Here is a 72,089-nt window from a genome sequence, read left to right as displayed (position 1 = left end):
TGAAGCAGAATTTTTAGATAGGAACCAGTCAAGACTACAGGATCAGTATGGTGATCAAATCATTAATCTCAGTTCCAAAAAATTGCCTAAGGGCCTCATTACCTTAGAGAGTGTTTATAATCCTGATGACCAAGCAAGAGGCAAAGTCATGAACTTAGCTACTAACGAAGATGATCACACCCCAGTCATGGTTGCTGATGGAAAATCCTTAAACACAGGGAAGGTATGTTCTGAGATGGAGCAAGAAAGTTTTATTCATCTATGTCAAGAATTTAATGATATATTTGCCTGGACGTATGATGATTTAAAGGTTTTTCACCCAAGATTTTTTCAGCATACCATAGATTTAATTGATAATGTCAAACCACTAAGAAAAAAACAGAGACCAGTGAATCCCAAGATTGAACCCTTAATGAGAAAGGAGCTATCCAAATTGATTGAGACCAATATAATTTTCCCCATCAAGCACTCATCATGGGTAGCAAACCTTGTCCTTGTTAGGAAGAAGAATGGAGAAATTAGATTGTGTGTGGACTTTAGGGACCTTAACCAAGCTTCCCTTAAAGATCACCATCCTCTCCCTTCCATGGAGCAGATTTTGTCCAAGGTCAGTGGTTCAAAGAGGTTTTCATTTCTTGATGGATTTTCTGGCTACAATCAAGTATTGGTCAAAGAGTCTGATAGATACAAGACTACATTTACCACCAAATGGGGTACCTATGCTTATTGTAAGATGCCATTTGGGCTAACCAATGTAGGTGCTACATTTCAAAAGGCAATGTAGATGGCCTTAAAAAATGTGATTGAAAAGTTTGTATTAGTTTACCTTGATGATATCATAGTGTATTCAAAGAGTGTAGAAGATCAATTTGATCATTTGAGATAGGTGTTCTCAAGGTGTAGAGAGTTTGGGATATCCCTTAACCCAAGCAAGTGTGTCTTTGCTACCAATCAGGGAAAATTATTAGGACACATTGTATTTCAGGATGGTTTAACCATTGATCCAAAAAGAACAAAAGCAATACTTGCTCTCCCTCTTCCTAAACATAATAAAGGGTTGCAAAGTTTCCTCGGTAGGATAAATTTTGTGAGAAGATTTATCCCTAATCTTGCTACCATGGTAAAATCCCTTATAGCTATGCTCAATAAAAGTATGGTCTTTGCATGGACCAAGGAAGGGAAGGAAAGTTTTGAAGAGATCAAGGTAGCCATAGCCTTGGCCCCCACTCTCATTAATCCAAATTTTGAAAAGGATTTCATCCTTTATAACCTAGGTGGTGAGTCAAGTATTTCTGTTGTCTTGACTCAAACAAATGATAAAGATGAAGAGCAACCCATAGCCTTCTTTAGTGAAGGGCTTAAAGAGTATGAAGACAAATACAGCTATGTAGAGAAGCAAGCCCTTGCAGTCATTAGAGCTTTAAAGAAATTTAGACACCTCCTATCTCATAATAAAATTCATTTGTTAGTACCCCATGCCATTGTGAAGGATTTCCTTTTGAGAAAAGATATTAGTGAGAAGAGAGCTAGTTGGATTCCTAAATTAATGGAATATGATGTTGACATCTAGATGACCAAGCTAGTAAGAGGGAAGGGGTTGTATAAATAGATGATATCATCTCAAGAATCCGATGAGGAAGTTGCTATGATACTAATAGAACAACAAGAAGAAAGAAATCATGACCCAAGGAACTGGATGGATGATATGAGGAATTTCTTCTTAGGCAATGGATATCCTCAAGGATTAGATAGAACTAAAAGGAGATAGTATAGATTACAGTCAATTCCTTATGTTATAGTTGATGGTATCCTTTTCAGGAGAGATTTTAATGGAGCCCTATTAAGATGCATTGACATAGACCAAGCTAAAAGAATGATCAAAGAGCTTCATGATGGTCCTAATGGTGGTCACTTCTCAGCAAGGACAATTGCAATGAAGATCATGAAGGCTGGTTACTATTGGCCATCCCTATTCTATGATTGTCATAGGTATGTGAGGAAATGTGAAAAATGTGTCTTCTTCTCTGGTAAGCAAAAGCTTGCATCTCTTCCTCTTCATCCCATTCAGGTGGACCAACCTTTTTCTCAATGGGGATTGGATTTCATAGGCTCTATCAATCCTTCTTCTAGTTCTAGTCACAAATGGATTTTAGCTACTACAGATTACTTCACTAGATGGACAGAGGCAGTTGCATTGAAGGACACCATAGAATCTTCAGTTGTTGAGTTCCTTGACAGAATTGTGACCAAGTTTGGTGCCCCTTCAACCATTATTTCAGATAATGAAAAATATTTTGTAGGAGCTCATATTTGTGTGTGGATAGTTGACCATAATATCTACTTAAGCACATCCTCAAACTACTATCCTCAGGGTAATGGTTTGGCTGAGTCATCCAACAAAAACCCGATTAGGATTATGAAAAGAACTATAGAGGATAACCAGAGGTGTTGGCATCAAAATTTGAGGACTGCACTGTGGGCTGACAGAATAACACCTAAGAGGTCAATAGGAAATTCACCATTTATGTTGGTATATGGCAGAGAAACAAGGCTTTCAATTTTATTAGAATTCTCATCCCTAGAACTAGCTCATCAGCTGGAGCTAATTGAAGATGATGCCATGATAGTGAGAATGGCAGAGATGATGGAGCTAGAAGAGAAAATAATTTAGGCCATACAGACCCTAGAAACACATTAGCAGTAGGTGAAAAGGAGCTTTGACAAGAAGGCTAGGGTCAGAACCTTCAGAGAGGGTGATTTAGTTTTGAACTGGGATGCAGACAGGGTGAAACCAAGGAGACACTCAAAATTTGATGCACTATGGAGTGGTCCCTATCTGATTGTCAGTTGCAAGGAGGCCAATGTTTTTTGATTAAGCAAGCCTAGTGGTGAAATTTTTCCTATCCCAGTTAATGGGATCTATCTCAAACCATGTTTCTGACAAGGTTTGAGGTTTCATGTACAAAGGTAGCTTAGTTTTCTTTTTGTTGGTTTCCTGCTTTCCAAGAAGTGCATGAGCACAAGTTTCTCTCTATGAGATAGCCAATTTTTTTGAAGTTTTGAAGATTGTTGAATCCAATTGTAGAGGGTAGGTTTTCCAGGGTTTTGTTCCCATAGAGGTAGGGTTAGGGTTTCACAGTGCACTAATTCAAATATTTTGCGACTCTATAGCCCAATGGATGCATAAGGTCACTAGTCACACGCATAGCTAGCTTGTATCCCCTTTGAGTCACTAGAAATGTTACCTATTTTTGCCCCCCACCAAAATTTGAATTCAAACATTTGAGCCCACCCAATGATTGCTTCCCATCTTTAGTATTATTTAAATGCCCTGGAAATGCAAAATAAAATGATTAAACCTTATGATATTTCTTTTTTGTTTTCGTTACCCTACAAATTTTTGTGTCGTCAGATCAATCTCGAATCTACGGTCATCGCTATCTCGCTATGAAAAGTTGTGAGGTTATTTCTCATAGTGATATAGTGACCATTGGAATTTTTCTAAAGAGGAAGTCTAGCGCCGATTTTTGGTAACCCGCCAGAGCTCGCTATATCGCTACTGGGAAGTTGTAATTTTTGCCAGTAGCGAGGTAGCAACTAATCAAGAAGTTATGGTGTGGCAAAAATTTTCAAAGGTGGGCCTCAAGCAAGTGATTCATCAGGAATGATTTGTGCAGATTGACAGACATGGCAGCATCCTACTTAGCATTTGTGGGCCAAAAGTTTTGACCCTGTCGGACCTCGCTATATCGCTACCGAGAAGTTTGTGAGTTTTCATCGGTAGCGAGGTAGCGACATGCCTGAAAATGACAAACATGATAAGGTCAAGAAAAATGATGTCATTATGTGTGCCAACATGTTAAGCCAGCTCAATGATAGTAGTATCTTGGACCCATGCCCCTTTCATAAAATACATGAGGAATTTTGATCATCAAATCAAGCTGGAATCAACAATGGTCGCTATCTCAGTATGGTGAGTTGCACACAGGTTATGAATAGTGACATAGCAACAAGGGGCCCACCATATTTCTCTTTAATAATGCATCAAACGTCTTTCACATAATCAATGCAGAATCAACAATCCTCGCTATCTCGCTATGGAAAGTTGTAAGTTGTTTAGTTTATGCGACATAGCGAGTATGGGACCCACCACTTCTTCAAAGTACCTTGTGTAGTTTCTCTACCTTTGATTTGGTCTCAGATCTACGATTGTTGCTATCTTGCTATGGCAAGGTGTTCACTTTTTATGTATAACGAGATAGCAATTCAGTGACACGTGTCCTTGCAAGCCAAGGAGATAATGTTGCAGTTAGCATTGGTGGTGAAGACTGGCAGTTATGTGACATCGTAGTCAGGGAGTTGCAAGGTGGCCCAGTTTGTTGGTCAACCTAAGAAGACCTTGCGAGGTGGCAAAAAAGATGAAAGGTTATTGGCCCACGTGGCCCATTTGGGTTGTAAGATTCAATTGACCTGCTGATTTTGTTCATTCACAAGCTAGAAATGGAGGAGAATCAGGTTTTCTTGCGCTATCTAATCCCTGTAATCAATGCCAACCACTCTCAAATGAATGTTGGACTCAAGAAATGAAGGAGAACACTCCACCACCCCATTTTATCCTTCTACTTGGTCAGAATGGTTTAATGGCACCATTTATGTCAAGGCCTTGTTTCAACAAAATATCAAGTTTCATCGTATCTGAATCTGTACCCAGATCAGATTTTGTCCAAGTCTTTATCAGGACTTAATGGCAGTGGTTGTGGAATAACTTCAAAAAAAATATCTTAGTTATGCCTAAGCTATAAAGGCAATTTTGTAGATTTTTTTTTGCGTTGACTCTTCTCTAACTTCTCTGATATTGCTCTACAATTTCACTATAAATTCCCTTTGTCTTTGAATTGTATGACATTCTACCTTATCTCCTTCATCCATTGATGTAAAGTGCAAGAACTATTTTCCTCTCATTGGTGTATTGTAGAGATCTGCAATCTTGCATGACTATATCCCTTTTGGCCTATGAATGGTATATAAGTGAATCCTCTCTTTCCTTGTGTCATTCATTTGGGTTTTCTGATCTGCATGTGATTGTTAGATTAAAGCAAGTCTGGATGTGTATATCTTTTGGTGTCATGATGGTTCAATAGTGCATGTATGGGTAGAGATTGGTTTGAACACTCTATTTTGGTGCATCACCCCCTTAGGTTAGAGTACGTAGATTTGTTTTCATGCATTCCTTCTCCCTTTTCCTCTCCAAGAGTAGTTAAGTGCACCCTAATAGTAAAGGAAGATGGCCTTCTTCAGAGACTCAACCTCATAGTTCAAGTCCCACAACTTGGAGGTTGTTTCCATGTTTCACAAGGTTGTCCTTAGGTAAAAAATTTGGACAAGTGTGCAAACCTTTGTGACAACAGGACACATGTGTTCATTAAGCACAAGGATTGAAAATCACCCATAACTATTGGAGTTAGGAGTGATTGCCTTTATAGGTTATATTTTAATACTTGTAAGGCACTCATGACCAGCCAAAATTCTAGAGATCTTGGAGAGCTATGGCATATGAGGATGGGCCATATTCATCATGGAGCACTAAAATTTCTTCATGAGATGGTGAGAGGTGTTCTAGAGGTGAGTACAGAGCATGATAATGTATGTAAGGGATACGTGTTGGGAATTTTGTAAAAGCATCTTTTCTAAGGAATGACACTAGATTTGAAGGTGTTCTTGATCTAGCACATACAAATGTTTGTGGATCGATGTTGAGAAAATCTCTTAGAGGATATGAGTACTGTATTAATTTTATCAATGATTTCTCTAAGAAGACCTGGATATACTTCTTGAAGACTAAGGATGAGGTTTTTAGTTGATTCCAAGAGTTCAAGGCTCTAGTGGAGAACTTGACAGGAAGGAAGATAAAGGTTTTTCAGTCAGACAATGGAGGCAAGCACAAAGGAAATAACTTCCAGGAGTTCTATACCAGAGAAGGAATCAAGAGAGAGTGGACTATTCCTTGCAATCCATAGTAGAATGGAGTTGCTGAAAGGAAGAATCGTTCTATATTGGAGGTGATGAGAGCTATGCTACATGACTAGGATGTGCCCTGCTACTTATGTGTAGAGGCATGTAATACAACAATCTACATTCAGAATAGGGTTCCACACAAGGTGCTAGGGAGGATGACACCAAAGGAAGTGTTGATAGGTAAGAAGCCCGATGTTAGCCATTTTAGAATATTTTGGGAGTTTGGCATATTGTCATATTCCAGGTGATACACGTACCAAGTTAGATCAGACTACAGAGATGGGGTACTTTGTTGGGTCCAGTGAAACCTCAAAGGCATATAAGATTTTTAGCTCTCGGACCAGAATAATTATTGTCAAACATGATGTAAAGTTCATGGAGGAAAAGGCATTTAGAAGATCCAAAGATTTTCTAATAGATGATCAGAGTGAGCGGCTAGCATAAGCTCCAAGGCATAGTCAAGGGCAAAAAAGAAAAAATACAGTTACTAGAACAAGTATAGGCTCAGGTGGTGAAGTTTCACATATCATGGAGCAACAAGTGCAATAGTAAATGCATCTAGAAAACTAATAGGTTCATATTTCATCCTCTACAAGTAGCAGTAGGAACCATGAGGTTAAAAAGACACTAAGGGATACTCAAGAGTTTGTGGGAGCTCCTAGGAAGAGTACTAGATAGCAAGGACAACCAATCAAGTTCAATGTCTATGTGGCATTAGTTAGTTAGTTGGTAGATAGTGAGCCTCCCATCTATCAGGAGGCTGTAGAGCATCAGGTATAGTGAGATGCTATGGTTAAGAAGTTGTCGGTAAACATATTGTTCTTTTGAATAAACTCCCAAACTGCCCAAATCTGGAAGAACAATTAGATGCCAACAGTTGGATAATCTATTGTGGGGTTGATAGATTTCCTCTGAATTGAAAGGTATAGCTCCCTTATAGAATGATATGCAATGAATTTGTTTATTTCCTAAACTAACTGGGTGCATTCTTAACCTGAGAACGGAAGAGGAGAAACCAAGTTAACCCTCGGCAGGACTAACTCAGGCAGATTTTATATGTTAAGCCTAGCTAACTTCAAGAACTCACACATCCTATGACTCCCTGAGATTGATAATGCAAGAATGTTGTATGTTATGCAAATGCAGTGACATGAAATTAAAATGAAGATTAAACATCTGGATCTTTGCAATTGGAATAGATGAAAGTACTCTGATCTATCACCTATTCACCATTTGACTAAGAATGCAAGAAAGTACTCAAAACTAACCATAATAATATTCTGATTGAAAGTAATCAGAAAAGTGATGCCTAAATTCTCTGATTCATAACAAAAACTTTCTTGTTTTAAACACAACAAACATAATACTCTGATTACATTTCCTTACAATCTACAACCAAATCTATTACAAAGAACCAAAATATCCATCTCTAATGCATGAATGAAAATGCAGAAATTATATGCTCTCCCCTCTACTCTAGCTCTCTGACTGTATACGAAAAAGAGTCCCTTCTCACTTACTTTCTCTCCTTATTTATCTTTTCTCTATCAGTTTTGATTCCCCTTCCAGTAACTATTTCTTGGAAATCTTTATTATTATAATCATTCCTGTGGAAATCTTTCAATTTTTCCCGTATTCATTTTCCTTGATAGACTTTATCAAAGTTGATGTTTTCCCATCATTCCGATGAATTCTCAAGTTTATTTGTGTAAGATTAAATCATCTTCAGTTATCAAAACTAATTCTTGAAATTCCCCCTTTTTGCTATTAGATTATCATTGGCTTTTTCTATTACATTCCTCCACACACAAAATTAAAGGTCATTTTTTGGTTGTTATGACCCAAGTGTCAGCTTCTTCTACTGTTACGTGTCTTCATGTTGAAATATTGTTGCTTACTATTTGAAGGTCGTGGCTCTACACTTCTAGCTTGCACCTTTGCCAAAATGTTAACAAAGAAGTTACTTCTGAACTGCTAGCCGCAATAGCCTCTAGACTTGAATGAATTCTCCACAAAACTCCATGAAGGTTGTCACACATCGTATCAAGATTGAGGAAAACCCACCCATCTGTGCACACTATCTTGCATGGTAGTCAACATTTCCAATTCAACTGATTATAAAGAGCCACTTGATTGCCTATCTTTATTTCTGGAACAATTTGTAATCAATCTTGGACCTCTAACCAAGAGAGGGAATGGGGCAGATATTGGAGCCTTGGAATCTGTAAATATATCATATAGAAAAACAACTTTTGCATCCACCTGATGAACTAGAAGTATATTATCTACAACACTGACGGCTACTTGGTATTTGATTAAGAAATATATTCATACATGAGTCTTGTTGTTTTCGACGCCCATCTTTTATATCTTCGTCCTTGAATTTGCAGATAGACAGACCCATGAACTGAAAGTGATGAAAGTTTTTTTTTTTTGTGCTCACCCATGGCTTTCATCAGTGCTTTTACAAATGAATTTTGACAAACACAATATGTATGGGTGTTGCCACTGACCTCTATGTTCAAACCGTCGGCTATCATTAAACATATATCTCCCTCATCTTCTGTCAAGAAACTTCTTATTTATATTATTACTATGCATGGCTTCTTTTTTTATGAGATCGACCTTATCCTCAATTCGAGTATGGTCTCGGCATCGTTCCTATTCATTTTCTACATAATGTCTTTCACATAGGGTGTCATCAATATATAAGATGTTGAACTGAATGAAGATATGTTGATGCGCAATCTGATCAATTCTCCGCCCACGTGCATATGTGCAACTACAGACAGACCCACGGGCTCTTAACATCTTTGTCGCTCCTTAGATTTGAATATGCTATCTTTTAGAACTATTTGTGTCATGGCTTCTTCTCAATTGGCTGGTGTTCAACTGATCATGCAAGCACAAAGGCTTGTTTGGGCATATGATTGTGGTGATTCCTTCATACTTCCCCGGGACCCACAACTTTCATACCGCCTATTCTTACTGATCTGCAACATTATCTCTTTCTAACATCTCTTCGAGCATTGCACATTACTTGACAAAATGTGTTCTCTTAAACACTGGCTCCCATGACTTCCTTGCAAGACCAAGGGAAATTTAATCAAACAAACTGTATATAATGCAATGTAAACTCCATCCACAACAAGGCTCTTGGTGGATGCTCGATCAATTTGCCAAGAACCAGAGAAATTGAACATGGCATTGAAGCTCCGAAGAGGAATTTTACCAGACAGAGAGATGGGTTTGTTGAAATATTCTGCCATGTATTTATCCTTGGGGAAAGTGGAAATGTAGCTTCGCCTTGCGAAAAATGACCAAATAGCTTCTTGTTGCAAAAAATGAACATGTAAGTGCATATTCCGCCAACGTAACCTCTCTATGCTCAAGTATTTTATTTGCTATATCAAATCTCAAATTTGAGAGTAGGTTCTGCATATGATCAAACATTCTGACCCCTTCTCATTTTCTCTTGAAGAAACTCATAATCTTTATTGAACACGCTTGATGGAATATTACTTTCGAAAGGAGAAATGTGTAGCAGATTTCTCATTTTCCACTTCTACATCCCAATGCCAATTCAAATTCCCAATGCTAGTGCTGTAATCCAGTTCTACATTCTCCTTTCTAATTTCAACTGAAATTATGAGTTAGAATTGAGGCAATGGAATCTAAATTTGGAAATTTCAAACAAGGCATTTCACATTCGCATATCAAGATTATGATCTTCATCCTTTACAATGACATATTAGAGGAAAGTTCAGGCATCTTATGAGAAATCTGACCAAGACAACCAAATATTGAAGTTTTGAAATAGGGGTACTAAAAGTGCGCCTATAGAAGTATTCCTCAATAATGTAGAATGATGTGTGGAAGGTAGTTCCTAGACCAACAGATAGAGCATTAGTTGGATCATGTTGGATCTATAAGATAAAGCATGGTGCAGATGGTAGCATCGATAAATACAAGGCAAGGTTCATGGCCAAGGGGTTCTCTCAGAAGGAGGGAATAGACTGCAAGGAGACATTTGCTCCAGTGGCTAGGTATACTTCTATATGAGCTATGATCTCGTTTGTAGCACAAATGGGATGGTAGATCCATCAAATGAATCTCAAGACAACATTCCTTAATGGCGAGTTAAAGGAGGAGGTATACATAGAGCAACCAGAAGGCTTTGTAGCACACAACAAAGAGACCCATATGTGCAGATTGAAGAGATTATTCTATGGACTCAACTAGGTTCCCAGAGTGTGGTATGAGTGCATTGACACATAATTGCAAGAAATGGATTTTGTGAAGAGTGAAGTGGATGCTAACCTCTACTACTTGGTGGTTGGTGGTGAAATTCTCATTCTTGTTCTTTATGTGGATGACTTGTTTCTTACAAGTTCATTAGGGCTCATAGAGGATTGCAAGAGGGACCTTGTAGAAGAGTTTGAGACGAAGGGCTTAGGACTTATGCACTACTTTCTAGGCATGGAGGTGTGGTAGATAGATGAAGAGATTTTCCTTGATCAGGGGAAATATTGCATTGAAATATTGAAGAGATTTAGGATGGAGAATTGCAAAGCCATGTCTACACCCATGATTACTAATTGGAAGAAGGTAGATACATCTAAGGAGAAGGATGTAGATCCCACCTTATATAGATAGTTGATTGGTTCGCTTATGTATTTGGTCAACACTAGGCCAAATATATTTGCAGTAAACTCTGTTAGTCAATTCATGGTTGAACCAAAGATAATGCATTAGACAGTAGCCAAGCATGTGTTGTCTTACTTGCATGATAGAGTTGAGTATGGGATCAGATATGTTTAAGGTGAAGGTATCAGGTCGATGGGCTATACTGATGTAGATTAGGCAGGAAGTACAATGGACAAAAGGAGCACTTTAGGGTGTTATTTCAGTTTGGGATCAGGAGTTATATCTTGGTTTAGCAGGAAGAAAAAGTCTGTCACTCTAAGTTCACCAGAAGCAAAATACATAGCAACTAGCATGGCGACATGCGAAGCTATATGACTTCGGAAGTTGTTAATAGCCTTGTTTGGTTAGAAGGTTGAGACTACTGTGATACACTGCGACAATCAAAGTTGCATCAAGTTGTCTGAGAATTTAGTGTTTCATGATAGGTCTAAACATATAGACATCAGTTATCACTTCATCAGAGATTGTTTATAAAGGGGGGTTATTCAACTATAGTACATACCTATAGAGGACTAGGTAGCAGACATTCTGACTAAGGCATTGGGGAAGGTTAAATTTATGTTCTCCAGAGATAAGTTGAGTGTCATGCAGAACAAATTCCTCACTAAGAGGGAGTGTTAGTTTTAGGTAGCTTGGACAGTTGTTCGTCTAGAACAACTTCCTCACTAAGAGGGAGTGTTAGTTTTAGGTATCTTGGACAGTTGTTCATCCATATGTGATTAATTAGATAATATTTGTTAATTAATTGACTCCTTCTAGAAGCAACTAGTAACCTACTGGTTAGTCTGTTCTAATTGAGAAGCAACTAGAAACTTCTTAGTTAGGTTGTCTTGATCAAGAAGCAACTAGAAACCTCTTGGTTAGGTAGTATTAAAAGGGGGTTAAGGGAGGCATTTGGAGAATAGAATAGAGGAAAACAAGTTGTAGAAGCATTTGCAGTATTGGAAAATGAGTTTGCAGTGATAACAAACAATCTTGCAGTGTTAGCAAGGGCGCAATGATAGCATTGGGGATAGCAGTGGGGAATATCACCAGGAGAAATTAGGAGGTTGTTTGAATTCTGCTAGTGAGAGGCAAAGAATTTTGTGTCTCTTGATTTTCTAAAGTTAATATATTTTCCATCTGCAGAACTCTTTTTCCCTAAGGGTTTTTTCTAGGGATGATTTGTCCAATAAATATTGTGTTTTTTGTTTTGTTAATTTCTTTTTGTAGTTTATTGGTGAAGTTGCAGTTGTGTTATTTTTTGATATTAGCTGTAAATTTATTTTCAGCAATTTAATAATCATTTACTATAGGAGATTAATAATTAGTGGCTACAATAGTGTTAATTTTCACAAATGAACCATCTCAACCGATGGTACTTCCCTAGAGTTTAGTACAATCGAGGTCAACTTATTTGAACCTAGAATCTATAAAAGGCTTGCACTCAATATGTATAAATGTGATGATATAAATGACTTTACTCAATGGTATAAATGACTTTACAATTGTAAGTATTTAAATGGTTTAATTTCTCGATAAATGCATGTTTTAACTTTATTTTTCCAATTAATATAATTATTTTTATGAGAAAAAAAAAAAGACTTGTTAATTTCAAGATGTCATTTTTGAAGAGAACCAATGAAGTGTCTCAATGTGTAACACCTCTCTAGAATATCATACAATCAAGCTCAACTTTTTTCAACCTACAATCTATAAAAGAATTGTGCTTGATATGTATATAACTAATATTATAAATGATCTTATAATTGTGAATATGCTAATGATTAATATAACTTCTTGATAAATATATATACAAGTTTATTTTTCTAAACCATATCTTATTTAAGCTTTATTTTTAATTTAAAAAGTTCAAATCTATAATTTATCTTCTTATTAAAATTTCTACAATATAAACAACCTTTTGTATAATTAATATAACTAAATTTTGAGACAAAAATCAAAAAATTCTAAAAATGTTTTAATTGAAAATGATGAAAAACTCAAAATTTATCTAAAAAATTAAACTGTTATACTCTTATTAACTAAATCCTTTTTATCTTTTTTAATCTATTAAATTTTATGACATTTTTTAGTTATCATGGGAAATTAGGTCAATTTAAAATCAGATAGAAATTGGATACCTCCAAAATTTCTCAAGATTGAATTGCAGAAACTTGAAAAGCTCTTAATCCCGCCTCCAAATACCAGTAAATTTTGACAAATAAGCTCATTTATGTTTCCATGGTAAAGATTGTCATGGATCCCACTGTGAAGCAACAGGAAATAAATAAGTAAATCTTTTTTGACAGAGAATATACATTCACTAGGGGAGAGGACCCAGTACTTGAACAGCCTAACTTCGCGCTTATCAAAACCCCACATAAAAATTTCAAATCGCTCCCAATTTTTTACAGTAGCTTACTTGGTGAGTCACCGACTTATAACTAAGGTTTCAAGTCCACATCCTCTGTTATGAGGCCACATCAGCATGCTCTTTGCCAAGTTGTCCAAAATAGCCCAAAAAAAAAGTGAGACCAATGGTCGTGTATAAAGGGTACCCATAGTTGAACAGCTGATGTGGCATCACATCATTGGTTAATTTTTATAACTAAAGGTACATTTTATTCAATTTTAGATAGTTAGCATGTACTAACAACTTTAAAGTCACAAGTATTGGTACAATGATGTCAAAAAAAAATTGGACATTAAGTCAACGAGTGTAGGTATCAAGTGAACAACTCCATTCACAACTATTGGAACGCGTTCCCTATGTATTTGGTATAGGAATTTGTAAACTTTGGGGAGGGAGGAGATTTGAACGAGGGAAGATGTAGGCATGAGTGCCACGAATACCAACTCTGAAAATTCTTCGCCGCATGTTGTTATGATTACATTAGGTAGATTATTACCCTCTTCTCCCTAATCTGTGACAACCATCAAATCAGCACAATTCTAGCTCATTACGATTTACCCCTTTCCATATCCCGAAAATCTTCAATATGTTATGGGGCGTAAATACAATCAGCCATTACCAGTATTCTCAGACACAGATGCCTGTAAACTTTCCGTTTTTAATGGTTGACAATGACCCGCAAGTTAGGAGCAGAAGGCCATGATTGTTGTGATGGATATGGAAACTTCTTTGAATGCTCTCTGTGAGAATTTAGGTGTTGCAAATGATAATTGGGTGTAGTTTGTCAATTGAAAGACACCATAATGGCTGTCTGAATTGAACACGTCAAGAACATTGAACAGTGTACTGTTATAGATATTTTAGGCATGAGATTGTGATATTGCATCAGGCTCAGTGACCTGTTTAACGAAAAATGGTATTGAATGCCGTGAGCAATCAGCTTTAGCCTTGCTGAGCAGATATGATGAGGGATCCAGAGCCATTCAGAGCTTCAGATTCATTGAGGAGCTCTCATTGATTGAAAATGGATGAGAAAAGGAATGGAAATGCTATGCACAATGGCGAGAGCATTCGAACACTTATAGCTCTTGATGGTCAGTTTAAGTCAATGGGCATTATTAACCGTAATCAAAAGTTGCAGAGCTGAAACAATGTCAAGGTGGGTGGATGGATTCAAATAGGAAGAGATTCTACCGGGGATGTCTCTTTCTCTTCTTATCTTGATTCAGACGTTGGAATTGTTCGCAAGGAGGTCTTCTTCATCAGAGAGGAATCATCCAGGGGAAGGTGCATTTCCCATTGTCAAATTGCATGTGTGTTGATAATAAGAGGAACAATCCATGGGGATTGAATACCAAAGAGGGGTTTCTAAGAGTAAACATAGAAACCCTCATGAGGGTTCCACCATGAATTTCAAAGCGAAAACAGGGCTAACTGATGAAAACGAGCCATACTTTCAGAGATCCGTGAGGCTAGATAGACAAGCCTCATTCGAGCCTAGGTTTTGGGCGGGGAGAAATGCGAAGCATGGGGAACACACACGATGAAGTAAAATCATCCCACGCTTGGTTATCCCAATTCAAGAAACGGGCAGAATGCAAGGCAAGGCAGCAAGTGCAAAAGGCTCAATATTACAAAGGGTTTGATTTCTGATAACGATGTGATATCAGACGGAGGGGTATCAATATCAAAGGCAACCAAGTTCAGCAGCTTCTTCCATCGGTTCTGAAGCTGTTCAGTCTGAATCACAGGCAAGGTGGAACAGCCAATCTGCAGTCACTTCCCTTCTCAATGGATCTCCATTGAATCAGAGGAGTCCTACAGAACCCAAAACTGGCACACTCAAATGGAAGAATGCTTGCAAATGCCCTTGCACTAGCTAAAAATCTGTTGCCAGTGATGACTCGTTACTGTTACAGGCAGCATCATCACATGAGAGTAGCCCACTCAGTTCAAATAGCTGCAATAGCATACAAAAATCGTATTCCCTGGATATTACTAAACGTCTCTTTAGCAACAAGGTCAGAGATGACGAACATGTTTTCCTTCAATGAAAGCGGGATCAAGCACCCTGAAGCAAACCCTAAGATGGATAAATCTCTAATTAGAAGAATATGATTAAACATCTACAAACCCCTCCGACTGGACACTAATAAAGCTTCTACCAAGGATGTTAAATGCATCTCATTTCCCACCTATTGGAAATCCGCTTGCACTAAGACAGAGTGATTCATACAGAATCACCTCCCTTTGACATTTGATTTGTGCGGGGGCCGCGCGTACGCGAGCCCCCTCTGTCACAAATTATGACGTGCACTATTCACAGTGGAAGATGCTAGGCAAAGCCCCCTTCTTTATGTGCAATGAAGGTGCTTTCCCTAGGCCATCGGCCTTCCTGATCACCGATTGACCCCGCCCAGGTAAGTATGCTTCAACAATCCCCTCCTCCCTCTTCTTGTACTCCATCTTCTCTCCTTTCCCCTCTTCCTCTCACGCATGTGGGATCAACATGCAATACCAGAACTGTGTCTCTCGTGAACAGAATGGAGCTAATATTATGTTTTACATTACTATTCTGTATAAGGTGAGACGCCATATGTATACTGCATCGATAGCCCAATACTCAATATCTTCTGTACATATAATAACATGATAAGCTTGATATCTTTCGATAGATTAAATGGTCGGCAACAACAACTTCCCCGTCATTAGAATTATTATTGCTCATGTTTTTACGAAACTTAAAACTCTTGCTTCTTCGAATTGTAAAAATCAAGATTTTTAAGTCGAGAGGCGTTCTATACAATGGCAGCACAAGAGCTCAGCACGGGAATATGCCAAGATTTTTTGTCAATAAAAAAAAAAAAGTCAGGAGTTACAAATTTCTAAATTAAATATTAAATTATTAAATCATAAAATAAAAATACTCTCGAAATAATAGCTACCCGAAATAATAGGATGCCAAATGAAGGCCGAAATAATAGGCCCGAAATAATAGGGCCCGAACAATTAGGACCTGAAAAAATAAGGGCAAAACAATTTCAATATGATTTTTTTTTTGTTAAATATAATATTGCATGCAATTCATGCTTTTTTTTGTGGGGAGTGGGGGAATTTGAAATAAATTTGTGGAATGTGAAGAGACGTCTTTTGGGGGAGATGAGGAGTCTCTCACAAGCTATAAAACAAAGGCTCCTCATTTCATTTTCATTTTATGTTTTTGCAAGAAGGAAGAGGTGGAGATTATTGGAGGATTAGATTGAAGTTTTGGAGTAATTTTTTTGCTGGTGAGATTTTTATTTTGTATTTAGATTTAGATGTAAATGTAGATTCAGATTCAAAATTAGTTATAATATTCTACTTTGATTTAGATTTCAATTTTAATTAGTTCCATTTAGATTTCTAGAATTATATTCAAAATTGTTTATAGAAACTTTATCAAAATAAAAAAATAAAAAGTAAATATTTTTCCTATTGCGCCGCGACTGCCACTAGCTTATATATACCTCTATATATATTACGTCGAGAGTAATCGTTCTCGAGGCGCCTATTTTTATTTAATCTCAAAGTTATTTTAATCGAAGTTGGGATTAATGAAAATAAAAATAGGCGCCTCGAGAACGATTACTCTCGGCGTAATATATATAGAGGTATATATAAGCTAGTCCTAAACATTTACAAATTTCTCTAATAAGAACACACGTCAAAGCTTCAAATGCAAAAAGGCTACTAATGGTTGTTTGCATGGTTGTCAAAAAGCATAAAAATAAAACAAACAAGTGCTTGTATTTCCCTTATTTTTGTGTGTGGGTATATTACTATTTGTTCATCTTTCATAGGCACATTAAAAATTGCAATTAGGTTCTCTTGGTGGTAGGAAAGTATGCTCTTCACCCTTGTGGTTAATTAGAAATATTGATCCACCTTTAGATTTTGAAAGTAAGTGGGATAATTGAGCTTCTTGGTGTGTTTGGGGGAAATGATTGGAATAGGAGAGTATGCTCTTCACCCTTGTGGTGAATTAAAAATTTTGATCTCCAAGAGTGGATCCATTTTGTGTAGTTTTGTAATGATCCCATCTTTTAGCAGTTGACCAAGTGTGTGTGCGTTAGCCTTGTTCTACATGGTCCCGAGGGCTAACGAAGGGTTTAATGGGATCCTGGAGTGTTTTGGCCTAGTCATTTCCAGTTTGGGCCAAAACGAAGTTGATTTACTCAGTTTCAGACATACTTACTATTTTTAGTAAGTCGGCAGGACACAGTACAGGTCAATTTTGGTGATTGGAATTCGATACTCCTCGGTGAGAGCTTTCCGATGAGCTATCACTCGCATTATTCGGAGTCCGATTGCTAATACATTTTAATGCCTGAAGTTTTATTAAAGTAACGTCTAGTTAATTGTAAAATATTAAAGTGTTACTTTAATATTTATTTTATGGTAGTGTGTACCTAAGGGAGACATAAGGGGTATTTTAATATATGTTTTATATAGTACACATCTTTTATCCCACATTGCCCATATGAGTTGAGCGGACCCTTGGAAATAGAATAAAAGGAAGCATTTGTGGCTTCATTAGGCAGGTTGAATATGAGAAGAAATTGGTGTGCGAGTTGCAGCTTTGTTCTTGGCATTTGAGGACGTCTATCCTCTCTTGTAACATTCTAGACGTCATTCCCTTGGGGTTTGGCCTTTGAAATTCTTTCTTATTGGCTTCATTATCAGGCAGTTTAGTTGCATTTCCGGCTACAGGCAGATTTGATATTTTGCTCATATCTTCTTCACTACTTGTCCGACGCTTATGCCGCTTGGAGGGAATGGTATTATGAAGGTAGTGGACTGATTGGAGGACAAAGTATTGTAGCAGCAAGTTCGTAAGCATGGGCTGGAGTATTATGACAATATTGCTGAAGTAATTAGTGAGTTGATAAATCTGCCATGTATTTGGTTTTATGAATTCTGAAAATAACATTTTATTAGCAGCAGTTCATTTCCACTTTGCATATTGTTGTAGTTTCTTTCTTGTTTATGTTGTATGATACCAATTCCATGCACGAAACACAACAAACAAATAAACGTTTGATTTTCAGAGTTATAAGGGGTTTTAAGAAGTTGAATGCAAACTTTTGACATAATTCCTTTCAGCAATTTGGTTTAGTTAGTTAGGACATCCAAGGGTGTCCATTACAGTGGTATCAGAGCTATAAGTCCTGCCATCCTATGGAGATCATATTGATAGCTAGATAAAGATGTATATTAGTCCAGATCAAGATGTGATGTTCAGACAGTTATTGGGTACATTAGAGAAGGGGCAACATATGCAACAGGAGCAGAATAGGCGAATGGATATGATGTTGCAGCTTATGGCTAGAGAGATGGGCATCAACATTGATGATTTGTATGTTGCTCCAGAGCAGAAGGTAGTCAATTTCTCAGGTGGGATCGAGACACATATAGAGCCAGCCAGCTATGATGTTGGTGATGTGGGCATTTCGGCAGAGTCAGTAGAGACATGCGTGCGAAGTCAGGAGACCACATATGAAGCCTTGTCAGGGGATGATGACGTAGCAATAGTGGAATTAGGAGAATGCGAGGAGACTATCATATCAGCAGCCACTTCTATGTCAGTTGAAGCATCCAATGAGGAATTTAATGGTATAAATGCAGTGGTTGATGTATTTTCTAATAAAGCCACACATGTTAATGATTATGAGTTTTCATCAACTACAAATTCAGTTCAGTTTTCTCTTGCAGCAGTTAATGTTGTTCCTATGTCCATATATTTCGATGCGGCAACACCTATTATTGATACAGTTAGCATGAGTACATATGGTTCACCTACAACTACATCTTTTTCAATGCATGATGGTGATAATATGCATTCCAGTCCAATATATATTATGTGGATGGATAAAGGGAAGAAGACGTTTCATAGATCTTCTATGGAGTTGCCTTATGGTGACATTCTGACTTCATCAGCACAAGTTTTGAATGCTAGGCTACAGGGGTTGGTCCTGAGGATGCGGATTTGCAGTTGGTTTAACTTCCATATGGATATCACCTATTGGGATCCAGGTGGAGGTTGGAGTCCATTATGTTACTTAATTGCTTGAGGACAAGCAATTTCAAGGAGGGCGGATTTGTAATGATCCCATCTTTTGGCCTTCACATTCTCCAAAGTCTAAGTGGAGGATAAGAAAAAATTAGGGCCAAAATGAAGTTGATTTACTCAATTTCAGGCATACTTACTATTTTTAGTAAGTCGGCAGGACACAGTGCAGGTCAATTTTGATGATTGGATTCGATATCCTCGGTGAGAGCTTTCCAATGAGCTATCACTCGCATTATTCGGAGTCCGATTGCTAATACATTTTAATGCCTGAAGTTTTATTAAAGTAACGTCTAATTTAATTGTAAAATATTAAAGTGTTACTTTAATATTTATTTTATGGTGATGTGTACCCAAGGGAGACATAAGGGGTATTTTAATATATGTTTTATATATTACACATCTTTTATCCCACATTGCCCATATGAGTTGAGCGGACCCTTGGAAATAGAATAAAAGGAAGCATCTGTGGCTTCATTAGGCAGGTTGAATATGAGAAGAAATTGGTGTGTGAGTTGCAGCTTTGTTTTTGGCATTTGAGGACGTCTATCCTTTCTTGTAACATTCTAGACGTCATTCCCTTGGGGTTTGGCCTTTGGAATTCTTTCTTATTGGCTTCATTATCAGGCAGTTTAGTTGCATTTTCGGCTACAGGCAGATTTGATATTTTGCTCATATCTTCTTCACTACTTGTCCGACGCTTATGCCGCTTGGAGGGAATGGTATTATGAAGGTAGTGGACTGATTGGAGGACAAAGTATTGTAGCAGCAAGTTCGTAAGCATGGGCTGGAGTATTATGACAATATTGCTGAAGTAATTAAGTTATAAGGGGTTTTAAGAAGTTGAATGCAAACTGTTTGACATAATTCCTTTCAGCAATTTGGTTTAGTTTTTGGGACATTCAGGGGTGCCCATTACAGTGGTATCAGAGCTATAACTCCTGCCATCCTGTGGAGGTCTTATAAGGAATTTGGAATAGCCGGATAGAGGGAAAAAGTGTTTGACGAAATGTCAAAACACTAAAATCAGAAATAAATAAAAAACACAGGCTAAGCATTTATGTTTGAGCATGCGACAGGGGTCTTATAATTTCCGCGATACCAGAGCAAGACAAAATAGGATTTCAGACTTGCAAAGCAAACAGTCTAGTACATCCGTGCAGGGGGACATTGAATCCAACCATACAGACACAGAGGAGATATTCTGTGATCAGGACAATAATATGGATGATCGAGATGACAGGAATACAAGATTAGGCGGAGGCAGAAATGCTGGTCCAGATCAGGGGGAGGTACTGTTCAAACAGTTATTGGGTACATTAGAGAAGGGGCAACGTATGCAACAGGAGCAGAATAGGCAAATGGATATGATGTTGCAGCTTATGGCTAGACAAATGGGCATCAACATTGATGATTTGTATGCTGCTCCAGAGCAGAAGGTAGTTGATTCCTCAGGTGGGATCGAGACACGTATAGAGCCAGCCAGTTATGATGTTGGTGATGTGGGTATTTCGACAGAGTCTATAGAGACATGCGTGCAAAGTCAGGAGACCACATATGAAGCCTTGTCAGGGGATGATGATGTAGCAATAGTGGAATTAGGAGAATGCAAGGGAACTGTCATATCAACAACCACTTCTATGTCAGTTGAACCATCCAATGAGGAGTTTGGTAATAAGCATTCGGTTGTAGATGTGTGCTCTGATGATAGTACACTTGTTATTGCTAATGAGGTGAGCAATATAGTGACAGAGTCATATTATACTATCGATCAACAAAGTGTTAATGTTCACTCTTGGGATAATATTATGTTCAACATGGATGCAACATTGTCTTATGACAATCTGATGTTTGAGGCTGATGTTGATCATTCACCTGAGTGGAGTTGGGCTCAGTTTTCACTATCTACAAAGATTCAGTTTTGTGTTGCAGCAGTTGGGAGGAAGAGGTTTCATAGATCTTCTATGGAGCCACCTTCTAGTGACATCCAAACTTATACTTCATCAGCACAAGTTTTGGGAGCTAACTTGCAGGACATGTGGTTGGTCCTAATGATGTTCATTTGTAATTTGTTTAATGTCTATATGGATATCACACATTACTTCAATTGGGATCCAGGTGGAGGTTGGAGTTCATTATGTTACTTAATTGCTTGAGGACAAGCAATTTCAAGGAGGGCGGATTTGTAATGATCCCATCTTTTAGCAGTTGACCAAGTGTGTGTGCGTTAGCCTTGTTCTACATGGTCCCGAGGGCTAACGAAGGGTTTAATGGGATCCTGGAGTGTTTTGGCCTAGTCATTTCCAGTTTGGGCCAAAACAAAGTTGATTTACTCAGTTTCAGACATACTTACTATTTTTAGTAAGTCGGCAGGACACAGTACAGGTCAATTTTGGTGATTGGAATTCGATACTCCTCGGTGAGAGCTTTCCGATGAGCTATCACTCGCATTATTCGGAGTTCGATTGCTAATACATTTTAATGCCTGAAGTTTTATTAAAGTAACGTCTAGTTAATTGTAAAATATTAAAGTGTTACTTTAATATTTATTTTATGGTAGTGTGTACCTAAGGGAGACATAAGGGGTATTTTAATATATGTTTTATATAGTACACATCTTTTATCCCACATTGCCCATATGAGTTGAGCGGACCCTTGGAAATAGAATAAAAGGAAGCATTTGTGGCTTCATTAGGCAGGTTGAATATGAGAAGAAATTGGTGTGCGAGTTGCAGCTTTGTTCTTGGCATTTGAGGACGTCTATCATCTCTTGTAACATTCTAGACGTCATTCCCTTGGGGTTTGGCCTTTGGAATTCTTTCTTATTGGCTTCATTATCAGGCAGTTTAGTTGCATTTCCGGCTACAGGCAGATTTGATATTTTGCTCATATCTTCTTCACTACTTGTCCGACACTTATGCCGCTTAGAGGGAATGGTATTATGAAGGTAGTGGACTGATTGGAGGACAAAGTATTGTAGCAGCAAGTTCGTAAGCATGGGCTGGAGTATTATGACAATATTGCTGAAGTAATTAGTGAGTTGATAAATCTGCCATGTATTTGGTTTTATGAATTCTGAAAATAACATTTTATTAGCAGCAGTTCATTTCCACTTTGCATATTGTTGTAGTTTCTTTCTTGTTTATGTTGTATGATACCAATTCCATGCACGAAACACAACAAACAAATAAACGTTTGATTTTCAGAGTTATAAGGGGTTTTAAGAAGTTGAATGCAAACTGTTTGACATAATTCCTTTCAGCAATTTGGTTTAGTTAGTTGGGACATCCAAGGGTGTCCATTACAAGTTTAGAATCCTTTAGAAGGCCTTCTCTTGAGAAATCAAGAGGAATGACCCAAGTGGGGACCAACAAACCCAACTATTCCAACCCACTCTAAATTCAAGGTTATCAAGGACACAAAGCCTTCGTAGACATAGTGCTTGTCTTCACTTAATATGAGTACTTGTGGGATTAGGACCATGAGGAAAATGCTAAGTAAGAATTCTTAAGGTACTCTTGTGATTGCAAACTCTTTTATTTTCCACAAGGCAAGGTGTCCTGTAATTGGGTGCAAGAGGTGCTATGAATTAAAGCTCTTTCTAAACACCATAGGCTAGAAGCTACCTTATTTTTCTGCTCAACATCTTGGTGCAAGGATCAATCCTAGTGGATTACCTGGATTACCCCAAGATTTTACACTCACCATTTGTGTCCCCTTGGTTATGCCAATGGAATCTCCATGAAAAAAGCCAATATCTATCGTGGGTAACTGCTTGGTGTGAGGTGAAGGGGCATCAAGCATGGGCCAAGTTGTCAAGTAATGAACTATGACCTTAGGTAGTATTGCTTTGCATGTTCTTTTTAATGTGCTAGACCCATGTTTAGTATTTGGAGAAAAAGGAGAACGAGGGTTTGACAAATAAGATTTGGTGTTTTTCAGGTATCTTTTTGTGAAAATAGGGGGTCTCTAATTTTCAAAGCAATTTGAGGCCAAACAAACCTCGTGAATGGATTCAAATGGCATAAAAACCCTCATTTTCATATCAAGTTTGTCCATTTTAGACAATGTTGATCTAGAAGGCAAAATGATTTTGCTCAATAGGGTCGTACGACCTCTTGCATGCATCTCAAGGAAATTTAAATTATTTATTTAAAAAAATAGAAAATCAACCTATAGGCTCTTTTCTAACCTATAGAGCAATTTTCTAGTGTGCATATCATTTTTTCACCACCACAAAACATTTATTGACAGTGGCAAATGTTCACCAGCACACCAACATTTTTCCTGTGCCATGGCTATTTGCCAATAGTGTTTCCCAGTCATTGTTGTTGACTTCTCCTCTAGCTGTCATGCTTTAAATTTTTGGTGCCAACCTCCTCCACCTCGTTGCTCCATCAACCTCTGCCACTATGGCCCACCACCACCACTTCGCCTGTGGGAGGTGCAATTATACATATATGTGTGTCTATTTTTTTAATGCATTTCTGGAGACCTTGTAGTTTTTTCATGATATCTTGAGCATATGTTGGTCTTTTTTGATCCAAAGGAAGTGCCAAAAATCTAGTTCCAAGATGGAGACAATGGATTAGGTATTTTTGGGAATTTTTCTAGTTTAGTACCTATTATTGCACTTGAAGTTTGTTGATGACTTCTATCTTTTGGGGGCCATAGTTTCTTCATTATAGCTTTGTATTCTGATCTAAAAAAAGCACTCAAAAGCTCTTCTTGAGAAACTTCTAGATTCTCTATCATTTCACCAGTATTTTGTACCAGGTATTTGTGATTCATTCCTAAAGTTTTTTTCTCTTCTCTCATTTATGCATTTCTTCTAGCAATTGGGGCTCAATTTTTTGCATTGTGGGGGGTGTTTTGTCATATTGTTTCTATTATTGACTTATGTAAACTAGAACTACATTAAAAAATAATTCAACACCTTCTAAAACAATGGTTGAGATCTCTTATTGTCTAGAACTTCTGATCCTCATAATTATCACACATGGAAGACTTTGATGACATGGCTTCTTTGATCAAAAATTTTTTGGTCTTGTTTAGATGCAGTGCGACTAGTTCTACAGAGGCCTTTTGAGATCATGCAACATAGAAACAAGATGGATGAAGTAATAGGATTCATTTCCATATAGGTCTCTGATAGTCTATAGTTTCATCTTGATGGGTGCAATACCCCTCTAGCTATGTGGACCAAGCTTGAAGGCTTGTTTGGTACAATGAATGCATTTAGGGAACTTTAGATTGAGGCAGAGCATACCTCTCTTATACTAGATTCTTTTCCTTCTACTGAGGACTTCTTGATGAAGTTTGATCAACAAAGATCTTTATTATAGGGTTGTGGAATGATGAAGAATGACATTAAGTGTATCTACCTAATTCATTCTAAGCTTCATGGAAACTTTTACATTTTTTCCTCTACCTTCTATTCCACCAAAGATGCTTTGGGTAATATATTTTCCATGCCATCCTTTGATGTTTTTTGTGATCATTTGACTCAAGAGAAAGCTAAGCTCTCTCAGTTGGATTCTCTCATAGGCTTTCAGACTCATGCAGTAGTAGCTCGACCACCTCAGGGACGAAGGAAAAGACACATAAATCTCATTCTAGAGAGTCTCAAATTGATTCCAACACTCATAGTTCATCATGAATCCTCCTCTTAAAGGGGGTAAATCAAAGCCAGAAAGATCGAAATGTGCTTATTGTAATAAGCTCAATCATGATGAATCACATTGTTATGAGAAGAAGTTAGATAACTATGCCAAACAGGTTTAAGATTTGACAACCTTCTTTTAGAAGAGAAACATTGATATTCCTTCTACTTCTCATAGACCTTCTTCTTCATCATCATTTCATTATGACAATAAAGATACAAGAAAGGGTCATGCACTATGTGCAACTACTATTTCTCATTCTTCCATATGTCATCTTCTCATGATTTGTTCTCTTCCTTTGAGACTTCTCCTGCTCCACGCATTTTGATGGGGAACAACATTGTTATGATTGTATTTGGGAAAGGTTCTATTGACATTGATGATGGTACAATTCATGATGTACTTTGTGTTCTATCTTTGTCCTCTAACCTTCTCTTTATTTATCATATTATACACATTGGGATAGGGAAGATAGTTAAGTTTGTACAGGATTCATTGCACATCAAAGATAGTGAGAGAGATAATATTATTGCTATAGGGGCTATTGTCATGCTTCTTGCCTATATTCCTTCTCACATTTTGGTCCACCATCTCAACTATCAGAGACTCACTCTCTTTTTTAACTAGAGTCTACTGAGGTGAAGTCGGGTCACTTGAACTTATGTTTTGTTCTTGAGACCAATGTTGTGACTTCTACACCTCCACCTCCTATTCAAATTCCATCTTTTGTACATGATTATTCTTTAGCATTGCCTACTATTGTAGCTTCAATCATTGAGCCACCTACTACAATTCTTGAGGATATATCAGGTGACACATATCTCCTCTTAGGTAATAAATTCAACACACCTATTATCCTACCTCCATTGGAGATTCCATTTCAGGATTCTCATGCTTTCTCCTTTGAGCCACTAGTACATTTGACCCCATTTTTAGACCAAAATTTTTGACCATCTATTAAAATGCTTTAGATTGATCAGAATATGGAAGGAACAATATCTTTTTTTTTAAATCCATGTCTGTGTTGGTCAAAATTTTGAACAACATGAGCTTAACATGTTAAAATAAAAAAGGGGCAAGTTAGGGTTTATTGTTATGTTTCATGGAGCATGTGCAGGAGCTACACAGGCATTCCATTTGGAGCGCAAGAGCTACAAGAGCACCTAGTAGCTTATATCTATTCATAAAATATTAGGTAAACTAGCCCCTACCCTCCTCTGAAAATAGATAATATCTAAAATGTTTGATCGTCTTGTTGCTTTTACGTGACAAGAAAAGCTCCCAATATTTCTTATATGGTTGTATGTCTCCAATATTGTTAGCTAGAGATGTGGCGGTCCTAATTTTGCTAGTTTTATCTAGGTCGCCTGCATGAAAAAAAATTTAGCAGTAATCCCTGGGGGATGAAGTTTGAAAATAAAGTATATTGATTACAACTTATTGTTGAATTCCTTATGATATAGTTTGTAAGTGTTTATTTTATATTTGGTTTAACTTAAGTGCTTTATAATTTTCATAAGGTGAATTTATTTGATGAAATGTTCATCCGTGCATATTTTCTTTGTGTGTTGTTTCGAATTAGTTTGGCATGCCCTGATCAAGGTTATGGTATGTTCATTTTGATATATTTGGCTTGTCTATTTATCCCTTTAGTTTTCCATGCCCTAATCAAGGGTTATCTCTTCCATCAAGATCACTCAAGATATTCTCTTGGCCTTGCACGTTGGGCTATTTCAACAGCTATTGTTGTGGTAGTTTATCTTTTAGAATTTTTTTTGTAGAATTGAACATGACAACACCATGAAAGCCTTTATGATATAAAACTTTGTGGAACTTTCCCATATGACAAATAATTTTAATCTTAATTTCCTTTGAGAAAGAGGGTTAATGGAATTGTAGGTGTGTTAGGGTGGCTTGATAATTGATTTAAATTATCTTGTATTGTTTTTTTTTATACCCTGTGGACAATGCAATGCATCATATGTATTTTAAGTTTTCAATTCTCCATACATCTTACTAAATGAAAACCTCTCCCATATCCTCAATATTTGTTCTACTTTGGTATCTGTTCAATTCTACATATTCATTATTTTGTATAGAGCTTGAAACTACAACTGTTATTTGGTTATTGACAGGTAAGTCTAGGTGAATTTGCTATTTATTCTGAGTATTTAGTTTTCCTAAACTATTACTGTAGGTGGCTTATTTGAATGTTTTGTTTCATTATATATTTTTTGTTTTTTGATCAGTTGGAGATCCTTCCTACCATGATATCTGGAGTATGGTCTGATGATCCTAGTTTGCAGCTTGAAGCAAAAACTCAATTCTGAAAGCTACTATCAATTGGTAATTTTTTACAATTTATGTTACTGAGATGATTATAAATTATATTTTCATTTATCTCTTACATGAGATTGGTTATTTGAATAGAGCGTAGTCCTCCCATAGAGGAAGTTATTGAGGCTAGTGTTGTGCCATGTTTTGTAGAGTTTCTGACAAGGTATGACTTTCCTCAACTTTAGGTAGAACCATACAGTTTCATTTTGAAGTGAGCTAGGCTAAATTTTGTTTGTTAGAATTTCTTTTATGTCTCTTAAATTTTTTCATAGTAACATGTGGATGCATCCCCAAACTTTTCCTGCAATGTACCTGAGACCTGGACCCACCTGGGGTAGGGATGGCATTTCCACACCCCCAACGATGTCACCATTGGGCTACTATCTCGATAGGGATAGGAACAAGTCCCTTGAGGAGACAATGACAGTTGGGTGTACCCTATCCAACAAAAAAGATAAATTTTGTTTAAAAAACTTAAACATGTTTTAATATTCCATTGGGTGTATTGTATATCATGTCATGTTGCTCGTGTAATTATCTCTGTGATGAGATACTCATACTTTAGATATCTATGACTATTATTATTTAATATTCATATAATAGAAGTTAGAACTCTTTCATTTTCTCATTTGAGTTATTAAAATTTTCATATTCAATGTTCAATTTTCAATGTCCCACTTTCACTACTCAAGCATTTAAATTTTTATAAATTAGTATTTTACATCTTTATGTCTTATATTGATATACAATTTTTCATAATTATCATTTTAAGTACCATATGTATAGTATATACTTATTGATATACATCTTTTCATAATTATCATTTTAAGTACCATATTTATAGTATATACTATATAAACTCGCCTTCTCCCCTCCCCTCCATTACTATCCCTAAACTGAGGCCCCTTTGTCCACCTTACCTTGGAAACTTTGCCCCTCTAGGGTGGTGTAACTATGGATTTTTGTGCATGCTTTTTATTTTGTAAAGTAGATAGAAAGGTAAATGGAGGAACCTTTTTGAGTTTTTTTGAGCTTCTTGGTTCTTTTCCTATTTTACCAAAAGTTAGAGTTTATTTTTATTTGTTTGGGAAAAGGATTTTGGAATCACTAATTCAATTGGTTTTGGTTTTGTTGCTGTTTATAGTTTGAGGTAGCATGGGCATTGAATAATATAGCTTCAGGCACATCTAATCATACCCGAGTAGTCATTGACCATAGAGCAATACCAATTTTTGTACAAGTCCTTAGCTCTCCAAGTGATGATGTTCGGGAGCAGGTCAATTTTTTTGCAAATTGTTTCACTTCTCCATTGACTTAATCTGTACTAGTGAATTTTTTTTTGTTGATATGTTGTTTTTTTGTTGTATTGTTAGGCTGTCTAGGCATTGGGTAATGTGGTTGGTGACTCTCCCAAGTGCAGAGATCTAGTTCTTTCTCATGGCGCTCTCATGCCACTTCTTGCTCAATTGAATGAACATGCTAAGCTTTCAATGTTGAGAAATGTGACATGGACTTTGTCTAATTTCTATCGAGGCAAACTGCAACCAGCATTTGAGCAAATATGTCAATTTACCCACATTTTTTTTCTAAAAAACTAAGTTTTATATTGTTGTTTGTGTCATGCACTTGTTGGATTATGCTTTCCCCCAGACAAAGCTAGCTCTACCTACACTAGAGCGACTTATTCACTCAAATGATGAAGAAGTTCTAACAGATGCTTGTTGTGCTCTTTCTTATCTCTCTAATGGTACAAATTATTAAATTCAAGTTGTGATTGAGGTTGGTGTCTATCGTAGGCTTGTTGAGCTCCTACTGTAAGTGTGAATCATTTGTTGGTAATGATAGATAGGCATTCTTGTTCTTATTTCTTTTTGTAAGGCACCATAAATAATGGATTAATCCTTTTTGGCTTGATTTGTATTGTTAATAGATGTTTATAATGTGCACTATAGCTTTGTGTTGGATTTTTTTTTAAAAATGCATGCATGTTTTAGTCAACCCTCTCCATCTGTCCTTATCCCAGCTCTCCAAATAGTGGGTAATATTGTAACTAGTGATGATTTGAAAACTCAGGTATACATGTTCATATCATTATTTTTTGTTAGATTTACGTACTAATAATTAGTTGTTATACAAGTGTATGCTAGTGTCATTGGACTAATTTCTTTTACTTCTATTATGTCTATTTTGTGTAAATTCAATACATAATCAACAACCAAGCACTTCCTTGCCTTTTAGCACTATTAACCCATAATCATAAGAAGAGCATCAAGAAGGAAGCTTGTTGGACCATTTCAAACATAACTACTGGCAACAAAGAATAGATTCAGGTCTTTCAATTTATTATCTAAAGTATAGAGGCATAAATGTAGAATGGTGTGAAACTAAGATATTTGAAAGCCTACTATATATTAACTAATATTTTCATTTTCAGGCTGTGATTGATGCAAACATCATTCCTCCCCTAGTTCAACTCCTTCAAACTGCTGAGTTTGATATTAAAAAGGAAGCAGCATGGGCCTTATCAAATACTACTTTTGGTGGTACACATGAACAAATTAAGCATGTATTTTATTTTTTGATAGCTCACAATAAAATTGTGAATCTGCATTGGTGTGGGAGATATTAACATAATTGAACGGGTATAATAATGATAATGATGTACTAGGATCATTAATTATATGTTCAAGTTTTCATTCTCTTGCATCTAACCTTCAATGCCTACTTTGATTATTTTGCAAGTACCCCGTTAATCAAGGATGCATAAAGCCTCTATGTGACCTTTTAGTCTATCCAGATCCAAGGATTATAACTATTTTCCTTGAAGGACTAGAGAACATATTGAAAGTTGGAGAAGCAGAGAAGGACCTTGGTAATACAAGAGGTGTGAATTTATATGCTCAGTATATTGATGATGCTGAAGGACTTGATAAGATTAAGAACTTGCAAAGTCATGATAACAATGAGATTTATGAGAAGGCTATAAAAATATTAGAAACATATTGGCTAGAAGATGAAGAAGACGATCAATCATTACCTGAGGGAATTGAGGTTGCTTAGCCAACTTTCAATTTTGGTGCCAATCAACCAACAGTGCCATCTGGTGGATTTAAATTTGGTTGATCAGGTACTTTTTTATTTCCATTTGATGTGCATTATTGTGGAAGCCTCTTTTTTTGCATATTTTTAAGTATTAGTTGTTCCTCGTTTTTAGGGATTTGAGCTATTGCAACACGGGGTGGGGGGCTATGCATTGGGTGTGAAGGATGGTTGTTTCCAATATCTCTTATGTATATGTTGGAGTTCATCATTGCGAGAAAGATGCTTGGTTTTTGGATGGTTTTGGTGACAGGATATTTATGTTGATATGTCAATCTAATAATGCTAACCAAATCATGCAAACATGAGCTCCTTGGAAATAATGAGTTAGTGGGTCAGCATTTGTTGGTTTGGTAGTATAGTTCTCATGTTGTACTATGGTCTTTGTCCATAAGGTTGTCTCAAAGCTTCAATAATTAGAAAAATGGACTATTTGAGCCACCATTTGTTCTTTATAGCTCTGTAACAAAGCTTTATGTTGTCTATGTCATGTGTTATGTGCTCTTGGAATTTGGACATAGGTTTCAAGGTCATACTAACCCATGTTATGCATGCATTGTATTCATTTAATAGTAGGAAAAAATGACATTGTTTTCTTGAGCGTGACAGTGGGTTTACAGGTAAGGATTCTAAAAGGAGACACTTGTAAACTAAGAACTCTTGACACTTGTATTATTACTAAACATAATGAATTTAGAATACTAGACTATGTAAGCAATATATCAGGAAATAGTTGGAGTCACTTGTGTAATTAAATCTTATCATTGAAATGAATTTGGATATACCAGAGACCTCTTCAAATTAAGATTTCTTCATTTTTACATGCATACACACACTTGTCAGTATCACTATAATGGTACCAACACATTCATTTATCTCAAGCTCTTAATAATTGACCATCCAATCCTAGTATTTAATATGGCATCATTATTCACATTTTTTATCTAACCTGGTTTCTATCAGAGCTATTCCCTCTATAAAAAATATTATTTATATCATGGTCTTACAACTATTAATGGGTAATTTTTGGTAATAGAATGTTGGACCACATTATGACTTTGTGGGAGTAGGCATTTCCAAGGTCAAATTAGAAGGTTTTCAAGATGGATCAATAGAATTGTCCACAAATACATGGACATATCAGGTGATGTCATGTATCAACAACATGCTTGGTCATTCCATTTATAGTTGTACAAAAGCTTATGTAGCAAATTGACTTTTATGAAATTAAATGTGTTAAAAAGTACATGCCATTCAATGTGCTTGTTTAGCTTTGTTTGTTAGTTCATATTTTGCATTAATTTTAATTGATTGATATCTCATTATGATTTTGCATGATTCTACAGATTGGGTTGAAAGGTGAACTATTGAATCTTTATGTAGATAGTGGAATAGGAAATGTGCAATGGGAAAAAGCCACTAGTCCTCCTAAGAATCAAGCTTTGACTTGGTATAAGGTAATTTATATGATAGTTTACTATTGAAATAATGTTGTCAAGCATATCTTTATAGAAAGAGAAAAAAGAAAAATTATAATCCAAGAATGAATTGAAACTTTTAGAAAATTAAATTTCTTTAGGGAAGTACATATGTAGTTCAAATTTTCAAAGTGCTTATGTGGATGAATATTGAGATTTGAGAATAATTAAAAATTAAGACAATTATGAATGAGAACTATTTCTTGATGTATGCAACTGTGATATAGGACAACTAAATTGGATATTCAATGTAATATGTGTGTGCATGCATGGCAATTGAAACACATGTCCAGTCATACATGGACTTCCACACACATGCGAGCATATACATGAATGTGCGAGAAATAAATGTGAGATAACCATGAAGATTTACTTATAGGACATCTCCACAAAAGGATTGATTTTCTTGTCTCAAATTTATAAGACAGAAAGATGCCAAATTGAACAAAGCCCTATAAAGGATTTGTCTCCCTTCTCTCTCTCTCTCTCTCTCTCTCTCTATATATATATATATATATATATATATATATATATATATATATATATATATATATATATATATATATATATATATAATGGATATATCATAGATTCTATCAGTATGCTCCTCTGATAGTATTTCTATGTTTTGATATTATGGTTTTGTATTTGTATTTCATGATAAACAAATTCTAGAGAAGTCAGAAAATTGAGAAGCTTTTATATTCATACACTGAAGTGTCACATTCATGAATAGCTCTTTTGTAGTGGAAGGAACCAGAAAAGTTTATGTTTTCTAGTCAGTTTTTAAATTGATAGGAAAATTATCTCATCGTTCTCAAGGTGTATTTGTAAATTTTTAGGAATCCAAAATCTGTTTGTTCTGCTCTAGAAATTTTTAATCTTTGACTATTTTATCACTTTTTTTGATGTACATCCATGAATAGCTCTTTTATAGTGGAAGGAACTAGAATATTTTATGTTTTCTAGTCAGTTTTTCAAATTGATAGGAAAATAACCTTCATTGTTCTCAAGGTGTATTTGTAAATCTTTAGGAATGTAGAATCTGTCTGATCTACTTTAGAATATTTTTATCTTTGATTGTTTTATCACTTTTCTTTATGTAATTATTTTAATGAAGCATTGTGTTTTGGACCATTTCACAGTATGCTTACAATTACACGAATGAAATATAAGACTACATACTTAAGTACATACACACATCACTCAATTTAATAATAAAAACACAAAATATGACTCAACTGATGGCCTCTCTTGATGTACCTAACCACAAGGACTATTTAATTTAATTTTTTTTTCAAAATTGCTTTAAACCTCAACCATACATGATTTTACAAATTGTTAAATTTCCCACGATTTTGAAATTGACTGCATATTTATGATTGCCTTAGTATTGATGCTGCATATTTTTCTGATAAAGACTTCTAATAAAAAAATTCCAAATCATTGTTATCCCACAAACTTTATTGTCTAGTTGGTCTACAAGCTCCTCCATCTCATCCCCATAGCTAATAGAATGATTCTTATAAACCATCATTATTCATTCCCTGTTATTCTCGAAATCAATCTAATAAGTCAACATCCAAGACAACTCTTACAGTAGGCAATTTTTCCACCATTACTCAACCTAATACCATCAATTGATATACCCTTATATTTTTTCACTGGATACTATCTACAAGAATGCTCTTTCCTCTAATTATTTGCATCTGGCTTCTAATGAAATTGTGAAAGGCTCCCTACTTATAGTTTAATGACTTTTGTGATTAGATGTAGTTATTTGTAATGCCTTTTTTAATCACTATATTTATTGAAGTGAAAAAATGATTATAATTCATTAGGATTCTTTATAGGACTACGAGTTATGAGTTGTCATCCTTGATAGGATTGTTGGCCAAGAGTTTGCAACCATCCTTTATAGAATTGTTGGTCAATAATATGCCACTTTACTTAAGTCTTAAATTGTTGGTTATACTAATCAGTTTTCACCATCTCTGACTAGACAACTAGAAATAATCTTCCTTCTTCTCCCATGATTATGTGCTCAAACTTGAAAACAATAGTAATTATCTTTGATTGCAGTTAGTCTCGAGTTTAGCTCTCAACTTCCATAATTTAAATTTGACTCTTAAACATAAAGAGGAAGTCAGTTGATATAACTCACTCAATTTGTATTTGATCAATAAATGTATTCCATAAGAATTAGTACAAAGCAACGGGGCAATCTTCTGTAAGAATGATGGATAATTACTAGCCTTCCAAGAAAGGTGAGGCAAAGTGGAGCAGTTTACAAGTGTCTCTTTTCAGAATCCTTACCTCTAAACCCACTATCATGCTCAAGAAAATAATGCCATTTTTTCCTGGTGTTAAATGAATAGCTTTTTCATACTTAAATGTGATATCATCCCCATTACTTGATGCAGTTCCTGCAGCAAATGAAACATAGTGCATATATGATCATGTGCCTTCTTAAAAATATGAAAAAATGTAATCAGATGAAGTAAGCATATAACTTGCTATGCATAGTTGGCAAGTTCGCTTATTATATCGAGCATATTAATGAAGAAGCATATTAGTTACTATTAGTGTTTAAGATAGTTTGATTAGTTACTGTTGGTGTTTTTCACACATTCTATAAAATAGTTCGCATGCCTTGCATATGATTTGAAATTTTGCATGCATCCTACACTCTCTCATCCGGTTGATGATGGATTACGGAGAGTGATCTGAAATGATGATGCTAAAAAACACACAATCAGATCCAAAATGAACTTGCATTACAAATGGATTGTGAAAATCTCATATTATTAATTTTGGATGCATGTCTACCAAGACAATCACAACTTAAACAACATAAACATATATGTTTAAGTTGTGATTGTCCTGGTAGACATATATGTTTAAGTTGTGATTGTCCTGGTAGACATGCATGCAAAAATAACAATATCAGATTTCCACAATCCATTTGTAATGCAAGTTCATTTTGGATTTGATTGTGTTTTTTTTAGCATCATCGTTTCAGATCACTCTCTATAATCCATCATCAGCCAGATGAGAGATTGCAAGATGCATGCAAAATGTAAAATCATATGCAAGGCATGTGAACATGTTTAACTTGTGATTGTCTTAGTAGACATGGATGCAAAATTAACAATATCAAATTTCCACAATCCATTTGTAATGCAAGTTCATTTTGTATTTGATTGTGTGTGTTTTTTAGCATCATTTGGGTTAATTCAAGGTCTGACTAGTTTAACTAGTTATTTACCCTAATCGATTATTCACTTGAAAAGTGAATAAGTATTGAAAGAGGAAATTAATTCCTTAATTCTCACTTTTGGAAACTAAGAATTTGAGAGCTTTTTCCAAAATCCTCTTCTAGAGGATTGTGTTTGTTAGATTTAGGATCTCTGCAAATAATAACATTGTTGTAATTCTATGTGTTCCAATTGCCGATTTCCAAGATATATAAATATATCTTCAAGAGGCATGTCTTGTGAAGAGACATGTCTGTATGGCTATATATATTAATTAATCATTAATTAAAAAATTATTAATTATAACATATCTATATTATATATAAATATATTTATTGGTTGAAATTTTGACCAACCAGTATGTTGGTTGAAATTTTGATGTGAATTCCAATTACTTGGAATAACTTGTTTTCATTTGGGTTGATTCTTGGTCTAACTAGTTTAACTAACTATTTACCCTAATCGATTATTCACTTGAAAAGTGAATAAGTATTGAAAGAGGAAATTAATTCCTTAATTCTCACTTTTGGAAATTAAGAATTTGAGAGCTTTTTCCAAAATCCTCTTCTAGAGGATTGTGTTTGTTAGATTTAGGATCTTTGTAAATGTAATAACATTGTTGTAATTCTATGTGTTTCAATTGTAGATTTCCAAGATATATAAATATATCTTCAAGAGGCATGTCTTGTGAAGAGACATGTCTCTATGGTTATATATATTAATTAATCATTAATTAAAACATTATTAATTATAACATATCTATATTATATATAAATATATTTATTGGTCAAAATTTTGATGAACCAGTATGTTGGTTGAAATTTTGACGTGAAAAATTTCAACCAATTGGTTGGTCAAAATTTTGACCAAACTGGGTCAAAATTTCAACCAATAATGGTCAAAAAATGAGCTCAAATGTACTAGTCAGTATTAGCTAGGATTCCAACTGCATGTTATATACATGGGTTTTATCATCCTTGTCCACTGCCTTTGTTTCCTTTAGATTTGAGCCACATTGGTATATTCATCGACATAGGAGTTTTGCCATTTTGGGAGGGCTATATAGTCTCAAGATTCTATTATGGAGACTTCCATTGTACTTATGGTCTTGAGATATTCTCTTGAGATGTTTCATTTGTGCATCCTTTTTTTATTTCTTTTTGAAGTAGAGTTTTTTCCATTGGGTTTTCTTTATTTCTCTATTTCATAAAGATTTGATTATGATTGCATACCTCATTAGGCCTTGTTGCTGGGACCCAAGTTTTTTTTTAGGTTTGTCATTTCCTTGCATTGTTTGTAGCGGCATTATTGCTCATCTTAAGGGGGGTGTTAGAGAAAAAGGTTAATTTAATTTCATTTATAAAATTACCGTTTCTCCTTTCTTAAGATTTAACTTTATGCACCTTTTTCATTCTCATTTAGTAATTACTTAGTAATTATTAAATAACATTTACCTTTTAGGTTACCCTTTTGAGGTTTTAATCTCCTTCTATAAGGATAGATTGTTTATAATTATCTCTTATCTTTTTCATTTTTTGAGAATGTAATTTACATATTTTCAGAGAAAACCCTGGCCTCTTCTTGTCTTTTCTTCTCTATGATAGGTTTTTACATGCAAGAATTCTTTGGGCTTTGTGGATTTGTATTGTGTTTTTCTCAAATCCTTCATTTTTGTCACTAATGCCAAAAGGGGAGATTATTTACCTTATGGTCAAATCATTTATCTATTAGTGATATAACACTTAGTCAGTTGGTTTCATTACTATCGAGCTCTATAGTTGCTACTGAGCTTATCATACTACTACAAGTGTTAACCAAGTGTTTCAATCGCTATCGAGATAATTAGTTAGGTTATAATTAATGTCAAGCACTTGAGGCAGAATACAGTGTTACCAGAGCATAGTAGAGGCTACTAAGCTTTCCAATAGAAGTTATGTAGATCTTAGTATTAATTGAAATCTGTAGTGTTAACCATGTAGATCAGTATCTATCGAGTTCTTCAGTATTCATCAAGTCATCTATACGAATTGAGTTCTTACTACTTAAGATGATTAGTATGGACCAAGCTTCTACATTAACTGAGTGCTAGAGCTTGTCGAGTGTTGAAAGTGTTTATCAAGTGTCAGAACATTGTCGAGTTCTCTTCAAAACCCAAAATGTAGCACTAGTTCAACTTTGTGAATTATGATGAATTACGTATTATAGACGACTCTAGAAGGAAGCTAAGTGGATTGGTATATATATGATGCATTATATCATATCCATAACATGTACATAAACAAGTAAGTAGCAGATGAGTGTGAATTAGAAGAATGCTACAAGAAGTATAGGGAAAATCAAAGACTTATCTATCATAGTAAGGTGATCATTGTTATCAAAGGAATCTCATTCAACAAACAAAGTTGCATATTAGAGATCAACCACTTATTCATCTTGACAGGTGCATCAACCAAATCCTCTAACAAGGTGTACTTAACAATCTTGTGTTAAATCTCCTAACAAACATAGGTGGACTTAACAATCTTGTGTTAAATCTCCTAAAAGAGTGTATACTTCATTGTATGTTTGTAAGATCCTTTTACAAGGTGGAGCTAATAGTCGTTATTGCTCTTAATAAGGCATATCTCAGGAAGTGATCAATTGTAAGCTTTAACATGATAACTTTATACTGCAGTCATAAAGCTTGTGGGTATCATCCCCACCCTATTCTTACTTTCTATTTGTAAGATTTCTAGGTTACCAAATATTATGTCAATGTGTTATGAATATTTTATTGTTTTCACTCTTTCATGCATGCAATTAGATCAGAATAATATATACTGATTTAAGTTAAAAGTTTTACTAGTTCTTGATTCACCCCTTCTGTAGTCTCTCTCATTTTTGTAGTCTGTACCTTGTTATATTTTGATTCAAGAGATACTTGTACTCAAGTTATTATTTCTGCCTTTGAGATGACTTAAGAGTCAGATGTTATACTTTGATTTCAGTATCATAGATGTTATACTACTGTGTTGTGTAGTTGATCATATTTGTAGGTTGATGCCATTTTGAGATGACAATATGTTTTATGGTGATACATGTTTATTTAGTATTTGGACATATCTCTGCTTATGTTTATGTGTTGGATTTAATGCTATGGTAATTTACTTCATTCTTTCATTGTCATGTTTTATGCAAACATGAGTAATGTAAATAGATTATTTTAGTATATTATAATAAATGGTTAAATTAGGTCTTTAATGCATTTATTGCTTTACCTATGTTATTATATGCAATTGCACTTGATTATGTGTTTTAGTGTGTAGGATTTATAACCCTAGCAGTGGCACATAGAGTTAGTGATTCAACTACTCATATTTTATCAATGTCATCCCTGTATGGTCGATGTATCTTTAAAATTGTTTAACCTTCCAATATTTTGATTAAATCCAAATTCATTTACATTATGCGAGTAGACCTGATAACATGTCTGTGCATTTAGAGGTTTGCATTTTTGCAAAGGTTTTTAAGGAATTTTTATGATCTTTGGTTTTTTTGTCTTTACTTGTTTTGATTTTAATGTATGACATCTTTGCCACAGATGAATTCCAATTACTTGGAATAGCTTGTTTCATTTGGGTTGATTCAGGGTCTAACTAGTTTAACTAGTTATTTACCCTAATCGATTATTCACTTGAAAAGTGAATAAGTATTGAAAGAGGAAATTAATTCCTTAATTCTCACTTTTGAAAATTAAGAATTTGAGAGCTTTTTCCAAAATCCTCTTATAGAGGATTGCGTTTGTTAGATTTAGGATCTCTGCAAATGTAATAACATTATTGTAATTCTATGTGTTTCAATTACAGATTTCCAAGATATATAAATATATCATCAAGAGGCATGTCTTACGAAGAGACATGTCTGTATGGTTATATATATTAATTAATCATTAATTAAAACATTATTAATTATAACATATCTATATTATATATAAATATATTTATTGGTCAAAATTTTGACGAACCAGTATGTTGGTTGAAATTTTGACGTGAATTCCAATTACTTGGAATAGCTTGTTTTCATTTGGGTTGATTCAGGGTCTAACTAGTTTAACTAGTTATTTACCCTAATTGATTATTCACTTGACAAGTGAATAAGTATTGAAAGAGGAAATTAATTCCTTAATTCTCACTTTTGGAAATTAAGAATTTGAGAGGTTTTTCCAAAATCTTCTTCTAGAGGATTGTGTTTGTTAGATTTAGGATCTCTGCAAATGTAATAACATTGTTGTAATTCTATGTGTTTTAATTGCAGATTTTCAAGATATACAAATATATCTTCAAGAGGCATGTCTTGTGAAGAGACATGTCTGTATGGTTATATATATTAATTAATCATTAATTAAAATATTATTAATTATAACATATCTATATTATATATAAATATATTTATTGGTCAAAATTTTGACCAACCAGTATGTTGGTTGAAATTTTGACGTGAATTCCAATTACTTGGAATAGCTTGTTTTCATTTAGGTTGATTCAGGGTCTAACTAGTTTAACTAGTTATTTACCCTAATCGATTATTCACTTGAAAAGTGAATAAGTATTGAAAGAGGAAATTAATTCCTTAATTCTCACTTTTGGAAATTAAGAATTTGAGAGCTTTTTCCAAAATCCTCTTCTATAGGATTGTGTTTGTTAGATTTAGGATCTCTGCAAATGTAATAACATTGTTGTAATTCTATGTGTTTCAATTGCAGATTTCCAAGATATATAAATATATCTTCAAGAGGCATGTCTTGTGAAGAGACATGTCTCTATGGTTATATATATTAATTAATCATTAATTAAAACATTATTAATTATAACATATCTATATTATATATAAATATATTTATTTGTCAAAATTTTGACCAACTAGTATGTTGGTTAAAATTTTGACATGAAAAATTTTGACCAATTGGTTGATCCAAATTTTGACCAACCTGGGTCAAAAAATGAGCTCAAATGTACTAGTCAGTATTAGCTAGGATTCCAACTGCACGTTATATACATGGGTTTTATCATCCTTGTCCACTGCCTTTGTTTCCTTTAGATTTGAGCCACATTGGTATATTCATCGACATAGGAGTTTTGCCATTTTGGGAGGGCTATATAGTCTCAAGCTTCTATTATGGAGACTTCCATTGTACTTATGGTCTTGAGATATTCTCTTGAGATGTTTCATTTGTGCATCCTTTTTTTATTTCTTTTTGAAGTAGAGTTTTTTCCATTGGGTTTTCTTTATTTCTCTATTTCATAAAGATTTGATTATGATTGCATACCTCATTAGGCCTTGTTGCTGGGACCCAAGTTTTCTTTTAGGTTTGTCATTTCCTTGCATTGTTTGTAGCGGCATTATTGCTCATCTTAAGGGGGGTGTTAGAGAAAAAGGTTAATTTAATTTCATTTATAAAATTACCGTTTCTCCTTTCTTAAGATTTAACTTTATGCACCTTTTTCATTCTCATTTAGTAATTACTTAGTAATTATTAAATAACATTTACCTTTTAGGTTACCCTTTTGAGGTTTTAATCTCCTTCTATAAGGATAGATTGTTTATAATTATCTCTTATCTTTTTCATTTTTTGAGAATATAATTTACATATTTTCAGAGAAAACCCTGGCCTCTTCTTGTCTTTTCTTCTCTATGATAGGTTTTTACATGCAAGAATTCTTTGGGCTTTGTGGATTTGTATTGTGTTTTTCTCAAATCCTTCATTTTTGTCACTAATGTCAAAAGGGGAGATTATTTACCTTATGGTCAAATCATTTATCTATTAGTGATATAACACTTAGTCAGTTGGTTTCATTACTATCAAGCTCTATAGTTGCTACTGAGCTTATCATACTACTACAAGTGTTAACCAAGTGTTTCAATTGCTATCGAGATAATTAGTTAGGTTATAATTCATGTCAAGCACCTGAGGTAGAATACAGTGTTACCTGAGCATAGTAGAGGCTACTAAGCTTTCCAATAGAAGTTATGAAGATCTTAGTATTAATTGAGCTCTGTAGTGTTAACCATGTAGATCAGTATCTATCGAGCTCTTTAGTATTCATCAAGTCATCTATACGAATTGAGTTCTTACTACTTAAGATGATTAGTATGGACCAAGCTTCTACATTAACTGAGTGCTAGAGCTTGTCGAGTGTTGAAAGTGTTTATCAAGTGTCAGAACATTGTCGAGTTCTCTTCAAAACCCAAAATGTAGCACTAGTTCAACTTTGTGAATTATGATGAATTACGTATTATAGACGACTCTAGAAGGAAGCTAAGTGGATTGGTATATATATGATGCATTATATCATATCCATAACATGTACATAAACAAGTAAGTAGCAGATGAGTGTGAATTAGAAGAATGCTATAAGAAGTATAGGGAAAATCAAAGACTTATCTATCATAGTAAGGTGATCATTGTTATCAAAGGAATCTCATTCAACAAACAAAGTTGCATATTAGAGATCAACCACTTATTCATCTTGACAGGTGCATCAACCAAATCCTCTAACAAGGTGTACTTAACAATCTTGTGTTAAATCTCCTAGCAAACCTAGGTGGACTTAACAATCTTGTGTTAAATCTCCTAATAGAGTGTATACTTCATTGTATGTTTGTAAGATCCTTTTACAAGGTGGAGCTAATAGTCATTATTGCTCTTAATAAGGCATATCTCAGGAAGTGATCAATTGTAAGCTTTAACATGATAACTTTATACTGCAGTCATAAAGCTTGTGGGTATCATCCCCACCCTATTCTTACTTTCTATTTGTAAGATTTCTAGGTTACCAAATATTATGTCAAAGTGTTATGAATATTTTATTGTTTTCACTCTTTCATGCATGCAATTAGATCAGAATAATATATACTGATTTAAGTTAAAAGTTTTACTAGTTCTTGATTCACCCCTTCTGTAGTCCCTCTCATTTTTGTAGTCTGTACCTTGTTATATTTTGATTCAAGAGATACTTGTACTCAAGTTATTATTTCTGCCTTTGAGATGACTTAAGAGTCAGATGTTATACTTTGATTTCAGTATCATAGATGTTATACTACTGCATTGTGTAGTTGATCATATTTGTAGGTTGATGCCATTTTGAGATGACAATATGTTTTATGGTGATACATGTTTATTTAGTATTTGGACATATCTCTGCTTATGTTTATGTGTTGGATTTAATGCTATGGTAATTTACTTCATTCTTTCATTGTCATGTTTTATGCAAACATGAGTAATGTAAATAGATTATTTTAGTATATTATAATAAATGGTTAAATTAGGTCTTTAATGCATTTATTGCTTTACCTATGTTATTATATGCAATTGCACTTGATTATGTGTTTTAGTGTGTAGGATTTATAACCCTACCAGTGGCACATAGAGTTAGTGATTCAACTATTCATATTTTATCAATGTCATCCCTGTATGGTTGATGTATCTTTAAAATTGTTTAACCTTCCAATATTTTGATTAAATCCAAATTCATTTACATTATGTGAGTAGACCTGATAACATGTCTCTGCATTTAGAGGTTTGCATTTTTGCAAAGGTTTTTAAGGAATTTTTATGATCTTTGGGTTTTTTGTCTTTACTTGTTTTGATTTTAATGTATGACATCTTTGCCACAGATGAATTCCAATTACTTGGAATAGCTTTTTTCATTTGGGTTGATTCAGGGTCTAACTAGTTTAACTAGTTATTTACCCTAATCGATTATTCACTTGAAAAGTGAATAAGTATTGAAAGAGGAAATTAATTCCTTAATTCTCACTTTTGGAAATTAAGAATTTGAGAGCTTTTTCCAAAATCCTCTTATAGAGGATTGCGTTTGTTAGATTTAGGATCTCTGCAAATGTAATAACATTATTGTAATTCTATGTGTTTCAATTGCAGATTTCCAAGATATATAAATATATCATCAAGAGGCATGTCTTACGAAGAGACATGTCTGTATGGTTATATATATTAATTAATCATTAATTAAAACATTATTAATTATAACATATCTATATTATATATAAATATATTTATTGGTCAAAATTTTGACGAACCAGTATGTTGGTTGAAATTTTGACGTGAATTCCAATTACTTGGAATAGCTTGTTTTCATTTGGGTTGATTCAGGGTCTAACTAGTTTAACTAGTTATTTACCCTAATTGATTATTCACTTGACAAGTGAATAAGTATTGAAAGAGGAAATTAGTTCCTTAATTCTCACTTTTGGAAATTAAGAATTTGAGAGGTTTTTCCAAAATCTTCTTCTAGAGGATTGTGTTTGTTAGATTTAGGATCTCTGCAAATGTAATAACATTGTTGTAATTCTATGTGTTTTAATTGCAGATTTTCAAGATATACAAATATATCTTCAAGAGGCATGTCTTGTGAAGAGACATGTCTGTATGGTTATATATATTAATTAATCATTAATTAAAATATTATTAATTATAACATATCTATATTATATATAAATATATTTATTGGTCAAAATTTTGACCAACCAGTATGTTGGTTGAAATTTTGACGTGAATTCCAATTACTTGGAATAGCTTGTTTTCATTTAGGTTGATTCAGGGTCTAACTAGTTTAACTAGTTATTTACCCTAATCGATTATTCACTTGAAAAGTGAATAAGTATTGAAAGAGGAAATTAATTCCTTAATTCTCACTTTTGGAAATTAAGAATTTGAGAGCTTTTTCCAAAATCCTCTTCTATAGGATTGTGTTTGTTAGATTTAGGATCTCTGCAAATGTAATAACATTGTTGTAATTCTATGTGTTTCAATTGCAGATTTCCAAGATATATAAATATATCTTCAAGAGGCATGTCTTGTGAAGAGACATGTCTCTATGGTTATATATATTAATTAATCATTAATTAAAACATTATTAATTATAACATATCTATATTATATATAAATATATTTATTTGTCAAAATTTTGACCAACTAGTATGTTGGTTAAAATTTTGACATGAAAATTTTTGACCAATTGGTTGATCCAAATTTTGACCAACCTGGGTCAAAAAATGAGCTCAAATGTACTAGTCAGTATTAGCTAGGATTCCAACTGCACGTTATATACATGGGTTTTATCATCCTTGTCTACTGCCTTTGTTTCGTTTAGATTTGAGCCACATTGGTATATTCATCGACATAGGAGTTTTGCCATTTTGGGAGGGCTATATAGTCTCAAGATTCTATTATGGAGACTTCCATTGTACTTATGGTCTTGAGATATTCTCTTGAGATGTTTCATTTGTGCATCCTTTTTTTATTTCTTTTTGAAGTAGAGTTTTTTCCATTGAGTTTTCTTTATTTCTCTATTTCATAAAGATTTGATTATGATTGCATACCTCATTAGGCCTTGTTGCTGGGACCCAAGTTTTCTTTTAGGTTTGTCATTTCCTTGCATTGTTTGTAGCGGCATTATTGCTCATCTTAAGGGGGGTGTTAGAGAAAAAGGTTAATTTAATTTCATTTATTAAATTACCATTTCTCCTTTCTTAAGATTTAACTTTATGCACCTTTTTCATTCTCATTTAGTAATTACTTAGTAATTATTAAATAACATTTACCTTTTAGGTTACCCTTTTGAGGTTTTAATCTCCTTCTATAAGGATAGATTGTTTATAATTATCTCTTATCTTTTTCATTTTTTGAGAATATAATTTACATATTTTCAGAGAAAACCCTGGCCTCTTCTTGTCTTTTCTTCTCTATGATAGGTTTTTACATGCAAGAATTCTTTGGGCTTTGTGGATTTGTATTGTGTTTTTCTCAAATCCTTCATTTTTGTCACTAATGCAAAAAGGGGAGATTATTTACCTTATGGTCAAATCATTTATCTATTAGTGATATAACACTTAGTCAGTTGGTTTCATTACTATCGAGCTCTATAGTTGCTACTGAGCTTATCATACTACTACAAGTGTTAACCAAGTGTTTCAATTGCTATCGAGATAATTAGTTAGGTTATAATTCATGTCAAGCACCTGAGGTAGAATACAGTGTTACCTGAGTATAGTAGAGGCTACTAAGCTTTCCAATAGAAGTTATGAAGATCTTAGTATTAATTGAGCTCTATAGTGTTAACCATGTAGATCAGTATCTATCGAGTTCTTCAGTATTCATCAAGTCATCTATACGAATTGAGTTCTTACTACTTAAGATGATTAGTATGGACCAAGCTTCTACATTAACTGAGTGCTAGAGCTTGTCGAGTGTTGAAAGTGTTTATCAAGTGTCAGAACATTGTCGAGTTCTCTTCAAAACCCAAAATGTAGCACTAGTTCAACTTTGTGAATTATGATGAATTAAGTATTATAGACGACTCTAGAAGGAAGCTAAGTGGATTGGTATATATATGATGCATTATATCATATCCATAACATGTACATAAACAAGTAAGTAGCAGATGAGTGTGAATTAGAAGAATGCTACAAGAAGTATAGGGAAAATCAAAGACTTATCTATCATAGTAAGGTGATCATTGTTATCAAAGGAATCTCATTCAACAAACAAAGTTGCATATTAGAGATTAGCCACTGATTCATCTTGACAGGTGCATCAACCAAATCCTCTAACAAGGTGTACTTAACAATCTTGTGTTAAATCTCCTAACAGAGTTAGGTGGACTTAACAATCTTGTGTTAAATCTCCTAACATAGTAAGATCCTTTTACAAGGTGGAGCTAATAGTCTTTATTGCTCTTAATAAGGCACATCTCCAGAAGTGATCAATTGTAAGCTTTAACATGATAACTTTATACTGAAGTCATAAAGCTTGTGGGTATCATCCCCACCCTATTCTTACTTTCTATTTGTAAGATTTATGGGTTACCGAATATTATGTCAAAGTGTTATGAATATTTTATTGTTTTCACTCTTTCATGCATGCAATTAGATCAGAATAATATATAGTGATTTAAGTTAAAAGTTTTATTGGTTCTTGATTCACCCCTTCTGTAGTCCCTCTCATTTTTGTAGTCTATACCTTGTTATATTTTGATTCAAGAGATACTTGTACTCAAGTTATTATTTTTTCCTTTGAGATGACCTAAGCATCAGATGTTATACTTTGATTTCAGTATCATAGATGTTATACTACTGTGTTGTGTAGTTGATCATATTTGTAGGTTGATGCCATTTTGAGATGACAATATGTTTTATGGTGATACATGGTTATTTAGTATTTGGACATATCTCTGCTTATGTTTATGTGTTGGATTTAATGCTATGGTAATTTACTTCATTCTTTCATTGTCATGTTTTATGCAAACATGAGTAATGTAAATAGATTATTTTAGTATATTATAATAAATGGTTAAATTAGGTCTTTAATGCATTTATTGCTTCAGCTATGTTATTATATGCAATTGCACTTGATTATGTGTTATAGTGTGTAGGATCTATAACCCTAGCAGTGGCACATGGAGTTAGTGATTCAACTATTCATATTTTATCAATGTCATCCCTATATGGTCGATGTATCTTTAAAATTGTTTAACCTTCCAATATTTTGATTCAATCCGAATTCATTTACATTATGTGATTAGACCTGGTAACATGTCTATGCATTTAGAGGTTTGCATTGTTGCAAAGGTTTTTAAGGAATTTTTGTGATCTTTGGGTTTTTTGTCTTTACTTGTTTTGATTTTAATGTATGACATCTTTTCCATAAATGAATTCTAATTACTTGGAATAGCTTGTTTTCATTTGGGTTGATTTCAGGGTCTAACTAGTTTAACTAGTTGTTTACCCTAATCGATTATTCACTTTAAAAGTGAATAAGTATTGAAAGAGGAAATTAATTCCTTAATTCTCACTTTTGGAAATTAAGAATTTGAGAGCTTTTTCCAAAATCCTCTTCTAGAGGATTGTGTTTGTTGGATTTAGGATCTCTACAAATGTAATAACATTGTTGTAATTCTATGTGTTTCAATTGCAGATTTCCAAGATATATAAATATATCTTCAAGAGGCATGTCTTGTGAAGAGACATGTCTCTATGGTTATATATATTAATTAATCATTAATTAAAACATTATTAATTGTAACATATATATATATATATATATATATATATATATATATGTTTCTATGTATGTATGTATGTATGTATGTGTGTGTGTGTGTGTATATATATATGTGTGTGTGTGTGTGTGTGTGTGTGTATGTATGTATGTATGTGTGTGTGTGTGTGTGTGTGTGTGTGTGTGTGTGTGTGTGTGTGTGTGTACACACTCTAGGATAGTTCAATCTGACAAAAGCTACAATTTAACACTCGCTCTTAGCTCAGAAGGATTGCTATATAACATACTATGTTCTTTAGTGTAAGGAGATATCATCTCAGTGTGATATCCCTAAAATGGCATATCAATAAGAATTCATCAACACACATATGTAAATTAACATATGGAATTTACTTCAATACACTATGATGCTAAAATCCTCAATACTCCCTCTTAAGCAAAGGGAAATTGAAATAAGTTTAACTTCGACAATAAGGTGTAATCATCATTATGTTTTAAACTAATAGAGAGAAAGAAGAAAGAAAAAAGAAAACATAATGAATTTTCATGGTGTCTGGCTATCGCCCAAAAGACCCATGAAGGTTATCAATGTGTTTGGCAAAATTCAGCCCAAAGAACAAAGATAACCCAAACTTTCAAAACAATGGGTTTTCATGGTGTCTGGCTATCGCCCAAAAGACCCATGAAGGTTATCAATGTGTCCGAAAAAATTTGGCCCAAAGAACAAGGATAACCCAAACTTTCAAAACAATGGGTTTTCATGGTGTCCGGCTATCGCCCAAAAGAGCCATGAAGGTTATCAATGTGTCCAGCAAAATCAGGCCCAAAGAACAAAGATAACACCAAATTCAACCATTGTTTGAAGACAGATCAACTAAAATAAAGTCGTCACTTTATAATAGGATCAGAACACACGAAAGGTCGTCACCTTTCACAAGAAAGGTCGTCACCTTTCACAAGAAAAGTCGTCACTTTTCACCATACAAGCTTGCAAGAAAAAAGTAAATTTTTATATTCATGAATATATAGTTTAATAAATGAATTTACATCAAGGTCATATCAATTTTACCTCTGAAGTACACAATTTCAACTTTGCAAGAGGCTTGGTAAAAATATCAACACTTTGCTCATCTGTACTAATATAACTCATCCTTGTGATAAATGCACTAGTATCACAAGGTCACATGACATTAAGTCATGGAGTATTTTCTACAAGAGTAGATTTATCACTGTAGCATATAATCATCAACCATATGATGTTAGTCTATAAGTGCATAAGAAACAATAATCATTAATCATGTCAAGTTTACCTCTGAAGTGATATGATCTACTCCCTCTGAATAAAAATTTGACAGAATCATATTCTTATTTGCTCCCTTTTAATCTAAAGCAATGTCAGATTTCCTCTTCATAATCTTAATCATAAAAGATGTTCAATTCCAGAGCCTGCACAATAATCTTTGTAGCAAACATACCAACTTTCCTTTTCTGCAAGAACATCTGTAGATATAAAGGAAAAAATCAATGCAATTTAACTCTTATAGTACGTATAAGTTTATAACCTTGAAAGAGAGAGACTATAGTAAGTAGATTACTGAAATACTCAAGAGTACGAATTACTTATCTTTCTATGACAAACCATAATTGTCAAATCATTAAATCTCCTCTCTAAAGATGGTTTCAAGTGGGAATTTGAACATTGTTTATTAAATTTACCCCCCACAATGTGAAATTCCAAATTTTATATCATCGAACAATTTTACCTACTCAGTACCTAGTGTATGATCATGCAAGTTATTTAAGGATGTTTTCATTTTCTTGTGATGTTCACAAGGTGTGGTCCATTAAAATCATTTTGTTACTCATAAAACTTTTAAACTTCCTTTGAATATCTTAATCTTTTGAACCTTCAGGTGATAAGTCAATACTTCCTCATGATGTACATAGAAGTAGGCTCATCAAAGTCATGAAGTCATACACATGTATTTCTAGACTCCCTCTAAGTATTGATCTTCTAAGCTCATGTGTTGCCTTCGAAGAAGTGTCATGCTCCCTCTTAATGTAGAAAGATAGTCATAATCTCAATCATCAAGGACATTTGCTTCAAGAGCCTCACTTTATCCATCTTGATCACAACTTCTTTTGAGTTACTATCATAAGCTGCCTAAAGTGTCATTCTTCTTTTCTCGCAAGATCAACTTTACACACAAAGGAAAAGATCAAGGCAATTAACTCTTACAGTATGTGTATAATTTCAAATAAGAGAGAGATTACAATAAGTGATTAAAATTTAATACTTAAGGACAACAAATACTTATCTCATTCTTGATACAAGTTGCTCCAATTTAAGGTCCATATACATTAAAAAGGAAAATGCCACCAATGAGGAATGAAACATTGGTTAATGTAACCATTCACTAGAAAATGCCTTCAATGGGAATGAAACATTGGTCGAGGTAATCATTCACCCCCACAATGTAAAATTCCCACTCTTATATATACTTTTGAATTTGACAGACAATTTTAGCAACACCAAAGAGAGAGTTTACTCCTCAAAATTTATGTCGTCCACATGAAATTACCCTAGCTTTCCATAGTAGTAGGGTCAATATGTGTCATTTTGATAGACAATTTTACATCTCTCTCCTCAAAACTTTGGAAAGGCACTAGAATCATTTCCATGTCAATACTTTTAAATAAATTTGTTGTGACAAATCTGTACTAGTTAAAACTCGACATAAATGAAGCTCCTCAAAGTGCCTTGATTATCAATTTTATTAATTTGTGATGTCACCCATTGTCATGATTACTTCAATTTTGACAATGTTTATAGCAACATTTCAACTAGTATTAATTACTCTTCCTTTCTTGATTTCCAATTTATTTCACATTATAACTGCTGTTAGTACCAACTTCCTAATATTTATGTCTTTCTCTATATTCATCAATCAAAATGATAGGTTTGAATTTTGACTCCCAATGTTACATAGAGCAGTGTCAAAAACTGATATATTCCTAGTCACACAACAATACCTATGCACCATAATGTGAATCTATTGTTCATGTACTTCTTCTTAGATTATTTGGGAATGGAATACGGTTCAAGTGGGAATAGAACAATGACTATTTTTTTCCCCCCTCAATGTAAGATTCCCACTCTTATATTGTTGACCCATAAGATGTACTTTAGTCTTGTGTCTCATCTACATATTTTGAGTAGAATTTTGGTGATGGTTATCATATCGAATGTGTATGTGTTTAATGGAATCCTTTGAATAGACTACAAAACTCATAGTTATGATATCTTGCCCCACAAAAAAATGCACCTTATTTCTTATAACTACATTTCTCAAATGGACCCATAACTTGACCAAAGAATTATAATAAGTTCTTCACACTCTTCTATTACAAATGATCAGTATTACACTTTTTATCATAAGCTTACAATTTATGACCCACCATCATATGAACATGGATATTCAACCAACAATACATTGTAGGAATAAAGTTCCTTCTACAATCCTTTTTTGCTGTAGTAATTCTCTTGGATTGAGTTTACACAAAAACTGGGATCTGATGTCAACACTGAAATAGTGGGCTATATTAGTATGAACAATTAGATGTGATCCTGCAACTCGAGACAAATAGTCATCTGCTTCTTCAACCAAAGTAGAAAGAAATGAACTGATGCAGATCTATATTGCTGGAGACCTGTGTTGGACTATAGTTTGACTCTATTTTGTAACCTTCAGTAGATGGCAACCCTCTCAATATAGTCCACCAAGAGTTTCCATCCACAATAATCACTAACTATTTTGGCATTAGATTCCATATAAGCATTGCCCTCTTTGCCACTTTTAACTATAATTTCTCCTTTGTCCAAATCTTTTATCAAAGACTCTTGGAACTTATCATCTGCTCATATTATCCTCTATGATAGTATAGGGGTTCAATTTTTTTTTTTAAAATTTTTTAATCCGCTTTCTATCTTTCCCACGACAAAGCCCTTACTCTCCTTTAAGTATATTAAATAATGCTCAAGCCAACTATATTTGCCAATACTTTTTTGCTAATTGTTTATTCACCTTTGGTTGCACCGTGTGCTAAATTCAAAATACACATAGACAGTTGATAAAATCATAAATGTTAGATCAACATTAGATTCCACTGTTGACGATATCAGCTTATTATGATAAATAATTACTCGGAGATAAAGATCAGGAAAATGGCTTTAACGTTGATTTCAATCAATAATATCACAGATATTAATGTTTTCTAATTTATCTTTTCATTTCATTTTCACCATCTGTCCTTAAAAATAGTTGGAATTTGTGGGAGGACAATAGCAGGTTCTAAGATGGCGCAATGCTCGATAAGGATACACCAATCTGTGGCGACAAGGAATTTCATCCAAGTTTGCCTTTTGAAGATTTTAGTTGTTCAGAAGTTCAGTGATGTTGTGACTGGTTTGAATTTATTTTACCAGAGATGCATGAACTTGGTAAGACCACTTCAAAGGTGTTCATACTAGACTGCAATTCCTAATATTGGAGTTTTTGTTCAATTTAAGGTATTCATGTTAAGGAAGTAAGGATCGGTGATAGAGAAACTTAACAGTCTTTTATATCAGATTATATTAGATGATAGCTTTAAACTTTATCACAGATTTATATATCTATATTCTTCCTTGAAGAATAATATATATGATCAACTTATCTTAGCCTTAATTGAGATTGTAATAATATTGTGACTGTAAATATATATCGAGAACTTTATGAAGAATACTCTTAATATCTGATTCGAATGACTACACTGTGAATTGCCTTTTAACTATAACAATATATTGTATATCGTATGCTTGCTATAGGTAACACTATTGCCTCCTTTATTGATATGTTATGGCATATAATATATTCTTCTTGACAATTTTATGACCATCCAGGAATTAAAACTAGCAAGTTCACTTCAGAGCAATTAGATAACCTAACTATCATTGTGCTCTAGGATTACTTTTCTGAATCTATTGTTTAATTTACCACCCGACAACCACTATAGTTGAAGTGATGAAGGCCATAGATATGTTGAATGCAATTTTGTGTACTTTGAGCCATCATAATTATATTATCCTTCTACATTTGCAGTTGGCTCTGATACCATGTTAGATTTTAGATCTCTGCAAATGTAATAACATTGTTGTAATTCTATGTGTTTCAATTGCAGATTTCCAAGATATATAAATATATCTTCAAGAGGCATGTCTTGTGAAGAGACATGTCTCTATGGTTATATATATTAATTAATCATTAATTAAAACATTATTAATTATAACATATCTATATTATATATAAATATATTATGTATTATATATATATATATATATATATGAGTATGTATAACTAATGATTGCCAATAATCATAGAAGGATTAACTCTAGGATAGTTCAATCCAATAGAAGCTACAATTTAACAATGTTTCTATTCTTTGTGAGAGTTGCGGACGTGAGATCTTCATGATATTAGTCTTGTTGGATCCAACTAGTGACCTTGTTTTGTTGTAGTTTTTGGCATCTTCCATGCAATATTTATTTTATCTAGTTGATTTCTATTTCTAGCCCTTTTCCTATCTGGTAGGACTCTCCCTTTTTTGTGTTTCAACTCCATTTTTGGTTATGTTTCTGGTAGCTATTTGTTAAGAGGTTGAGAATTAGTGTTCTTTGTTTCTATTTATTGGTTCTGCTTGGTTGGTTGGGTATGAATGTTTTCCCCTATTTCTGAGATGAGGGTTTGGGGTTTCACACTATTATGGTGGCCATTTTTGCATAGAGTGTCTAAACTTGAATTTTATTGGATTTTTGTGGCCTAAGACCAAATGGGTTTTATTTTTGAAGTTTTTCAATTTTGGGGTTTTTACCTCGATTTGTGTGCCACCATATTTTCTCAAGTTTTCTTGGCATGATGTTGGTCGTGGACCTAGATCATCCGCTGGGATGCCAGTTAAATCATTGTTGCATTTTTATGTTATATTGGGATATGTGTCGCATCCATCCTCTTGAGTTTGTTTTTGGTTGAGTGATATTTTGCTTGTGTTCTCATCTAGTCCTTATGTTATGATCTTCATGATGGTAGTGCACCACACACGAGTATGGATGTGTACACTTGTCAAGTGACTTCTGAGGCCCGATCTCCCATTTGTACTTTGGTGGAGTTATGATCATTTGGGATTGGGTTGGGAATATACATACCTATGGGTACTCTTCATTGGATGAGAATGGGTAGGGTAGGGTAGCACCACGGAGAGGACTTCTATCTCGTAACCTATGATCATTGTGTCTAGAGGGTTGACAGAGGAAGTTTTAATCAAGTGCTAACTAAATAAAACATTGAGTGGTAATAAAATTTAAGATAATAAAATGTTCAATGGGAGAGCCTTCCATTGAGGAGTTGAAACACACAATCTGAGCTTGGGCTATCCGATGCCAAGCGACTCTCCATGTTGTCTGCCCCTACATAGTATCTATTAAGTGTTTGACCAGGACCTATAGTACTTGCATTATCTCATTATCTTGGTTTCAGTCATCATTACTATATGGTTTGAGTGTTAGCCATGGACATTTTCTTTATGTGTGTTTGTGGTTGGATCATTATCTCCATCAACACAATAGGAGTGGACCTACAAGTTTCACATGGTTGGGAGGCATAGCTACCTATATCACTACTGGGGACCAGTGTGTAGAGATAGTCTATTGTTCCAATGTGACCATTGCTTGAATTTTTTCACTTGATACTTCAATTTCCAAAGTATTCTTTCTTGTGATTTATGCTTTTATTGGAATTCTTGGATATCATGTTTAGATGATAGTTTATTTGATGCATTCTTGTATTGTGATGTTTAGCATATGATTAGATGATGTGATGTATTTAGTTGGAGTATCTATTGCTTATTAGTTTAGCATGTTATATTTCCATGTTCTTATGATGTTATTATGCTTTAGTAGTGACGTCCTCATAAAACAACTTCAACTATCTAGTTGGCAATTTGGGATGTTACACACGGGAGATGGGTAGTACCTTCAAGGTCTCATGATGCTATTATGGTTGGGAGAAACTGCACATGATTGTTGTTATGTTCATCATTGCAATGTTGTTTTCAATACTTTTCCTTCACTACTATGTTTAGATGGTTAGATGTAGTTTCCATCTTGCAGTTATATTGTTTGAGTGTCTACCTTAATTGTGGATCCGGTACTTCCTAATGTGGAGGAATTATCTTTTCTATATTTTTATCCTATGTTTTTCTAGTGTGTTGTTATGGTTTCTCTTGCAAGATTGTACCCTCTCGTGTGAGAGTGTGGAAGTTTCACATGGTTCTTTGCATTTCCTTATGTGGCTTATTACACTTCCTTGCACAAACCTAAGCACTAGTGCAATGCTTTTTCTCATTAGTCAAGGCATTCCCTCATGTGAGATGGTGTTTCCTTATGTGGCTTAGTGTACTTTCTCACATGAAGAGGTACTTCCTCGCGTGAGACTATTAGTTGTAAATTCTCTTCCATGAATAAGAGGGGAAATCTCTTCTATTTATCAGAGAATGTAATTTGGACTTTTAAGAACCCTTTTGGAATACTAGTGTTCCCATGCTTTGACAAATTAGAGATTTTTCATTCTTCAATTTGGTCATGTTAGTTTAGTAGTGGCATTTGGAGATTCATTGGTTGTAAGGATTGTGGTTAATCCTTCTATTGCGATCTTTATGATTCTCATATGTTGAGTGTGGTGTGCATCCATACTTGTAAACAAAAAATTCTTGGCTTATTTGTATCCTTGTTCCAAGGATCTCTAGGCAGGGCATTAAACCCTCCCCCTCTCAATAACAAAGGCTACCATATATTTCCAACAATGTCCTCATGGACAAGCTTGTGTGGAGGAACTCATCTCTGATAAACCACAAGAAGTTAATACTTGGAATAACCTGATCTATAGTTTTGAGAACCCATTTGATATGCCCTTTGATACACCTTGTGTTGAAGATAGTGATCGCTCACTATGCATCCTCAGGAGAGGAAAAACCACTTAGAAGAAAAGTGTGTCTAGAAAAGGTAAAATTACAAGAGACCATACGAAGGGCTACTAGGGAAATATTTTATCACCAAGTTGAGACTGATGCTCATGCTCATAATGCTAAAAATATTCATGGCTACTATAGAAACCCTTTTGACAACATCCCTCTTGGTGGTAATGATGAAAATAATACACCCCCAGAAATCCTAAAATAAATGATAGAGGGTGTCCATCACCACCTAGAAATTCACAATCACATCATGAAAGTGAGAACAATGCTAAAATCACTAGTGAAGACCTTAAGAGATTTCAACAAGATGAGTTCACCCAAAGGCTAATGATCAAAGCCTTGGAACAAAATGGGGATCAATATTTTCAATACATGATAGCTAAGGGATGGAATTTCCCTCAAGATTTTGATGTGCAAAGAATCATCCCAAAATGATAACCTACTATAGCTAAGATCTTGAGAGAGGAAATAGGAGAACTCAAAAATCAACTCACTCAACTACAAGTTTCCAAGGAACAACCCAAAAACCTCTTTTGTTGAACCAATATGTGCTCTTCCTTTTGATAGGAGTCTTTACATGGTCCCATTTTGTAGGTATATAGAGCTTCCTACATATGATAAATATGATAGAAATGGTAATCTTCATGACCATGTAAGACACTTCTATGCTCTTAGTATGGAATTTATGCATGAAGACACTTACCTTTTGAGGTTGTTTCCTAGGAGCTTAAGGGGTCAAGCCATGGAATGGTTCATGAAGTTGTCACCTCCTGTTATTACATTTGATGAACTTGCAAAATGGTTCATCCAAAAATATTCTTATAACATCCAACATCCTATCACTATGCTATACTTGTGCAACATTAAACAAAAACAAGGTGAACCCTTTGCTATTTACCTCCAACAATAGAGATTTTTACACTCTAGGTACCCTCAATAGATTCATGAAACCAAGAAGATTGAAATTTTTGTCAATACATTTGTACCTATACCCTATTATGATCTTAGGTAACAACTATTTACATCCTTTAATAATATGGTTGAAAGTCCATACCCCATTCAGGATGTTGCCTTGGAATGAGAACATATATGTTTTCAATGATGGAGTAGTGGTTGCTGCTAAGACCAAGAGTCAGACTTTAACCTTTTCAAGGATATCTATGCTACAAAACAACAACATACTTCAAAGTCTCAAACATTTGATAAAACCAAAAATTCTTCTAAGCCAAAGCATGTTTACACACCTATGTAGAATATTATGAAGTGGTCTTAAAGACCTTATGTGCAAATAAACTTGTCACGCTTCCAGAAAACTCTCGACCCTATGACCCATTGATCATACTTCCTTGGTATAGGGAGGATCATATCTATAATCATCATAGGAGCAAAGGGAATACCACTGAAAATTACTTTAAATTCAGAGATGTTATCCCAGACCTCATTGATGGAGGTAAAGTCATAACAAATGGCTTAGTCAAAAAGTCTATTCATAAAGCCTTCAAACAACCATTACTTGAATATGAAAAAGGGGAATCATCCAAGGCTAACAATAAGAACCATGATACAAAGATCAACTACAACTATGATACAAAGATCAACTACAACTACACTAACACTGATAGTGTCATAAACATGCTAGAACCTATGGAACATCTTTACATGATGGGTCTTCAATTTGAAAAGGAACCCAATTATGATACAGATGATGAAATACCTAAGCTAGTTCTAAAAATGCACAATGCTGAACAAAATCATGAGGGCACTAGGCTGAAGGTAGTTCTTAGGGTGGTTGGCCTATATTTTTACCATGATGAAATGCGCTAAGAACTTATTATGAAAATCTAGTTTTAAATTATGCAATTAGGGTTTGCATTTATATGTGTAGAAATTTTCCTAGAAAAACCCTAGTTTCATATCCTCATGCATGTTTTCATGTTTTACCCCTTTAATTTTTAAATCAATATTTTAAAAGTTTTGCACTTTGAAAGAAATTTGAAACTTTAAGTGGCAAATACGTAGGATGTGAAAACATGGAGAAAGGCGGGACTAACACAAAAAGCAAACAAGGTAAGATCAATAGCTCTCATGTTTTCATGAGCTATCTTTTTATCTTCCTGAAAGTGTGAGATGTTGCCACACATTGCCATTATGATGTTCCTTCATACCATAGTGTCTTTTCAAGGCTCAAAAATTTGGAATTGTGCCACATGGTGGGGGTCTCCACCTTTTGTGCTACCCATTTTCCTTTGTTCAAAGGAGCTAACAACACAATCAAAGATGAAGTCACAAAGTTATGCCTAGCAGTTAAGCCTAGGATCAGGGCTATTTAAGGAAACTACAAGACATGGCAAAAAGCTGACCATCATTTGATCTTTAGTAGATCAATGACTCCAAGTGAATTTTAGGTCAATTTTGACTAGAGAAGTATTTCTTTCTCAAAATGCCACAAAAATAAGATGCGCCATAATTTTTAAAAAAAAAATGTTAAGTCTAAGTGGGACTAGACACATGAGCATAAAGAAATTGATCTCATGTTTATTAAGTCTTTTGAAGATACGAAAGGTAGTGGATTGTATGATTGCAAGAGAAAATAGTAAGGATTTCTGAAGCCATGAATTACAGGTGCACGTATGGTCATAAAGGGATAATATAAAGTGAGTGGATTGTATGATTGTAGGACAAGATAGTAAGGGTTTATGAAGCCACAAATTACAGGTGCACATATGGTCGTAAGGGATAATATAAAGTGAGTGCAAGAGTCTCTAAAGTTATGACAAAAGGGGAGATAACAACTAGCATACGATTGGAAGGTAAAGGCAGTGGTTAAGAGATAACTTTTGAAGTTATGAAGAGGCTTAACTAAGTGTGATCAAGAGATCATAAAGAAGGAGAAGGAAAGATCCAATGTTACACAAAGCATTGATCATAAGATTGTAAGGGATAAGATGTGTGTTGGTGATGCTAAGAAAAGGTTTATAAAATGCTAACTATAAGTTTGTGGCTCTAGAAAAAGACATTGCTTACAGTGTTTCAATCTTATGATAAGTTATGGCTCTTAAGATCATAAGAAACTTAAAAGGCCTCTTCGAAGATACAAAACATGGTAGATCATAAGATCATAAAGAACAGTTTTCTTGCCTAAGAGGATATGAAGGGTTTGAATTCCAAGTGAATCATAAGATTGTAAACGCTAAGTTTGACATGAAAAGGTATTTTTGCTTTTCTGAGCTAGAAAAATGACAAAGGACTTGCACCCAATGAAATTTTAAGAAACTATAGAGAATGCAAAAATGGATAGTTATGTCGACACTCCATTAAGGTGGCATAAAAAATTGGGTTTAAGGGTTAGACATTGGAGGCTAAAGTTGCATCCTTGAGGGAGCAACTAAATAATGCAAAACAAAATAGGGAAAAAAGTAGTCATGAACAACCAACTAGGGTCACTATGGGAATATTTACTCAAACTATAGAGCTAAAGCAAGAGGAAACAAAGCCAAGAAGGATGAGCATTAATGCTTAATCTACACAACAATGATGAAGATCTAATTTTTAGGTGGAGTAAGGTAGTAGGAGACTTAGATGAAATTAGATGCACTGAATGACCCACCAAAAAGGAAATAAATGTTTGGGAAGTAGTTGGAGATGTTAAGGCTCTCCCAATGGGAATAAGTTAGAGAATTACACAACTAAAGGCAGTAGAAGACAAACATAATTAAATTGAAGACTCCTACCATAAGTGCCATCTGGCAATTTTGTAACTAATTCCCTAGTTTTGCTAGAATATAGAGAATGTTTTAAATGTAACATTATAGAAATATCTCTATATTTGTTTTCCAGTAAGATCTTGACATGTGTCCTCCCATCTAAAGTTTGTTGCAATACTTCTCTATAAAAGGATTTCCAGGATGTGGAGTAAGGGTTCCAATCTTATTGAAAAAACTTCATTGTTGTGATACCACTAAGGTGGTTCTAGTTTGGAAGGTTTTCAATTGCTATGATACCACCGTTCTTAGTATTTGTCTTTTATGAACTATAGTTAATGAATTACAAATATAGTTCTAGTCTATAAAGTGGTTCTTGAGTTATTTTCATGCATCCTCTTATATTTGTTTCAAAGAAATAAATAAAATACAACAATAAGTTTATCTTTAGTTTGATTTGTGTCTCCTATCTATGTTTGTAATTTTTTATGGTTTTTGAACAAAGAGCTTAAACCTAACTGCAACTCCTTAAAGTTGTATGTCTCAATATGTTTTGTTGTTGGAACAAAGAGCCAAGTAAATGCTTGATATATTTTATAGGGTTTCAGATTTCATAGAAGGATTAGTCGAGTATGAGGTTCATTCTTGATGTAGATGTTTGATTCACAAAGTGATAGGATAGATATGGAGTCTTGATATATGAGATATACCACTAATATCCAAGGATGTGTGTTAGTAATTTGTGGAATTTCCTAATAGATAAGGCACCAATAAGCTACATGATCTATATGTTTTTTGTTCATACCTTGGTTTTCCTCAACACATTAATCAAAGTCTTTTCCCTTCTATGTTAAAGAGCTGAAAAGATTTACCCGCACTTATCTTGTCAAGTTCATAGGTCATGTTATTAGCTATTTCATGTCTATTTTTTTGCATAAGAAATAAAATATTTGGGGTTTCAATCTAATTTTTTAGATTCATATATATGCTTTAAGAACTAGTACCGTATGAATGAATCTGAGGTTCACCCACCTAGGTTTTGTAGAGCCTAAAGTAGAAGAAGGAGTATAGCCTTATAGTTGGCCCTGATGTCTAAATAAGTATGTTGAACATGGGATTTAGCTTTTCCTAGATGTATTTGTTCCTATCATTGGGTTATGTAAAAGCTATTAATTCAGGAGCCAAAAAAATGGTGACTATACTAGGGAGTGTATTGAATCTATATGATAGACAAACCTTGAGAATCTAAAAAGGGATTTAATAAAATAGAAAGAAGTGCATAAAAAAAGTTGCATTAGTGAGTGTCTAATGCGATATCCAATTTCTTACTCAAAATCATGCATCCCAGTGTTTATGATGACTTACATAAATCTTTTTCTAAAGAAATGAGTAAGGAATTTGAGATGTCAATGTTTGTAGGGATCAAATTGTTTGTTGGCTTGTAGATTCAACAAAATAAATATGACATCTATCTTACTCAATCAACGTATATCAAGTAAATATTGAAGAAGCTTGGAATGGAGGATTCTGGACTAGTTGGAACACCTATGTCTACGAGACCTAAGCTTTCCAAAAAATGATGATTCTAAGAAAGTATATTAGGCCACATACAAATCCATGATTGGAAAACTTCAGTATGTAGTGCATACAAGACCTAATATTGCATTGGCAGTTGGTATGATTTTTAGCTAATCCTAAAGAAAATCATATGATGGAAATAAAGAGAATCATGAGGTATCTAAAAGTTACTAAAGACTATGGATTATGGTATAAGAGAGGAGACAAATTTGATTTAAAAATCTTCACTGATGTATATTGGGTAGGGATTATTGATGACAGAAAGAGGACCAGTGGTGGAGCATTCTTTCTTGGAAAGAGGTTGGTATCTTGGACAAGCAAGAAGCATAACTGAATTTTCCAGTCTATAACAAAGGTAAAATATGTTGCTACAATAGTCAATTGCTCCAATATTGTTTGGTTCAAACAACTGTTGGCAGGTACAAAGGATGAGATCAAGAATCCATTTGTTATATTTTGTGATAATACTAGTGTAATTAATATATCAAAGAATCCTATGATGCATACCAAGACCAAGCACATTGCAATAAATTATCATTTTCTAAGAGAATTGGTGTAAGACAAATAGGTGGGGTTAGACTATGTGAATACAAAAGAACAAGCTGCATACATACTCACCAAGCCATTACCTACAAATGCATTCTTGTATCTAAGAGGTAAGTTAGGGGTCATTCCATAGTTTAGTGATGCATCAACCAAATATTCTTGAAGATCAGTCAAGTTGATGTAGTAACGAAAGTGTATATTGCATATGAATCTATACTTATTGAAATCCATTTGATATTATCTTTGGAATAAGATGTCAAAGAGAGAGAGTTTATGTTGTCATTATATCAAGAAAATTTTGTGATTATCAAAGAGGGAGAATTTTTTCTCACAGAGGGAGAAACTATAATCAAAATCATTCCAAAGAGAGATTCATGTAAGAGGGAGTTCACATTGACAAATGTACTTCTCATGAATAAGAATCATAATCAAACAAAGGATATTATCCTTGCTTTTATTTTTCTCTAAAAATTTCATTGTATTATGAGATGTTGTGTTGCCATCAATTCCAAAGAGGGAGATTGTTAAAAATAATTAGTCAATTGTATATTCTCTTTAATATTACACAAAATGTCATATCTTTACTAGTCATTATCTGTCAAGCTCACATGGGCAATGAAGACATTTTCCTATGTCTTTTGAGCATTCTAGTGTTTACCTAGTTCAAAAGATAGTGTCTACTGAATTCACTTGGAAAAAAAAGAAAAGTTGGAAAGTAACAAGTGTTAACCAAGCTCACTCAATTACCAAAGAGAATTCACAAGAAGACAATGTCTATCAAGTCCACTTAGGAGATAAAGGAGAGTTGGTATGGAACCAATGTTAATTAAGCTCACTCAATTAATAAAAGGAAATTTGTGAAGCTATAGTGTTAACTGAGTTTACTTGGTTAACACAGGAAAATCTATTCTGAGTTAGTTCCAGCTGATTAATCAGATGATTAATAATTATTTTGAGTTATATTCAAGCTGACTTGACTATGTATATGATATAAGTATAAGGTCAAGTTGAGGATTGAAAGTGAGAATGTGTGGAAGATAAGAAGATGCTTAAAGGAAGCAAATTGGAAGGATAACAAAATGTCCTTGTCTACCAAGCTACAAAGATTAATCTAATCAAGAAGGATCAAGTATTCATGATAGAATTGAGATCTGAATCGACAAAGATAGATGCATTAGCAATCAAGTCAAGTCATTGTTTTAGATTAAGGTAAAAGAAAGTTTTGAAGGGACCCGAAACCCTTTACAAAAAACTAAAGATAAACATTAAAGTACCACTAGGTTTTACAATGACATGAAACCTAAAGTTTAAAATATTGAAACCATGTTTTATAGGGATCTAAAACCAGAAGTATAAACCATAAAGAGCAACCAAGATTTACAAGGACCTAGAACCTGTTAGGAATAAGGTGTGTCAACCTTGGATAATTCCTATTCTTATTATTTGTTTTGTAAATGTATTTTTTTGCAAAAAATGTAATTAAGTGTGAGCGTACATGTCTATTTGGCATGTTGTTGTGTCACTCCACTTGTATGTGTTAGCATCTTGAATGGTGTGTAAGGAGATCATGATTGAAATGGTTATGAAGGATTCATATGATGCATAAGAGCTATCTTTGGAAGATTTGATGATGGGTGAAGACATGTGGAAATTGATCATTGAGTATTGCACACTCAAGTCTCCATCTAGCATGTGGGGTTTGGGGCATCAACCCAAAAAAATTTGGGTTCCTATTTTTTTAGAGAATAGTAAAACCCTAATATAGTTGTTCTTTGGAAGTTGCCCTAAAAAGGAAAGCACATGATATAAGCATTTTTTAGGGGTTATAGATAGGAGAGAGTGAAAAGTGTATTGTTGGTTGCTACTAAATTTGTCTTCCATGTCTCGAAAGAACTTGCATTTCAAGTGTGTTCTAACCTTTGAGTTGAAGATAATACATTGTGTAGGTTTTGGAGGGGTGGGATTGTTTTATCGAAAGGTTTTTCCCCACTGGCATATATTTGTGTTTATGTGTTTTCTTTCTCTATCTATTTTCTATATTCATGGTTGACTATAATATTATTGTTTACATAATATAGAATGTGTAATTGGAAGGATTTAATAGGAATTTGCACAATAATTTCGTTAAGGGATTAATTTAGGAAGCTATTTTTGCACCTAAGTTTCCTTACAAAACCTAGAGTTTTAAACAAGCTGGAAAGAAAAAGTAAAAATAAGAAAAACTGCCTAGACTAGCAACCAGTACACCTGCTCCACAACCAACACCTACAACAACTCTTTGATAATGTTTGCCACCTCTTTACCTATTTTTGCAGTACTCTAGATTATGTCAGCTAGAGTAAGAATAGGAGCCTCAGAGCCTCAACAATCTTTTTCCTTATGCTCTACCTAGTTCTCTTACTAGGTTCTCCTAGACTCCTAATCCCTACATTTCTAGGAGACATAATCTCCTCATTACTCTTCTTACCTAGACTAGCAACCATAGCATACATACTTGAAGTGACTTGTTCCATTTTTTGATCACTTTCCTTGATTAAGTAACAAAGCTCCTACTCATATTCTTTAAGCTTTTTAGGGATGTTACTAGGTCAAGTAAGTAACGAAGCTCCTACTCATATTGTTTAATCTTTTCAGGGATGTTACTAGGTCAAGTCATTGTTACTCTCTAACCATTGTAGTAGTGAATCAAATCTCTTAACAGAGTTAGCCTAACAACTATTCGTAAATCCTCTAACAAGGTGGCATTTCTAGATTGAAGTGTCTAAAGACCTCTAACAAGACCACTCCTACTAGGGTGATTAAATCCTCTAACAGGGTCACACCTAACAATTTGTTTTGTAACCTTTAATAGAGTTGGGTCCTAATAGGGCTCACTTGAGAAGAGTGAAAAATAATAACTAGTTACAATTAAAATAATAACTAGTTACAATTGGTGGTTTTCCCAAATAGGGTTTCCATGTTAAATCTTAGTGTCTATTTTGTTCATGTTATTTCTTTGTGTATGCAACTAAGTTAAATAAATTTAATCATGTTTAATATTTATCAAGTTAGATTTGATATCTCCGTGCTTATCGAGTTGCATTATTTTCTAGTGTTAACCAAGTGCCTCTGTGTTAACCGAGTTACAATAGTAAACTTGTTTCATCAAAGTTTTGGTTTTGATTGACATCTAAGGGATCTTGGATTTATTTTTTTGGTAATTGATTCACCCCTCCCCTCTTAGTTACTCTTATATTTCCAATAGTTTGTGCCATAACACTTAACAATATTTCCTCTTTAATAGGAATCTCAACTTCAACCATCTCAAGATCTTCAGTTGCTTCCTCAATTTCAAATTTGATCTTAGGGTCTCTCCTATCCCCAACTAAATCATACTATATCTAAGTCCTTATCTAATTTATGAAATCTTTCATCATCTCCTCTAGTCTTCTAGAATTCACTCTTTTAGGGGCCATATTTACGAAGATGTCAATCTTCAATTCCTTAGGTTTGATGAATTTGATTACATCTGTTAATTTCCCTATTCTAATTCCACAAGTTAACAATGCAAATTATATGCCTTGAGTAATTAGGTATGTTTTGTTTCCAAAAACCTGATCATTTTTCTCCTCTAGCTCTTCGCATCCTAATGATGGATCACTGAGTGTGATCTAAAACATTAATTCAAACTATGTCACACAATCGAATACAGAATACGCATCTCTCTCTATTTCCAAAAACATATCAAATTCACCAACCAACAAATCATTCCTTATACAACCTCCACAATTTCAAGTCAAATATAATTCTTTCCCACCAATGGTTTACAAGTGTGATATCAATCTTTCATTTGTGTATCCTTCTATATGCCACCTTGTACTAAAATCTAGTTGAATAAAATCAAAACATCAATATCAGCCACTCTACAATAATAAGAGATGCAAGCCAAACACGAGATTCCAAGTGCGTACAATCACCAACAACTTGCTACATCCAAAAAAAAAGTGTTGATACCCATTTCATGTAGCCAAGATAAGGGAATCCCCATGTGAGATGTCTAACCTTGAAACTAGGTTGTAGAGCCAAACTTAACAAGTAGAACAGAATATGGAATATTACTAGATTAACATCAAGTTTGTAAAAAAATGTAATTTATAGGTTTATGATATAAGCGTTCTTACATTCTAGGAATATTGACCTGAATATTTAGATGATATGAACCTTTGAGCTATTTTTCTCTCTAGCCACTCCATAATGAAAAAGATAACTCTCCTACTTATATACAAGATTACCATAATTATTATTATATATTTGACTAGTTAATGAATTTCAGCTAAATTATATATTGTAATAGGTGAATAATTTCTAACTCTTTTTATGTAACGTCAATGATGATGGATTTTCTTTCTTGATTCATTCTTGGTTAAGACTATGAATCCAGTTTTATTAATAAAATATATAGTGTTTAGTCCACTTTTGCTTTAAAAAAAAAAAAAATAGTAGAAGAATTATTGTAAATAATATTTTATATTATATATAATTAATATGATAATAAATTATTATTTTATTATTATTATTAACATAATATAGATCAATTATTATATGTAGAATTATATTTTATGCTAGTTATCTATTTTTATATATATTTAATTAGTTGCTAATAATATTTCTATAACTATTATAAATAAATATTTTTTATTATGGAAAAAATAGGTTTTAGAGGGACAAAAAACCCCTTATGTAATCATGCAATAAGATAAACAATTTAGTTCTATAATAGACAAATTTGTTAAAAGAAACAAAAAATAGAACCCATAAGGCTAGCAAGCCAACAAAAACCAGAAATGGAACTCCAAAAATATAAGAGAGAAACAACACACCACATAACCAAACAAAATGAAATGAAATCCTTGATAGTCCTAGCCATCTCATCCCTGAGCCCGATCATCATGCACACCATTTTCTTTAGGTCCTCAAATTCATCCTCCTAGTTTGTAATAGCCAACTTTCTATTGCTAGCTTTGGTTCTCTTGTCTCGACCATCTAACTATTCTAGACCCTTATCTATAGGAAGTCTTAATTGGAAACCAAGATACTAGGAGGGGGGTGGGGTTGGGGAGTGGGGGGTGAATTAGGATATGTAACACTTTAACCTTTTCGACAAATCTATAAGGCTTTCACCACATTTACCATCTCATATCCAATTTCTTATGCATGCATAAATTATAAAATCAAACTATAATAATAGACAGATCTAATTTATCGATCACATGCATGAAAAACAATCACATGAAACAAAGATTTTGGTTACCCAGAAACACTTTAATATGGAGGTAAAAATGGGATGGAGTATAGTAATAAAGTTAACATGTTAGGGTTATAATGTTTGACCATATGAATGATCTACCTTATGAGGGGTTTGCCCATTTAAGAGCTTTTGAGAATGTTAGATCTCACCCTGTTAGAGGATTTCATGCTTACAACAAAGTAAGGACTCTGTTAGGAGATTTAAAAATATCTGTAAAGACCACTCTATTAAGAGTTTTACCCTAACTCAATATGTTAAAATTGATTCAATACTAGATCCTCAATCTACTCTGATAAGTTGATATTGGATTTTCCCTTTTCAATTTGTCATGATCTCTAAGCTGATAAATGTTTTGTGTCATTTATTGCTTGACTAGGTCACTTGTTTTGTTTTGGAATAGCATAATTATTTGCCTCTTCTACAATGTTCACATATTCACACTTGAATTACATGAATGGATTTTTTCCTCCTTCATATCACCATACTCTTCACCATACAAAATTATGTCAAGTTCTTCCTTATTTAAAGATTTCAAAAAGATTCTTCTAGATGCTTTATTGTTTCGTCTCTCCATCTTATTCATTTATCACAGAACATAGTATCCTATGATCCACATCATAAAATGCATAAAACTCTTTATAATAAAATCTAAAAATATTAAATATCACATCTATGTTGTCCTAAAATGGTTTACCCAAAGTTTGTATCATTCTTGACTTGAATGCAAATTTTGCATTGCTTGAACTTATTGTTTGTGATACTTGACACTCAATATATATGTTGTTGATACTCGGTCTTTCCTATGCTCGACACCTTCTATACAACTTAGCTTCAATATGTTTAAACTTCTCTATTTACATTAGAAACATCTTACATTGAGAATACTCAATGACCACATACTTTTTTAGCTCCTATATGTTGGAAATCTGATTGAAAATGAATACTATCAAAGAGGAAGATTGTTGCAAAGAAGGAAGATGGTTGATAAAGAATGTTTTCAATAATTGTTTTGTCACTGATGTCAAACATGCTATTTGATGGAATGGTAATTTCTTATAAGATCCAAGTACTATCACTTAGTTGATTAATGAAGATGATTTAATCAACAAGATGTAACAAGAGTACCTAAGGGAAAGGTTGAGTTATGATTTTGTAATGAAGTGAAAGGATTAGTTAAGACAATGGTAAAATGATGTATTGATAATATACTTAAAGATATGGAGGTTGGCCACACTTAGAAACAATGGAAGGATAAGTTGTAACAAGGTTGTCTGCAAAGCTTAACTAAGTTCATTAGTGAGTGCCAAGCAAGCTAGTTTGAGCCGAGTAGATTTTCAGTTAGTGTCGAGCAAATGTAAAATCTAGTGTGTGCCGAGTGATACAGAAGGAGTTGAGTGTGTTTAGGTGCCAAGAAAAGTAATAGGTGTTGAGCATTAGAAAAACTGTATGGATGCCGAGTGAATCCATAGTAGGTGTCGAGCATCAGTAAAACTTAGTTGATGCCAAGTAACATAATATGTGTCGAGCACCATAATTTCAATAGTGTTGAGCTATTGCATTATTTGAAAAGTCAAAGATTAAATAGATCTGAGCCAACAAGTTTGTTACCTTAAATTTTATGAACTAGATGGAGGATAAGGTTGATGACCTAGTGGCATAGAATTTTATGTAAACTATTTTTGAGTGAATTCAAAAGGATTCTTCATGATGTTTCTAGAAGGAACAAGATATGGGTTAGATTCAATGAATCCTACCTAATCCATTTGAACTAAAATTAAAGGAGGAAAGAATCAAGTGGGAAAAGGAATTCCATACTTTTATTTAAGGAATCATAGGCCAAGAAGCAAGAGTAGCTGGAGTGCCACAATGCAAAGTTACTGAAGGTGTTGGGATAAAGATAGAGTAACTGAGAGGGGTTGGGGGGGGGGGGTGAATCAGTTACTAACAAAAATTAATCCATAGATCCCTTAGATGTCTTAAAGATCTAGTTACTACTGATACTCGGTAAACAAATGTTGTAACTCAACAAATTAAACTATTACTTATCTTCAAGCATTCATGCATGTAACTGAAAAGAAAATGAACACAAGAGACACTAGATTTAACGTGGAAAGCCAAAATGGGAAAAACCACCAAGTAACTAGTCACCATTTTTTCACTCTTATGAAGTGAGCCCTGTTAGGAGCCAACCCTATTAAGGGTTACAATACATGCTATTAGGTGTGACCCTATTAGAGGATTTAATCAGCTTGTTAGGAGTGGCCTTGCTAGAGGTCTTTTCAACAATTCAACTGAACTATCACCTTGTTAGAGGATTTACAAAATGGCTGTTAAACCAACTCTATTAAGAGATTTGAAATCACTACTACAATGGTTAGAAAGCAACAATGAATTGACCTGAACAAGATGCAACTGAATTTTCTGATTATAGGTCTTTGTTCAGCATCATTAGATCCTCCTTGATCAAATATAGCTTTGCTCCTCCTCAATGATCTCTGATCATCCTTCAAATTTGCTTCCACAATAATCAATCCTCATATCACATTAATTCCACTTGCACTCTTTCACACTTAGAATTCACAACTTGACCTCTTAATTATACCATTCTAATTATCATGTTGGCCCATTTACATGTTACATTTACCAATAAACCATACATTAGTCGACTACAAATATTATTCTAAACAAATTAATGTTATTTCATAAAACAATGAAATCTTTTATTGGCTGACCCTGCTTGGTAAATACTACTTCCAAAAATTTCCTAAGTTAACCTTCTTGACTCGGTTAACATTGCAATATTTGTATAATCCTTTGGCTACTGAGTTTACTCAGTAAGAACTGAATTCCTTCATGAAAGCTTGGTATGAACTACTTTTTCCATATTTCCTTGTATGACCAAGTGAGCTCGGTAAAAACTATTTTTGGCATATTTCCTTTGATGACCAAGTGAGCTTGGTAAGAACTATTTCTGCCACATTTCCTTTGATGACCGAGTGAGCTTGGTAAGAACTGTTTCTACTACATTTCCTTTGATGATCGAGTGAGCTCGGTAAGAACTGTTTCTACCACATTTCCTTTGATGTCCGAGTGAGCTTGATAAGAATTATTTTGGTCACATTTCCTTTGATGACTGAGTGAGCTTGGTAATAATTGTTTACTTGGTAGATACTGCAAGTTTTCTTTACTAACCTTCTGGGCTCAGTAGATTCTATCTGTTTGCCTCGCTGACCATCTGAGCTTGATAGACTCTGTCCTTTGCCTTGCTGACCTTCTAAGCTTGGTAGACACTATCTGATGACTAATATGACATTTGTGTGACATCAAAGACAACACACAATTGAACAATTGTATCCAATACAAGGATGTCAAGGAGAAGGTGAAGGAAGAACATAGCACAAATAATTTGTTTTGACAAGTGGTCATATAGTAGATTGCATTTGTACATCATGCATGAAGACTCAAGGAGACAAAGCTTGAAAGGATGACAAGCTATCAGAGTTGTAGAGACTGCAAGCCAGGCAATGTTATGAGATGAACAGAGATCTAAAATTTGCAAGTTAAGTTGTGATTTATATCAAGTCAAAAGCCCTTGTTGTTACTCTCTAACAATTGTGCAAGCTAGGATAAAATCCTATGGACTTAGGTTGGTTTGACAACCATTTGTAGATCCTTTAACAAGGTGGCATTCCAAGTGAATGCTCTAAAGTCCTCTAACTAGGCCCACTCCTAACAAGGTGGATAAATTCTTTAACCAAGTCACATTTAACAATGTGTTGTAGCCTTTAACAGGGTAGGCCTTTCACATGGCATCACTTCAGAAGAGTGAGAATTGAGTAGCATGTTACTGGTGGTTTTTCTCAAATTGGGTTTCCACATAAATCACTATGTTATGTGTTGATCTTTCATGTGTTATGCTTGCATATTGATTTACAGTAACTTGCTAAGTAGGAAAGTCTAAACTTGGATGCATGAACAGTTTTATAGGCTCACTTTACTTGATTAAAAATTTTTAATTGGATATAAAGACCTTGAATAAAAATCCATGATATTGATAGAAATCTATGATACTGATGGAAATCTAATAGGAAAAGGCAAACAATCGAGGAGTAATCTATTTTACCTTGATATGGAAGATGCTACTTGTCTCATTGTTAGACTAGATGATGTGTGGCTATGGCATAAAAGGTTATGTCATGTTAACTTTGACAATCTAATTAGCATCAGCAAAAAGAAGAAAGTTAGAGGTCTGCCTAAGCTGAAGAAACCTAAAAATACCATGTGCAAACAATGTGAACTAGGAAAGATGACCAAGTCAAGTTTCAAAAGTAAAGCCTATACTTCCAAAAAAGTACTAGAGTTAGTGCATACTAACTTATGTGGCACAATAGAAGTGTAAAGCTACCAAAGAGATAGATACATAATGTTATTTCTGGATGACTACTCTAGGATGATGACTGCCATGTTGTTAAAGAAAAAATATAATGCATTTCAAATGTTTAAGTGGTAGTAGGCTAGGGTTGAGAAGGAAATAGGAAAGAGTCTGAAATGCTTGAGATCAGGCAAAGGAGGAGAGTTTACATCAAATGAATTTGAGATATTTTATAATGATAAAGGAATCAAGAGACAAACATAGCATCAAGGACTCCCCCAAGAATAGGATTGTAGAAAGAAGGAATAGATAAGTAATAGACTATGCCAAAACATTAATGATGGAGAAAAATATTGCTCTGAAGTACTTGAGATAAGCTATAAGTACTGTTGTTTACACCCTGAATCAAGTACAAGTCAAGAAAGGTACAAATGCAACACCTTTTGAATTATGGTATGGTCACTCAGCTAATGTAAAATATTTCAAAATATTTGGTTGTAAATGCTATATTCTTAAAGATACTAGAAATGGCAAATTTGATGTAAAGAGTGATGAAGGCATATTCCTTGAATACTCCACTAGAAGTAAGGCATATAAGTGTTTGAATACTAACACTAACAAGATTGTGGAGAGTGCAAATGCAAATTTTGATGAGCATATAGAAGTATAAGTTGATGAATCCAAGAAACCAGAAGATTATAGATCTTTTGCATACTTCTATGAAGGAATGCTAACTAAAGATGATGCTACCAATCAAGTTGAGAATCAACAAACAAATCTTAGTATATGTCGAGCTGCATTCAAAAGCCAAATTGTAGAATGAAGAAAATGCACATTATGATTCCAAAATCAGTACACATGGAAGAGATGATGAAATACCAAATAGAGATGTGCAAAGTGACTCTAAAGCTAAAGGACCAAACATGGAAAGAAGGATAGGACCAAGACTATTCAGGTATGTGAGAAGACAACACTCTGTAGAACAAATCATTGGAGACAAGGAAGTTGGACCAATGACTAGGAATAGACTAAGGAATGAATCATGTTTTCTAAGTAAGGTTGAGCCCAAAATAGTGAAAGATGCACTACAAGATGATAATTAGCATAAAGCTATGGAAGAAGAGATAGATCAGATTGAGAAGAACAAAACCTAGACTCTAGTTCCTAGACCAGCTAATAAAAATGTGATTGGTACCAAATGGTTCTTTAGAAACAAACTTGATGAGAATGGTGAGATAACAAGAAACAAGGCCAGACTAGTCTACAAAGGTTATGCACAAGAAGAAGGACTAAACTATGGGGAAACATTTTCCCCTATTGCAAGAATGGAATGAGTAAGAACACTGCTTGCATATGCTACTTATAAAGGTTTCAAAGTTTATCAGATGGATGTAAAGTCTAATTTTTTGAATGGTATACTGGAAGA

The 72,089-nt window shown here is 34.1% G+C and overlaps 1 non-coding gene and 1 pseudogene across 1 annotated transcript; one reads left to right on the top strand and one right to left on the bottom strand.

Annotated features, from left to right (window-relative positions):
- Nucleotides 1-15,383: 15,383 nt before the first annotated feature.
- On the bottom strand, nucleotides 15,384-15,545 carry LOC149561795 (U1 spliceosomal RNA). Its single transcript, XR_016364319.1, has one exon. It is a non-coding gene; the product is annotated as a U1 spliceosomal RNA (small nuclear RNA).
- An 11,596-nt stretch (nucleotides 15,546-27,141) lies between these two features.
- Nucleotides 27,142-30,346, top strand: LOC149561794 (importin subunit alpha-1-like; annotated as a pseudogene).
- The last annotated feature ends 41,743 nt before the right edge of the window (nucleotides 30,347-72,089 follow it).

Source organism: Cupressus sempervirens, chromosome 4 (assembly GCF_028749045.1).
Source record: "Cupressus sempervirens isolate cs-2001-9-10 chromosome 4, ASM2874904v1, whole genome shotgun sequence".
In the NCBI taxonomy this organism is placed as follows: Eukaryota; Viridiplantae; Streptophyta; class Pinopsida; order Cupressales; family Cupressaceae; genus Cupressus; species Cupressus sempervirens.
This window is presented reverse-complemented; position numbering and strand designations above follow the sequence as displayed.